This window comes from Camellia sinensis, chromosome 5 (assembly GCF_055761805.1).
Source record: "Camellia sinensis isolate YWXY chromosome 5, ASM5576180v1, whole genome shotgun sequence".
In the NCBI taxonomy this organism is placed as follows: Eukaryota; Viridiplantae; Streptophyta; class Magnoliopsida; order Ericales; family Theaceae; genus Camellia; species Camellia sinensis.
The window spans coordinates 207,070,077-207,142,165 of NC_138965.1; the positions used below are offsets into that span (position 1 = coordinate 207,070,077).

Consider the following 72,089-nt stretch of genomic DNA (forward strand, 5'->3'; position numbering starts at 1 on the left):
ACACCAATGTCTCAATCTTTGCTCGCTTCATTGTCTTGGTGCCCAAATCTCTGGGTTTTTTTTTTTAGGGTTTTATGATCAAGAAGGATCTTTATATGCATATAAGAGAGGGAAATCAAGGGTTTGTCTTTGTTTTCTTTTTCTTTTTTGTTTTTGTTCTACAGACTCAAAACTTTTTCAAAGAACTGAGAAAGAGAGTTAGGTTGTCTTGAAATTTATCAACAGACCCAAAAGATTTCAAAGAATTGAAAAGAAAAGGGGTAGGTTGATCAGTTCAAACATGCAGTGCGAGAGAGAGAGAGAGAGAGAGAGACACACACACAGAGACAAATTTTGTTTACAATGATTGTATGTTAGACATTTCATTAAAGAACTCAAGAAACAATAATAACAGTTAGAAACAAGAGAGACTGGTAGTCATGGATTAGCCACCACGAGTCCTCAGGTTTAGGACTTGTCCAAACTTAGGTTTTTTTTTTTTTTTTTTTTTTTTGTGACCTATAAAAAAAAAGATGTTCTAAAGTGTTATCACTACCGAAGTATCAGCCTCCGTTTGGGAAGTGGGTTGACTTTTTGGCTTTTTGACTTTTTTGGCTATTTTAGCCTGGGCTTAAAAGCTTGGTTTGGGAAGGGCTTTTTGGCTTTTTGACTTTTTTGAGTTTTTTTGTGAGAGAAGAATGTAATGATTATGGGTTGGATGTGATGTTTTGTTTGTTATGGCTAAAATAGCCTATTTTGTTTTTTGTGGCTAAAATAGCCAAAAAAGCCCAAGAACCAACTTGCCAAACAGAGGCTCAGTGGAGCTCATCAACCGCCCTACTCACGGACAAGTTTCGATCGGAGTAGAGCGCGAGGTCTCCAAAAAGAGCCTCCGGAAAATTCAAGATTTTTCACGCCCCCAAGAGTCGAACTTACTCATAATTGTGGAAAGACAATGCCTTCACCACTAGGGCACCACCCTCGGTGGTTTGTCCAAACTGGGTTGATCACAAGATTTGTTTACATTTTATGATAGGCAAATTACTAACACCCTTATATTTGATTAAAATGCGAATTTTTTAAAAATTTGAGAAATTATAAATTATCTCTTCAGATTTATACTTGTGTAACAAATGAAAGGATAATTTGTTAGGTAAATATAAACTTCAAGGGACAAGTTATTATGGGCTATTTTGGAAAGTTGGCTTTCACTTTTTTTGATTTGTAGCAAAAGTCAAAAGTTAGCTTTTTTGCATTTTTTTTTATTTGGGAAGTTAGTTTTTAGCTACTGGTAAAATTACAATTCTACCCCTCATAAGTCAAAATGTGCTACATGCGTAAAGTTATAAATATTTTAAATTAATTGGGGTAGTTTGATCATTTTATTGTGATTTGACATCACAAACAAATATTAATCAAAAAAATCAAAAGTAACTTTTTACCAACTTTTCAAATTATTTGTCTAAAAAATTCAAAAGCTTAAACGCCAAAAAGTCACTTTCTACCATCTTCTCAAAATAGGTCTATGTAAATATAAACTTTAAGAAGCGAGATATAATTTCTCAAATCTCAAGAGACAATTCATATTTTAGTCAAGTCTCGAAGAGATGTTGGTAATTTGTTCTTTTATGATTAATGGGTTCTTAATTGATTACATTTGTTTACATTTTGGGTTTTGTTTGAGTGCTATCAATTATTTTAGTTCCATTATTTTTTTAAGACTCCATTTATAAATTTTAAAAAAAATTTAAAAAAATTCTCCCTTCAAATAATACCAAAATTATTTTTGTCAAAACATTTCATTCATTCAATTACATGTACACCACCCACACCCCCACACCCAAAAAGCCCTTCTTCCAAAAATCCTAACAAAACCCACGAAGGTGATTACTTTTTCACCTACACATACTTTATTCATGACCTTACAATGAGAAAATAAATGTAGAATTTTGAATCTTCATTCCTTAAAATATATCAGCAAGAAATTGGGTTGGGATTTTTTTGCTTGAGAAAGAAGAAAAAGAGCCAAATGTGATTACTGTCAATTATCTTGTCAAGACTAGCTTGATTTGTGATCTTTATCGCCTTATCCATTTCTTTGGTTTGATCATTGTCAGAGTTGGTTATCTGTTCGTGAACAAATAAGAAATGTTTGGTTACTTGGTCCAAAACAAATAAACAAAGTTAGGGTTTGTATTCTTGAATTTTGGTCATATATTCGAAAATTCAGTCCCGAAAAAATGACGAACAATTTTTATTATTTTTGCTATTTTTTCAAGAAACTTACTTTTATAAGGCCAATCTCCTTTAAGTTATGAACACTATCAAAATTATGAACCTCCTCTGAGTTTTTATTGTTATACTCCCCACGTCTCATGAAATTGTGATTGCTGGAAAAACCTTCACTCATTATCATTGCCGAAGAAGTGTAGGTAATTAAATGGTTGCTACTGTTACCACTGGAACATTGCTACCGTTACCACTGGAATATTGCTACCAAAAGGTTTTCAAGGTTTTAAGGGTAAGTAAGTTTTGAAAGTGGGATTTGGAGAAGATGGATGGGTGGTAATGGAGATGGGTACTCGCATAAATCATAATCCATGATATAGTGAGTGTGTGGACTTAATTATGAGATAGAGTATCGCAAAATTATTGATGTCATTTTAATAATTTTATGTGAAATTATTATCGTAATAAAAAAAATTAAAAAATAAAATGTATAACATAATTGATAACACACAAATAGCAACACTTTTATTTTTTTTCATTTAGGTATCTATCACTTGGCTCATTAATTCCGGATACATGTAATGTAACTCCAGACATATAGTATTAAAAAGAGGATAAAAAATTTATTAGACACTTTAGAATATTATGCGACGCATGGTGTTATTGATTAATAAAAAATTATAATAAATAATTTTTTTATTTTATTTCTTAATTATATAGCAAAGTTATATTAACATGTTTTGACTAAGTGAATTTTTTTTATTATATAATTGGTTTTGAACCTCACATAAATTATGTGATATGATATTTTAAAATAATTATCTCTTACATATATATGATAATTCTTAGCTTTTATTTGGCATGTTAGGCTTTTTAATTTTTTGACTATTTTAGTCAAAAAAAGACAAATTAGGTTTCTTAGCGCAATAAGACAAAATATCACATCCAAACAATTATTATTTCATTTTTTCTTTCACAAAAGTTAAAAAAACCAAAAAGCCTATCCTATATGAGATTTTTTAGTTTGAAGCTAAAACAACCAAATAACTAATCTACATTCCAAACAAACCCTTAGCCTCGTTTAATACACACTATTTTAGTACATTTTTTTTTGAGAAAGGGTCTGTACTGTCTTCAGTCTAGATCTGGAACAGCTCAGTTTAGTTTGGCCCATTGGGCCAACTTTTCAACCCCTTTTTCGATAATCTCAACAGTTCATATTTTAGAATTTGTTGAGTACATTATCCCTGTAAAAACTCATTTCGATCGAATAACGGATACTATGTATTAGAATCACTTTTGTCGGGAAAAAAAAAATAGAAGGTCAAAAAATTAACAATTCATAAAAAAGTGATCTAAATATATAGTATCCATTATCCGATCAACGTGATTTTTACAGGGATAATGTACTCAACAAATCCTAAAATGTGAACGGTTCGGATTATCAAAAAAAGACACAAAAGTAGGCCTAATACACCGAATTGCACCCTCTAGTTCAGATGGTGAACTAAAGGCAAGCCACTGCCTTTGAAAAGTTTAGTCAAAACCCCTCCATTGGATCATTGTTTGGTAAAAAAGACAGTCCTATTTATTTATTTTTCATAAACCCCCTAAGGAGAAAACATATAATTGAATAAGAACAAAATAAAATATTTTTTTTCTTTCTTAGACAATATTGTTAGAATAACATATTACTGTGAGATAGAGTAACATATTACTGTTTATATCAATTTCAACGGTAATATTTTATTTTAAAAGAATTTCATAGTCAACATGGATGTTATTTGATAGATTTTGATGAGAGAATTCTAAAAATATTAATTTTATTAAAAACTAACATTTACATCAAAAGTTATATTATTTTAAAATTTAATATTTTGATAATAGTGATATTTGTTGGACTTTTTAAGAATTTTTTTTTATCCTTATCCTTAATGCATTAAAATTTTATTATGAGGTGATTTTTTGACCAAATCCCCCATCTTTTTTTTTTAATCTTATTTGAGTCACATCACCTCTTATTTAGGTTAAATTACCTTTCTATCACATTGCACATCTTTTCATAAAAATTTAAAGAGTATACTTATTTAGGACGTTTGGAAAAACTTTTTTAGCTGGACTTTTTAATTTTTTGGCTAATTTAGCCGGTCTAAATTAACTCCGTTTGAAATGATTATGATTTAAATGTGACATTTTATCTTATTGATTTATTTTAGTATGTTTTGTCTTTTTGTACTTTTTTAGTTCTAATCCAAACCCAACCCACTTGTCAAACGGTAACTTAAATCATTCCAAACAAACCCTTCAAAGAACAAACAAAGATTTTAATTAATTATTCTATTTTTTGGAGATTCGAACTTATTACTTAGCACATGGAAATCATAGAGGTCGAATAACTAAAAAGAACATAATTAAAATTTGTATACATTTCAAACAATAAAAAAAAATTGCTAGGTACTCTATGAAAGTTGTGTGGTGATATCACAAACTAATAATAAAATATTATTTTTGTGTTGTCTTTTTAAAAACTAGCAATAATCTCATCACATACACCAATCATACTTGTTTAAGGATATCAGCCGATCATGTCAATGAGACATGAAATAATGCACCAAATAATTGGATATGTAATATTTGTAAATGATTCGTTTGGATGATTGGAGTTAATTTGGAATTAGAGGACCATTGGCAGCATCAATTCAAGAGGGTGGGGTCTAAGATTGGAGCTGGTCATGGACCATGTTGACATGAAATAACTACACCAAATAACCGGATATGTAATATTTGTAAATCATTCGTTTGGATGATTGGAGTTAATTTAGAATTAGAGGACCGTTGGGAGCATCAATTCAAGAGGGTGGGTCTAAGATTGGAGCTGGTCATGGACCATGGTTAGTGATGGTTTGTTTGTTTTTTTATAGTGATTGTCTTAGATTTCATTTGGCAATTATATGTTTTACTTAAAAAATTAAAAAATCATTATAAGTTGTTATATTACACACTTTACTTTTTTGTATGTTTTTTCGTAAAAAATTATTAAAATAATTTATTCCTAAATGAACCCTTAATCTCTCTCACTATCTTTGTTGTGTTTCAAATTGTTGGAAGACATGTCCCACTCACCATTTGTCATGGCCACTACAACAAGGATAAGCACTTCAAATTGAACCAATATTTAATGGTGCTAGTTGGCATGAAATGGAATTCCATAAATGGTCCATGATAGGGACACCCTCTTCTCAAGTGTAAACCACTCAATTTTGATTTTTTTAATTAATATTTTTTTCCCTTTTATTCTTTATTAACTTATTTTATTTTATAAAAACATATAAACAATGAACTGAACTAATTTAGTTGACTGCAAATTTCATTAACCACTCTTGTATGCTTCTATTCCAGAGGTCAGGAGATCAATTGTTTTCCATTACAAGGTTATATGTATTGTAATTGTTTATTTCTTCTCAAAATCGAATCTAAAAATAAACACACACACACCTATGGGCATAAGAGTGGTGATTCATCCCACTAATTTTTGGATCACTAATAGCTCTAATGAGTTTAAAAAAAAAAAAACTCAAGTCAAAACATCACATCACTTTGGTGGAGGCTACTGTGCCACATCATTAGTGATCAATTGTTTTCCATTACAAGATTATATGTATTGTAGTTGTTTATTTCTTCTCAAAATCGAATCTAAAAATAAACACACACACACCTATGGGCATAAGAGTGGTGATTCATCCCACTAATTTTTGGACCACTAATAGCTCTAATGAGTTTAAAAAAAAAAAAAAAAAAAAAAAACGCAAGTCAAAACATCACATCACTTTGGTGAGAGTTACTGTGCCACATCATTAGTGATGTTCTAGAGCTCCCAATTTAATGCTCTAAAACATTATTCATGGGCATAACACTTCACAAAAGTCGAACCCACATAATGTACTCACCTTTAGTTATTGTGCGACCCGTGCAAATGTTATTTTATATTTTTTTATTATCGGGTGAAGATCGGAATTTTTGAATGCGCTCCCTACTTTTAAGAGTTATTATTCCGTCTTTACAAAAATTTAAAAACAATGTATTATTACAAATATTCCATCTTCTTTAAGCATTTATTTGCAGGAATTAAAAATATAGTCCTTCCTTGAGAGGGAAAATTTTAATTTGTTAGAGTGGGTATACATGTTTTTATTGTTTTAGCAATCTTATTTATTGAGAAAAATACATAAAAATGCGTTCATTGTATTCATTTTGAATGCGGCTTACATTATATCAAATTTAAATTTATATCAATATTCAAATTAAGAATACTTTTCTAAATTCATTTACCCTATAATGCATGTAGTTTTTAATTTCTTGTCAACTGAAATTTAAATAGCATTGAGAAAATAGGGTTTTCCAATAGGGAAGTATTCTTTATTTTACTTTTTTTTCCTTCATTTTCTTTTCCATCCTCTTATAGTTCAAACCAAATTCATGCACTATCACATTTTATGTAATGCTCTCTCCTCCAATCAATAACCTTAAATAAGGCATATGTAGCATTATCGCTACAAATTTGATATTAGATTTTTTTAGGTATTTTTTATGAATTTGTAGTATTATTGATTCCTTATCTCCCAATATATTCTTAATCGTACAATCATGTTTCATGATTTCTATATGTTAAGATTTTTATCATATCGTACAATTAAAGTTATTAATGGGGCAATTTTAAGATTATTTATGTTTTAAGATTTTTATCATCTCATGCAATTAAAAGTACGAAAAATATTATGAATTCCAAATTTTCTACTTAAATATATGATCAAATGTCACCCATGACGTGGGGTACCATTAAAAGTATATTAGAGAAACATATATTTAAGAATATGCTCAGCTTGTTATATACACCACGGAACCATCTTGTTGTGCCCTTGGGCATTGAATGCTCTCCAAGGATTTGCCATTGGAATAAAGTTCAAGATTTTAAGAGACAACCAAATTTTACAACATTAAAGACAAAGCAACATCAATGTACTTTCAATGCATTATTCTCCTTAAACACTTAAGGTAAATATATGTTCTTCAATGTAGGTTTTTGGTTGTTAAGAACAAATGCCACAGCATTAGTGAAAATTCAGAATTTTCAGTTGTTCCATTCAGAATTTTGTTTGGACTTATGTTTTGTGATTGTAATTTCCTAATTTAATAGACTTTACGACAATATAAAACAGGAAAAAAAAAATTTGAAGTCACTAATATTAAGATTTTATAAAATCATGTAATATTTTTATCGTAGTTAGGGTCCCTCAACATTTTTCCAAAGAAATTTCGATCCAAATTTCTTTAGTTTGCTCAATTTCTCTAATTTTCTCTGTGTTTTGAAATTTCTTTGATTTGCTTACAATTTTTATTGTGTTTTGAATAATTTTCACTGATTTATTCACATTTTTTCTGTATTTTGACCAAACTAAAAGAAAATTATGTTTTAACTCAATCAGGTATAAAATTGATCAAAAAGCCAACACAAAGCATAAGAATTCACCATGTAAACAGCGCAATGAAAGTGAGAAACAGAATGGGCGAAAAACAAACCTCTCTTTTGTTTAAAACAAAACAAACAAACAAACCAAAAATGAACAAACCCCTCTCTCTCCTTCCCAAATGGACCAACCATGGAGGACCAACAATGACTTAATTCTTTATGTTGTGTTAGCTTTAACTTGATTTTCAGTTCTGAATTACTTCTCTTCTGTTATGCTTCTAGGTTTGAGCCCTGACCCTCTGTGTCGCTCAGATCTTCCAACTCGTCCGCAAGCTCGCCACCACAGCCATGGCCACCACTGCTACTACCGCCGTCGCTGCTCATTCAGTGGCTGGTTGTGATGCATCAAACTTTGCCAAAGCTGGAGAGAGAGAGAGCGAGTAAAATCTTTGAGATAAAGAGAGAGTAAATGAGAGAATGGTAGGGCTGATTAAGAAATCTGTAAAATTCGTAATCTGATCTAGTTCAGTCTAATTTAGTAGGTTTAGATTGATTTTTTGAATCTGTGGTTCGATTCCAGATTGAAAAATTAAAAATCTGTAGTTCACGGATTGGTTCCGGATTGAACTCCATGATTTCAGATTGGAACTGATCCGAACTGTATACAAATAGTCTATATTTTTATTATACACCCTCCTGCACAGTATCTTCTCTCATTTCATATAATACTTAAATTCAAACCTAAACTTGCATAGTATCTTCTTTTATTACTTTTGTTGGCTAGTTTTTAGTGTTAATTTATAATGGTCTAAATACTTATGGTGAAACTAATTTTCTTATGGTTGTTTAAATTTTAGAACAGTTTGTCGCTATTACGAAAAGACATGTTGCTATTGTGAAACTAATATGGTGTTATATTTATATTTTTATGAAATTAAAGTGTTATATATATATATATATATATATATTTTTCGTTATTTAATTATGTAAATCCGTAATCCTAAACCGATCCAATCCGTGTTTAAATGAATTAGTTCGGATTAGTTCCACAATTTAAACGGATTGGATTGGTTCCAATTTTTTAAAATTCGTAAATAACGGATTGGTCCTGATTTTACTCCAATTCGGTCTAACTCAGACCATGCTCACCCCTAGAGAATGGGTGTGACATATGGAGGAACCTTAGGCTAAAAAAATATATTTATTGTGGATATTTTTCATTATTAAAAATTGAATAGGAATGTTAAACTAAATATCCTATAAAATATTGTAATTAAATAAAAAATGTGTTGAAGGGTCCAACCCATGTAAAATCAATTGTCCTGTTTGGTTTCGATTTCAGTTTTTTTTTCTTCCTTTAATTTTTTTTTTTTTTAAAAATTGAAAATTGATTTGGTAAATAAAAATAGTCATTAGTTACAAAATCCCTTTTCAATTTGTCTTGTGAAATTTTCTCCTTCTCATATTTTTCTTCAATTTTCCTTATTAAAAATGATTTTTTTCAACTACTATAGAAATTAATATATAAAAAAGGAAAAGTTAAGCCACTTTACTCTTAAAAAAATGTCTATTCATACCAAAAAAAAAATTGAGATAATTACATTTTACCTCCTGTGGTTTCGTGAGTTTACACATTACCTCTCTAACTTTTATAAATGTACTCATAAACCTCCTGTGATTTTGGGTAATATGCAAAAGTGACGGGACGTAATAGAATTAATGAAAAAATTATAATACCCTTAAATATTTATAGTGTTTACATGCTACAATCCCTTTAGTTGCTTGATTACGATTTTCAAAGAGAGAGAGAGTTATGAGAAACAATCCACGAGTGTTTCTCTCTGTTGTTCTCTTTCTCTATTTCTCTTTCTCTATTTCTCTTTCAACACCCATCTCTGTTTCGGAACTAGCACTATCACTGCAAACCAATCTCTGTCAGGAGACCAAACCATCGTCTCCGATGGTGGAATCTTCAAATTGTGAATTATCAGATCTATTTTTGAAACCTGTGTGTATAAAACTAGAGAGAGAGAGATTTGACAAAGATATACAAACAGATCTAAGAAACTTCAGATTGTATGATGTAAAAATTGTTCTCAAAGTTTGACAAAGATATATACACAGATCTGAACATATGATATAATCGAGACGGTGGCGGCGAGAGCTTGGTGATGACACCGATGACACCGTCGGCGAAGGAACACGAGAAAGAGAGAGAGAGAGAGAGAGAGATGATAATGGAGAAAGAACACACGATAGAGAGATATGAGTGGATATGGAATGACCATCATTGAAGACCAATGGAAGAGGGAAAAGGAGGATGTCACCATATAGGATGGAGGTACGACAGTGATGGTGGTGGCGGATGAGACAAAGTTGGAGGCAAAGATATATACCATCACTAAACCAATCAATCTCTCTCTCTCTCTCTCTTCATATATATATATAACTATTTGTATTGTATATATATAATGATTTTCTTGGAAAATCCTGGGATGAAAGTAACTATTACTAATTGGTAATCTCGAAAAAGCAATTTTTTAACTAAAAAAGTTCAAAGAAAAAAATTTGTTTAGTTTTGGTTAAAAAAATAAATTTTCAAATAAAAAAAAATCATAAAATTGTTAATATGTGATTTTACGTTTTATATTTTGATTCCCATTAATTTTTTTATTATGTTTATATTTGACCACACTGTTTAATTTTCTATTTCATACCATAGTTGGAACTTTGGGAGGATGAGATCTTCAAAACTTCAAATTTGGCGCCAAAACCCTTAATTCCGTGCAAGTATGCTTCTCTGGCATGTCTGCCCCATGCATTGTTAAGTCTATCAGATCTCGTCATTTTTGCACATTACTTAAAACCACAGGGATCTATGATTACATTTATAAAAATCAATGAGATAATGTGTAAATGCGCAAAATCATAGGGGTAAAATGTAATTATCCCCAAAAAAATTATACATAATTTATAGCAAAAAATATATGATAATAATATTTTGAAATTTTAAGCAAAAAATTGATATGTTTTTTCTTGAAAATTGTAAAACTAATATTTATAATATATAATTCTGTATTAATATTTTGTACAATTTTTTTTTATTATTTACAATAGTTTCTCTTGTCCCATCATGGAAGAGACCTCTTACTGATGAGGCCTCTACAGATACATGGGCGGCCCAAGCCCAACCCTTATCGGGCTTAAGGCTTACTCTCAAAGATAAAGAGGAATTTAATTTACTTTCAAAAAATATTTAAATGAATTTAATTTTTCAGTACATTCTATTAAATTATTTAAAATTATAACTTATTCTCAATATATCTTCTTCTTCTTCTTCTTCTTCTTCTCTATCTTACCCTTTTGAGATACCTCAAAATAAAACAAATTAAGAAATTCAAAATACTTATGATTTTTTTTTGCCCTTTTATTCACGTATATACTGAAAACACGACCTGAAAACTCGGCACCGGCGAAGGAGAATGATGAACGAGAATGAGAGAGTGAATTTTGCAATCGAACTTCCAAAACCAAACAAAGTGAATTTGTTTGGTTCTGAAATTTTGAACAATAATGATTAAAAACAGGTAGAATATTCGCTTTTATGTAAAAAAATACAAAAATCAATAATTGTACTTTAATATTTATGTGAATACTTATCTCCTTTTTAATGGGTTACTTCAAAAAATTATTTTGATTATTACTCTCATTCATTGTTTGATTTTACTCAAACTTTTTTTCATTTGCATATAACAATATAATAAAAAACAATGATGCTAATGATAATGATGAGTTTTGGTAGGATGGATTGGAGTTTTGGAGTGAAAAAGAAGAAAAAGAGAAAATAATTGAAACTTTGAAAAGAAGAAGAGAATTGAATATGAAGAATATGTATAAAAATAATAATTTTTTTTAAGGTTTAATATGTGTTGTTTTTATTAGTAAATTTACATTAGAATATAACAGGAATTAAAATTTTAAAATTTGAGTTGAGCATATTGAGATAATTTTTTAGTATAAATACAATGGCCCTAAAGATAATCCAAATAAAACAACTTTTCTTCGGTCCAAAAAAGTCTCACTTTCAAGATTTATTTTGGTCTTATTTGGGAAATTAGGTATTTTAGTTGTCTTTTTAACTATTTTAACTTGATTAAAATAATTATATTTGAGAAGTTAATTGGCTTTTTTTTTTTTTTATAGTTGATTTGACAGTTGTGAAAGAAAAAGAAATGATTATAGGTTGGATGTGATATTTTATTTTGTTGACTATTTTAGTTTATTTTGTCTTTTAGTGAGCTATTTTAGCCCAACTCTCTTTCCAAAAACAATAATTAATTAGATCCGATAATTATAAATATATTATATTTGCATGCAAAAAAATGAACAATAAGTGTGACTTTAAAAAAATTATTCATTTTTATATATATATATTTTTGAGAAAATGCATTTCAATGGAACAGTTAGTGGAGATATAAATTTATTTTCATATTAGTGCAAGTCTTATGTGTATGTATGTATTGTAAGTCTATGCCTGCGTTTAGTATTAGTCTTTCTTGTGTGTCAAAAAAAATTGTACTAAAATTTTTTTTATCTGTAGTTTAATTATTTTATGACTGTCTTACTTGTTTGCAATTTTTTTATAGATAAATATAATAAATCATGTGTTTATAATTATTGAATCAATTTGATTTTTTTTTTATGCATGACTTACCCACAAATACCTAAAAAATAAACAGTTTTGATTGTTGATTTTGTTTAATATAATATTCTTAAATTTTATAATTAAAAATATAATTTGTGCACAATTAAAATATTAAAATATATCAAAAGCGTATGAAAAAATGTGAGTATTAGATCCCGATCAAAAAAGAAAAAAATCAAGATGAATTCTAACTTTTCTGATATTATTAACCAACATCTAAGGAACAGTAGAACTCTAAAATAATTTAGACTTGGATTTTAATGTACCCTAATCTAGCAAGTGGACATGAATTTTATAAATCTTTATTTATTTTTTTTTAGATAGGATGAATTTTATAAATCTTAGATGCAAGAAAAATATATCTAACAGAAAAATATAAAATAATAAAACAATAAAATAAAATAGCAGACAACGGGATATCAATTAGGACTCTGGAAATACTTATGTGGTGAGACTTGAGAGGACTCGAGAGAAAATCATTTGATAACAGAACGATATGTATCAAAATAATTTGAAAATAAAAATAAAAATAAAAAAGAAGAAGAAGAAGAAAGAGGAAGGGATTGACCCATTATCCTCTTAAAGAGTAACTTATCAATAAGTTCTAATAGTTGTACTTAATTCTCATCAAGTCATATTGAAAATAAGTCTCAGTAAAATCATCGCTAAAATAATTTTTTGTGACGCTTTTTTGCATGTCGCTAAAAATTGACAATTAGTGAGTTTTTTTTTGTCACAATTTTTATAAATTATCGTTAAAATTTACAATTAGTGACGTTTTTCTGTGAAATTTTTTTCGTACTATTGTTGAAAGTTGAAAATTAGTGATTTTTTTTGTGATTTTTTTTAAATTGTCGCTAAAACATTTATTAAGTGACATTTTTTGTAACAATTTTCAAACTATCGCTGAAAATTAATAATTAGTAACGTTTTTTAATAGTTGTGGGAGCCAAATAAATGAAATTGCTAATCGACAAACAGGGCATATCCAAGCCCATCTGTAATGGAACATATTTAGCCAAGGCCCATTGGGCTCAAACAAGTCATTGCCAAGTAAATTTAAATGGGTTGCAGAATGCCAAGTTAAGGTTACCTAGGTCATACGTCTAGGGCAAGTATATTGGGTAAGTTGGCATGGCAACCCACTTTAAGTGGGTCCAATCTGTCCTTGTCTAGGGCAAATATATTGGATAAGTTGGCATGGCAACCCACTTTAAGTGGGTCTAGTCTGTCCTTTTCTAAGAAGTATAGCAGGGAAATGGACTCTAACATAGCAATGATGAAAGATTAAGTTACAGGAGAAAAAGTTTATGAAGAGTGACTATAAAATGAAAGTAAGGGTGAAGAAGAATGTACATCTTAAAAACCTGCACTAAAAGAAATTCAAACACTTCTTTCTCTTTCAAAGAAGATTAACTTGCTCGTCGGAATACTAATTCCGACACCCTTGACCGGAGTATTTTTCTATTTCAGATAACAGAATAAGGATCTTCCAATGACTTATTTGGAGTAAAAGGGTATCCCAAAATCACCCTCCACAATAGTGTTTGATTAAAAATGTCATTAATTCTTTAACCTATTAAATAATAAATCTACTTATAAGAATCTATACATAAATCTCCCCTTACCTAAACAAATATTGACCGTCCAAGTTAGTTGAAGCTGATGCATGCACAATTGCAGCTTTTTTTTTTTTTTGATCTGCAACAAACAAAGATTTATTAAGGCTCAAGGCCAAGAAAAAAGAGGATAAGGCACCCTCTTACAAGAGAAATGAAAAAAAACCAAAAAGAGAAAATAAAATACAAAAATACAAAAATACCAAACTCAAAAAACTACTACACTAAACAAACTGACACCTAATCGGTAGCAAGCAAAAAAAGAGAAATTCCTCGGAATACTGAGCTCGCCGAGGCCCAAAAAGACACCAAGTATCTCACCCTATCTCATAAGTAGTCTATATCCCGAGCAACTCCTTTGAAAACATGAGCATTTCTTTCCAACCAAACAACCCAGAAAATTGCAAAGACGACAACACTCCAAAGTACTTTAGCCCTCTTCGACCTTCCAAAAACTTGAAAATTAAATAATAACATTTGAACACATCCTTTTGGGGCCACCCACATCACACTACCCTATCCAAACACCCTATGCCATAACCACCTAGCCACCGAATAATGCAAAAAAAGATGATCCGGAGATTATCTACTTTTACAATACATGATGCACCATTAAGAATTAAGATACCGCGAACGTCTCTTCTTTTGCAATGAATCATTTGTCAGAGTGCCCCCATGAACCAAGATCCACATGTACACTTTCACCTTGAAAGAAGTACATGCCTTCCAAATCTTATTATGAAATAGAAACTGAGAAAAATGAGAAGTATCAATGATTTTATCAAGAAAGGACTTACAAGTAAAAGAATCCGACGAATGAATATTCCAAACCAACCTATCCTTTAACATTGGAGACAAAGAAACATTTTCGAGCCTTGACAAAAGAGAAATCAATTCCGAAACTTCCTTGTCAAGGAGATTCCGATGGAAATTAAAATTCCAAGGTAAAAGAACCACCAAAGAACCCGCCACAGACGCAACAGAACAATTATGACACTGCAAAACGACATACAGAAGTAGATAGTACTCAGCCAAAGACGTCAAGCCTACCCAAACATCCTCCCAAAATTTGACCATTTCCCTATTACCCACCCTCACAGAAATGAATCGGGACAAAACTGGATAAATCTGAAAAATGGACTTTCAAGGAGCATGCCCGCTACCCGTCGAGACCACCTGAGAGTGTCCCTGCTATTAACCTGAATCCCATATTTACTTTTAATAACCGCATGCCACAATGAACCACACTCATTGGGGAATCGCCATAACCACTTGCCCAGCAAAGCCATGTTTCTAGCCACTATTTTACCAATGGCCAAAACCCCCTTCTCCTTGGATAAGGACACCGTTTCCCAGTTCACCAAATGATCCTTCCTTTTCTCATCTTTCCCTTCCCATAGAAAATCCCTCATTGACTTTTCAATAGATTTTGCTACCTTGACTGGAATCTTAAACACAGACATGAAATAAATTGGAATTCCACTAAGCACTGTCTTAACCAGAGTGTACCTACCCTTACGAGATAGTAAAGCCCTATTCCACCCTTCTAACCTCTTTCTTATCTTTTCCACAATCGGATTCCAAAACACTTCACCCATTGGGTTTACCTCCCAACAGAAGCCCCAAACGCTTCATCAGAAATGTCCCTACACCACACCCAAGTAACTCAGCCACTCTTTGAATCAACATTAATACCCGCAACCCTACTGTTCTCTAAATTTACCTTGAGACCAAAGAGCACCCCAAAAAGCCTAACCACCGAACAGAGATTCACCATTTGGCTCTCGTCCCCTTTAAAGAAAAAAATAGTGTCATCCGCAAATTGCAAATGTGTCACACTAATCTTATCTCTACCGACCTGTAAGCCTTCAAACAGACCAACCTCTTTAGCCCTCTCCACCATCATGCCTAACACGTTCGCTACCATGATAAAGAGAAAATGAGATAAAGGATCGCCTTGTCTCAACCCTCGAGATGCCTTAAAAGTCTGCCCTGGTTTACTATTGACTATCACCGACATATTACAAGACGCCAAACATCCCTTAATCCCTCCATCTCTCATCATACCCTTTCCTATCCGTCACAAAATCCAAAAAATACCAATCTACATGATCATACGCTTTCTCAAAATCTGCCTTAAACACAAACTTCTCTTTTCAGACTTTCTACACTCCTCAACCACTTCATTCGCCACCAGAACCACATATAGAATCTATCTACCTTGCATAAAAGCACCTTGAGTCGAAGAGATTGTATCCCCTAAAGAAGCCCTCAACCTTTTTGACAAAACCTTCCCTAAAATCTTATAGAGTGATGTCACCAAACTAATTGGTCTAAAATCCCCAATTCGAATGGCTTCATCCCTCTTAGGAATCAAACAGATAAATGTGGCATTAGCACATAAATTAACCACCCCTGCCTCATAAAACTCCATGAAAACCTTCACCAAATCCCCACCTCCCAACAATCTTGAAAAATTACCATTGAAAACCCGTCGAGGCCTGGAGCCTTATCCCTTTCACACTCAAAAACTGCATCCTTAATCTCTAACTCCTCAAAAGACCTCTCTAACCAGATGGCACTTTCCTGATCAATAGGCCTCCACTCAATCCCTTCTATCCCAAGCCTGACTATCTCATCCTTCGAAAACAATTTTGAGTAAAAATCAAAAATCCCTTGGACTATTTGCTCCTCTGAGTCCACCACTACCCCTGGCCTTACTTCCAACCTCTTAATGAACTTTTTCTTTCTTTTTCCATCCGCAACCCTATGAAAGAATTTTGAACTAACATCCCCCTTCTTTAACCACCTTACATTTACTTTTTGTGCCCAAAAAATCTGCTCTCTAAGAGTCAACTCTTCCAACTTTACGTCTAGCTCCCTCCCCTCTCTCCTCAAATACTCGACCTCATTCCCCTGCATCTCCAAAGAATCTATCTTCTCCATTTTACCCATAACTTGAAGTTTAGATGATTCCAAATTTCCAAACACCTCCCTATTCCAAAGCTAATGACCTTCAACTTTCTCATGTATTTAAAACCCTCCCACTTGTGACATCTAGCATTAGTCCACCACCCCACAAAGTTCTCCTTAAATAATTGATGATCCAACCACATATTCTCAAACCTAAATGGGACCGGACCAAACCTAAAAGGACAACTCTCGATCATAATGGGACAATGATCGGACACCAATCTTGGAAACGCCTCTTGTCTCACATTGGGGAAAACCCCCTCCCAACCCAAAGAAAATAAAAATTTATCCAGTCTAGAACATACCCTACTTTCTCTAAGATTAAACCATATGAATCTTGCATTAAATAAAAGAGGATCCACCAACTCACATCCTTTAATGAACCCATTAAAATCTCTCATACTCCTATTGATTCTACCTCCATTAAGCTTCTCTGAAACCTTCCTAACCACATTGAAATCCCTTCCTAAACACCAATTGGGGTAGCATAATCCATATAACCCACCTAACTCCTCCCACAAAGCCTGTCTCTTAGCGGGACAATTTGGGTCATATACCACCAACAACCACCACTCACTATTATCTAAATTTCTGAACCTAACAGATTATGAAAACTCTCCAACTAATGAGTCACAATCAAAAACCACCCTCTCATCCCAAATACACAAAAAAACCTCAAGACCTTCCCACTGATGGTACAAAAGCCCACTTTTTATGCCTAACTCCCCAAACACTTTTAATGAAATTCCTATCACAAGCTTCCATTTTAGTTTCTTGAAAAATGACTATATCAGGTTGATGCTTCCTAAAAAAATCCCTAATGACCTCTCTCTTCTTCCAGGAGCCCAAACCCCTCACATTCTAACTAACAATATTCATTGAGAAACATTACCACCCTTAACCTCCTCATGTCTCTTATCATAATTAATTGTGCTCACCAAGTTTCTTAACTCCCTAGCCCCCCTTCTAACCGAGGCCCCTCCCCTTCTAACACACTCTCCCCTAGAGACACTAAATTCCTTTCCACTAATCCCCTCCCTTTACTAACGAAAGCCCCATAACTTGAAGCAAATGCTTGAAAAGAGGTATTTCATTTTCCTCAATAGGACAAGACGCATACTTGCTTAACTTCATCAACCAATGCTCTGTTTCAACCTCACTATCCCTCACTTCACTAAAAACACAGCTTCTCCTGGGCATATGATTAACAGAATCTCTCGCTTGAGCATCATTTACTTGGCCTACAAGAATGTTAGCATTATAGGACACAGGATTAATAGTAGAGCCAATCATCATGGCTCTGGAAATATCTAGCAAGACTCCTTGATCATCCATTCCCCTAATAGAACCATCAAGACCCTGACTCTGAGATCCCCTTACCCCATCCCCAAGAGAAGAAAAGATTTGACTAGCAATGTTACCCCTCTCAGATGATAGAACTGTGGAATCTTGGATAATAGTGTCACTGACATGATCCATTGTTTCAGAGACACCCTCGGCCTCCTAATTCTCAACAGTGCCTTGATCCTTAAAGAGATTACACAACTGAAAATCATACTCCTCTTGATCACCTCCATCGCCTTCTGAACCAGAGACAAACTCAGAGCTCGTCTCAGACCCATACATTTCCAAAGCTTACAGCACTTCGTTAGGCTCAAAACATCTATCATCAACTATGAGACTCACCAAATCAGCATTGTTCACATCCTCTATCCTTTCATCAACCCACTCTTCCATATTCCCCTCTGTTTTTTGCAGATCCTCGATAGATCCATTCACGAAATTGGCTAATCCTAGCTAAATCTCGTCCCTCGTTAGTCGAAACTGATTAGTCCTCGAAGAATTCATCTCGCGATCCATATCCACAGCCTCTCGTACCCCAGATGACTGCCGATGCTGAGCCTCCTCCTCCCTAATGGATCGTCTCTCCTCTAGAAGCAAATCGGGTCGATCAGCATCCCAGATCCTCTCTTCCGAACCATGATCCCCTTTCAGTTGATCCACTGGGCATAATTGCAGCTTCTTAGGTCATATGTTTTGGCACTTTAGGACAACTTACAACATATAAATGTTAATCATTTGCAACTATTGAGAGAAGTGATATCACCCTGGCTTCAAACTAACGTAACTTTGATTATTAGATAATATGTTGAGATTTTAAAAAAATCAACACTGTAGATTATCGATTTGAAATTCGCGGACGCTTGACAGACTGAACAGTACTATTCAGTCCACAAGAATCTGCTCCATTTTACTTTTTTAATTTATATATTTTTTCAGATATTAACAAGTTAATAATTAGATTACGACATCATATCTCTCCTTAAACTCAAACATGAGATCCCACACCCTCTCAACACCACTTGAACTCCTGCCTGGGTCTGGAATTGACCCTATTTACTACACAATTGAGGTGTTTGATAAAAATTATTTTAAATTAAAAATTGATAATCAAAAAACAGAAACTAAAAATATTCTCTTAGCTTCTGGAAAATTAATTTTTTTAACTTATTTAAGTTATTTCTATCTAATAAATTATAAGCAAAAATTGTACCAAATAATCTATCTCAAACTTTTAAATTAAAATAAATTATAAACTGCTTGTAAAACCACTGCCAAACACCCCTGTGACCCTACTTTACCACTACACAAAACCATTAATATGACTACACCTACCAATTTTTTTAATAGCCAAAGCAATTGAATTTTTTACCCTAGTTGTACACATCATAATTCAGATACATCAATGATTGTTTTCCCCCTACTTAACTAAAGAACAGAAAAAAGATGACATAAAAAGAAAAGGTCACTGATATCTTTGACCAACACTAATTATTTTCCATGATTCAAGCCTGTAACCTGCAATAGTAAGTATTGAGTGTGTTACCTGCAAACTATTAATTCTTTTTCTCGGTGAACAAATCATCAATGAGACCATTATCCCAAACTCCACAGAAAATGAAATCCCATCTCCTGCTATGGCTTCTTCTGATCCTTGCTCTTGGAATAGTTGGTGAAGCCTGCAACCCCAATGACCTCAAGGCTCTAACGGATTTCAAGGCCGGAATTCGCCTCGACACCTCCGGCCGCCTTGCGAAGTGGCTTGGCCGAAGCTGCTGCAACTGGGAAGGCATTTCCTGCGACAACACAACTGGGAGAGTGACAGAAATTAACCTCCCGGGGTTGATTACCCGCAATGACGCTCCTCTGCAGATTATCATGGAAGGCCGGCTTTCGCCTTCCATAACCCACCTCACCTCTCTTCAAGTCATTGATCTTAGTGGGCTCATCAGGCTAATCGGAAACATCCCAACATCGATCGGTTTTCACTTGCCAGAGCTCCGAAAGCTCTGGCTCTTCGGCAACAATCTCACTGGTCCATTGCCAGAAAGCATTGGAAAGCTGTCAAAACTTGAAGAACTGTTTCTGAATCAGAACAGATTTTCTGGGTATCTCCCTCTAAGTCTTGGAAGTCTTAAATGTCTTACAAGACTCCATCTACATTCCAATCGATTTTCAGGTTCAATACCGGATTCTATAACAAACCTCACAAATCTGGTGAGTTTGAATCTTCAAGAAAATTGTCTTTCTGGTCATATACCGGTGAGGATTGGTGATTTGCAGGCTTTGGAAGAGCTTGATTTTTCGAGCAATTTCTTGAACGGGAAAATCCCAGTTTCAGTAACCAACTTAACTGCCATTTCAATTATCTACTTGAACACCAACAATCTTGCGGGGGATATCCCATTTCCTGCAAGCTCTGATCAAATGCCATCCCTTGGATTTCTCAGTCTGCACGACAACCATCTCACCGGAACGATACCAGAAACCTTTGGGTACCTAACCTCCCTCCAAAGAGTCTCTCTCTCTAACAACAGGCTTGAAGGGACTCTGCCTTCGAGTTTGGGTAATTTGTCATCATTGTCGGAGATGTATTTGAGTGACAACCAGTTATCTGGTCAAATACCAAGATCAATAGGTCAGCTCTCACAGCTTCTGGTTTTGAGTATCTCTCATAACATGATTCAATCACCATTGTCTAGCGAGATATCTTCACTTCAAAATCTTCAAATACTTGATCTATCATTCAACCAGTTAAACCTTTCATCCATACCCGAGTGGCTTGTGGGATTGCAGTCCCTCGACGGGATTCACTTAGCTGGATGTGGGATCCAAGGGGAAATCCCAGAATTATTGGGATCGACTCATAGTTCGTTATTGGAACTGGACTTGTCGGCTAACCAACTTATGGGAACAATACCTGAATGGCTAGGGAGCCTTACACAGCTCTACTTGCTGAACCTCTCAAGGAATTCGCTGGTTTCGAATATCCCTATTACTATTACAGACATTCAAAGCTTGGGCGTGCTCGACCTACACTCAAATAAGCTAAGAGGACCAATAAATCAAGTCTTTGAAGGTTGGTCATTAACATATGTAGATCTTTCAGATAATACATTCTCGGATGGTATTGAACAGATTGGGAAAGGAACACAACATGAGATTCGGTATCTAAATTTATCACATAACAATCTCAAAGGTAGGTTACCAAGCTCTGTAGGGCAGTTGGAAGGGTTGCAGAGTTTGGATTTGAGTTGCAATGAGATAGGTTCCGACTTACCGGATTCTATGGCAACTCTAAGCTCCTTAGAGAGGCTTAAGTTGCAGAAAAATCGATTTACCGGTGAGATACCTAACGGGTTTTTGAAGTTGAAAAGGCTGACAGAATTGGATTTGTCGGATAATCTTCTGGTGGGAGAAATTCCATCTGGGAAGCCTCTAAGTGATTTTCCTAATAGCTCATACACCGGAAACAGAGGCCTATGTGGAAAACCTCTTATTCCCTGCAAGGCTTGAACTCCAAATATCTTAATCAATTATAAATTGTTAATTATTCAAGAAAAAACATATCTCTCCAGAGTATCTAAGGTGTGTTCTATATAGAAGCAGGCAAGCCAAGCCACATTCACACTAGTATATGTACTAAAGCACCTTAGTGAACATTATGGCATTCAAAAATGGTAGTATTCAAGAACATGCTTTCTCTTCCTGTCTAAGTGGGTGTTTGGAAAGTGAATGTTTTTGTAGATTTTTTTAGTTGTAGGATATTATGAATTTTTTTTGTGTTTGGAAAGATAGTTGAATTTTTTTGTGGTTGGATGTAATGTTTGTGAGAGAAAAAGTGAAATGATTATAGAATTTGATGTAATATTTTGTTTGGATTTGTTTTTTTTTTTTTTGTTTTATAACCAATTTGTCTTATAGTGAAAAAAAAAAACCAAAAAATAAACTTCCCAAACAGCGCCTAAGACTTGTACCATTTGTTAGATGTGTTTTATACAGATATAAACATATACCATCAGTAATTGGAGGCGAAGCAAAAGTTAAGAACGAGAAAATAAGATGTCACAAATGCATTTATAAAAATTAGCCTTTTATTAGATATTAACTTCAATCCTTACAGTGTTCGTTGACTTTATTCAAAGGGACACTAACTCAATCCCAGTTGCTGATAATTCACATAATCAATTCCATTTAACCGTACACAACATAGGATCTGCTCCGGCAACTCTTCAGCTTTGTTCCCCTGATTTACAGTGCAGACAAAATTTATTGTTAGTAATGCTTGCAAAACCCTACCTGATGTCGAAAAAGAAGAAGAAGAATGAGAGGTTAAACTTACCTGAATTGTGAGGCCAAAATCCAAGATGCAGAGCTTTAGTCTATCTAGGAACGCTTCGAACCCTTTCCTAGAGATGTAACTGAATCTATGCATATCCAAATCAATCTCTAAATAATTTTCTCCCTGTAGAAAATTCGTAGTGTCACTGAGAATGAAAGCATGCTGAAAAAGCAATGTTTTTATAGTTTTCTAGAATTCTTGATTTTCACAATACAACACAGCATCAGGTTGAGTGTCAACTACCAAATACACAATACCATGACTTCTGAGTGACACAAATTTTCAGTTAAAGTGCCCGGATATGCACAATGTTAGATGATGTACTTTGTTTATCTTACGATTTTGTTAAACTGAATACAATTTTTAGAATTTTTTTAAGATTTTCCAACTTTGAGGTCCCACTGTCAGCAGATTAAAGGCTAATTTTTGTAATCTAACAGACTAAACCCAAAAATCCATGCAAAATAAATGTATATTAAATATGCTGATGACGTGAAACCGTAACAAATAAGATGGGACCATATCTGGATGAAAGAGTGATGAACACAGAACTGTGAGCATATATCATAACAACATCGATGCAAATTTCACATTATCTCAAACAAACTTAAGTCTAGTTTATCATAAAACATCAAATACCATCATTTTGAACTGAAATGTACAAAAGTAAAAGGTTGTATAAAACTAACATGATGAATTGGATTTTTCATATTTAGGATTTTTTTCTGAACTTACCAAGAAGAATTCATGTTGAGGACGTGAAAGAACAGGTTTTTCATTATAAGCGTGCATAAGCTTCCTCTCCGCTGCACTTAAATGAAGGTCTTCCACATTTACTACACGACCCAATATTTTCAACCTTTCCCGGAAGGGTACAATTGCATCTACAGGAAAACCTTTGACTTTTTCTACTTCATCATCAATTATCCTCTGTTCCAGAAGGAAGAAAATGGACATTACCTCATTAGTTATGGCGGTTCAGGGCATATAAATAACAGAAAACCAAAAAAATGACCTTCCAGTCTAGACAACAGAAAAGACAAAGAATCATATATATGTCAGATTGAAAGATCATCATTACAGAAATGCAGTGTGCTAGTCGTTAGCATCACATTATAGAAATGAACCATTTACAACAACAATGTTCCAAAGAATCCACAAGATGTTCTTCATTGGCAACACCAGATTTTCCAATTATAATAATAATCTGTAACAATTGTACATCACAAAAACACTGAAACGAAAATATATAACATTTCATCTTACTCTGATGTGTTCTTGAAAATTGGATGAAAGTTCCTTAGAGTAACTTTCCGAAAGCTTAAAGTACAAAACGATACTAATCCCTTCCCCATCAGTTTCACTCTGGAAAAGAGAAGGAGAATAAAGTGGAATCTGTAGGACCAAAAGAAATATATCAGTATCAAGAGATGGGAGGAGAATAGCAACAATAGTAGGGGACAATTCTGCCCAGGGGGAAAAAAGAAAAAGACTCAAGTCTCAGAGAAATGAACTGTTTGAAATTCAAAGTTCCTATTCAAGCCACACAGTTAGAAACACGGACTAGAGACTAACACTTGTGACAATAGTAGAAATACAGTGAAGAAGGGATTCACTAAATTGGAAGGCAGCATCATTCATAGACAATGTAAGGAAAAGTCAACTGGAGATGGTTTGTCAACAAAAAGTCTTGGACAAGGAAGAAGCTGGAGACGTGCAACGGGTAAGAATGTGAACAGAAAAGTCTAGTCAAGTCAGTTCAGTAATGACTAAATATTTGTGCTTCTTGGAATAAACAGAGTTTTGCAATATTGATATCTCCAAGCACATGAAAACTGCTTTAAATCCTTAACCACAGCACAAAAATAAACATTGAGTGCACGTAATCAAAAATAAAAGGTGGACATGCCTGAGCATTTATAACAAGGATGGGTGGAAGTATTCCAGAAGAATTAATAACAGGAAGTTCCACAAACCGAGCGATATGATCAATTTTCTGGGGAGACAAGAATACATCAACTCCAAATGGATAATATGCGGCATAATTAGGAGCAAAATCCTTCTTTTTATCCCTGCCATAAAGCAAAAAAGAGTTTCCATATGAAATGCACTTAGATATCACAGACAAGTCACCAATGTGAATTATAAATTACAGAGCTCTGCATGCCTTTATTCATATATACATATGTATTTTGTGCATATATGTGTGTATTTGCTTTCATATGTATCTATATGAAAGAAGATGTTCTATGAATGTATAAGTATGAACCAACTTAGTACTGTTTTTGTACCTAAAATAGTTCTCGCCCCGAACTTTGAATGTATTTGGTTCAATATGTGACCAAGAATCAAACATCTTCTTGTCTACTGGGCAAAATGGTACTTGAGAACCAGCTATCGGTCTTTGCAGAAGCATCTTCGAAGAAACTGCAAAAAAAATTAATTAAGTAAAATTCATACACGCTGCTACCTTCTTAGGATCGAAATAGCATACAATTCATAACAAAATGCCATTACAATGGACAATTAACAAATATGTATATGTCCAATTCAAAATTTTAATTAGGAGATTTGGAACTGAGAGCACTAGCAATAATAATCTTGAGAATGATAGTAAAATAACTATTCGCATACTATATGTATTTATATGTTGTTCTCCAAGTTATCAAAACTACAAGAAGACAACAGTAATAGTACTCACGTAAAGCAGCACTAGGATGTCCTTCCCTCCATTTGAAGGAAAGTTTTAAGGTACCCTTTTTCTTTGCACTTGGTGGACTACAGGTCAATGACCTTCTCTTGTCAATTGATGGAACAGTAGAAGCAAGACAAGGAAGACAGTTGTTTGGAAGAATTCCACAATTATCCAACAGTCCCTCCCTGCCAGCACCTTCATCCGTTGAGGACACCTCATCCCGGAACACAGGTTGCCTTTCTTCATTTAGAGGTTCTACAGATTTTGGTTTGCCATTAACATCATCCGAATGTGTTGAATTTTTAGCAACTTCTTTGACAGAGTTGTGTGCAGAATTTCCTGTTGACGAGTCCCCTGGCCTCTGAAGCTGATCAGCAGAAGAGGCATTGACAGTAGAGTCTCCATGATTAGCTTCTCTAAGAGAATCAATACTTGATACTGATGCAGCTTCAAGACCACTCAGAGATAGAACATCTGCAGATAGAAAATGTACCCCATAATTAGCTAGAAACATTATTGATTAATCAAAAACAGAACAAGAAACAAAATTCAAATCTCATTGAAAAACAATAACTTCAGATATTATACCATCCTGCACACTCTGGAAATCCTCATCACAGTCAGACTCAAGTACCACAACAGAATCAAACCATGCCTCCTCATTACTCCCTGCAACTGCCATTACATTGCAATAAAAATGAGGTAAGAACAACTGCAAAAGATAACAAAAACTTCACATGGAATCAAGCAGCTATAGTAGCAGTTATACATAGTTTCGAGATGAGGCAATGTCTAAGCAATACAAACTTACCAAAATCAAAATATATAAACCAATTCAAAGCTTCCAAAGCTCCAACTATATGAAGATATTGTAATAAAAATGTAGTGCATATAAAAGAATGATATAACATTTGGCATAGAAAAATTCTACAATTTGACGAGGACTACCTTAACACTTTCTGTTATACATGATTTCCACATAAAAATAATTTCTTGAAACCGGTTAGGCTTGTTCAAGCTAAAAGACTTGTAAGGCATTCCCCCATGGATACAAGGAAGAAATCCAAGGAATCAACTAAAATATTGATCTGAGGCTCACCCCAACAAGACATGCACCTAAGCTGTGTGTATGATTAAGCCACTCACATTAGAACTTAATTCCTCAAACCACTGGCTTGCACACATAAATTCAACCACCCTGTAGAGCTCCCCACTTCTCAAGTCTTCTTTTTTTTTTTTTGTCATTCACATTAAGGATGCATTATGCAAAACCCAAATGACCAAGATGAGAAACATCCACCGTTGCTCATATTGAAACATACGAGACTCGTAATACTAACCCGAGTACAACTCTTTTCTTTGGCTCAAGGAGTAAGCTCAATGACCCTCCAAAACCCCTGAATCTCAAATACATTATACTTTTTAGTCCATAATGAACATTTAAAAAAAAAAAAAAAAGTTACCCACATCACTTTTAAGATCAGACCCCTAGACTCAACTTGTCTCCCAGAAAGCTAAGAATCTGGCTCAAAGAGGTCAACCCCAGCAACTAGACAGACACTGTAAGGCAATTCTTAAAATTTCTTCAAGGTCAATGCATGAGGTATTCATTTACAAGATCCACGTTTTGTAAATAAGTAACTAGGCCAGATTACAATGCTGATGATATATAAACCGCATCCATGTCTAAGCCATTGTTCTCTCTTCAGGCCTTCATAGAAAAACCCTCCCTCCCCCCCATCCATATCTAAAATTGCACAATTTCATCTCAACAGAGCTAACATAACAGCTTTGCAATAACAAACTTGTCACAAAAAAAATAAATAAATAAAATTATTTATAATAATAATGCAGCTAGCTACAAATCCAAATATAATCAATTTTCAAAGCAAATTCTATATCAAAACCCCTAATTATACATGTTAATTGAGAGAGAGAGACAGAGAGAGAGAACCATGAAAAGTGGGATTGTGGTAGGAGCGATCAAGAGGAGAGGGCTTATCGACCCGGCCAGGCGATCCATGAGAGAAGCGAGACGAAACTCTTGGCTGAATTGATTTTTTTCTCTTCCGACACCACTTCTTCTTCGACGAACTTAATCGAACCCTTACGCAACCTTCGGGCGACGACACGCAAGCTCCCATAGCTCTCTAGAGAGAGAGAATGTCACTCGTTCTCGCTCTAGAGAGAGAGAGATATAGAGAGAGGTAGATAAAAACAAAAAATTCACAAATCTACCACAACTATCTCAATCAGAAATCGCATTGATCATGAGAATCACAATATGCAGAGAGAAGAGAACATCAATCACCGGTGGAGGTTGTTTTGTGTCTCTATCTATAAATAATGTATGTAATTTTTCAGAGCTAAGAAAGAAGAAGAAGAAGAAGACGAAGAAGAAGAACGAGAAGAAATTGAAAATTTTAAATTGTGAACAGAGAGAGATTGGAAAGCGCTTACAGTGACGGCAGTTGGGTGCGTGTGTATGTATGGCAGATGGATCTAATCTAAGCTAAATAGTGGGAGGGACCTGATCCTTGGTGTTTGATCGACACGTGCCTGAATTATGGGTAACCCGAACGTGCGGGGGAGTGATTTTCACACGCCGATCGCTTTTCCTGTCCTTTTGAAACCGAGAGTTGGTTTGGGATGTGGATTCACTTTAATTATTTTAGTTTTAAGTTAAAAGTTTTTTTTTGAGATAAATTTTTTAAATTTTTGTGAACGAAAAAATATAATAATTATAAGTTAAATGGGATATTTTATCTTATTAAATTAAAAAAATTTATTTTATTTATTTATTTATTTTTGACTAAAATAATAATAATAATAAAAAAAAAACCGGACTTAATAAAGCCTTCCTCCTTTTTGTTAGATGGTTGGTACTAATTTAATTTATTAAAAAATAAAATTAAATATTATATTTAAATTATAATTATTTTCATTTTTTTACAAAATTATAAAAAAATAAAAAAAATTTCAAACGAAAATTTTTAACTAGGTTAAATAGTCAGAAATTTTAAAAATAGACTAATGAAATAAAAAAAAATTAAATTTCAACATCTTATAATAGTAAAAAAAATGATTTAAAAAGTTATAAAGTCAAAAAAATTATACAAAAAAGTCAAAAAATTCATTTCCTCTTTACTTTTTACACCTTTTTTCATAAACAATAAAAAAATTATCCCAAACATAAGTAATTTTTTTCATCTCATATTTTAACCAATAGACTAAAAAATTATTAAAATAGTCTATTCTAAAATCAATCATTTTATTTGGAATGAATTTTTCACTTTTTACCAACAAAAAAACAAATGCAAAGGGTAGAGAAAATAAATTTTTTTATATATATAAATTGTTAATTTTTTAATTTTTTTAGTAATTTTTTATCTTTTAAACTAAAGAGTGGAATTGTTAAACGAGACCTAAATTATTATGTAATGTGCAACTCGCTATAGCAATTATATATTGTCAATCTATAAGAGAGTTTTACAAATATAATAAAATTTTATATCATCAAATAAGACTATTAATTCACAATAGTTAAAAAGTTAACAAAGTCAAACAATATACGAAACTCATTAGCCTACAAATAATATCAAACTTCTTTCCATATAAGTTGTGGGTTTTACATCATCAGAGAAAGTACTAACCTCGTTTGGGAATAAGTTTTTTTAGTAATTTTTTTAACTTTTTGATTAAAATATAATGTAATGTTTGGGATGATTTTTTGATTTTTTACAAAAAGATGTACAAAAAGTAGAGAAAAAATTAAATTTTTGACTTTTTGGTATGAGTTGTTAGCTTTTTGATTTTTTTAGTAACTTTTTAACTTTTTTACTAACTCACAATAGTTAGAAGTAAGGCTTGTTTGGGAAGATGAGTTGGGGCTAAAATAGCCATATAAGATAAAATAGACTATTTTAGCCCAATAAGACAAAACATTAGATCTAACCTATAATCATTACATTCTTTTTCTCACAAAAAAATTTAAAAAATTAAAAAGCCTTTTTCAAACGAGACTTTTTAGCCACGGGCTAAAATAGCTAAAAAATCAACCCACTTCCCAAACGAACCCAAAATAAAACAATATACCAAAGTTACCAAGTCTAAGCCTATAAAGATATCAAACTTTTTTTCATATGAGTTTAGACCTCACACCAAAAAGAAAAATACAATTACCAAACCAAATGCCCTCATTATGTCAATTTTAATGAACAATTTTATTTCATGAGACATTTTGGTAGAAAATAATTTTAATAAAAAAAATCAAAAATGTCATTCCATCTTCAATGACCAACATTTTACCAATTTGGATCATAATTTGATATTAGCTAGTGGAAATTTTAGTAATAACTAAATAAAGGGTTAAAATGTCTAAATAAATTTATTTTTTAAAATTATAGTTACAAGAGGGTTCACTTGATAAAGGGTTAGACTGTCGTAAATTTAAATATTAATTTGGAAGAACTTGGAGGGATCATAAAGTTTATTATGGGTCTCATTTTAATGATTTAAATTTTTTTATTTTATAAGACTCATCGTCTATATCATTAATGAGAAAAATTAGATCAATAAATTGTAACATTTTTATTTTATTATGTTTGTCTAAAAAAAAATTTTTGATGGTTTAATTTTAAAAATATTTTTGTTGTTTATTTTTTCAGAGACAAAAAAAAAATGATAATCGGATTGATATCAAAATAAAAACCGTAATAAGGCCAAGTTTGACATACACAAAATAATCTATCTTTTTATCTTTTTTCTATCACATCACCTCTATATTTTTCTGTACATCTTTTTGTAAAAAGACAAAAAGTGCACTTATTTAGGTCATTCCAAACAACCCCTAAACTTCACGAATTCTGTAAATTCACAAATTCAAATGTTTGAATTTGAGAAAAATTCAAACAATTGATAAAATAAAAATGTTAAAGATTTCAAAATTTCTACTAAAGATTTTATCAACAGCGCTGCTTTAGACCCCCAGTGACGTGGCGCGTTGCCATTCATTGAAACAAAAAAAAAAATTATTTTTTTTTTGAGCCAATCACAGGCCTACACACACGACCCCCCCCCCCCAGTGACCCCCACTGGAGGTCTTAGGCATTTTTCTTTTATCAAACACTCACATGACTGTGAATTGCACGGGATCATTTGGTAAATTTTGAATAAAAAAAAAAATTAACATTGCTCTGATTGGCAAGTTGAGTGTAGACTAAAATAATTAATAAAAATGAAATAAGTTAAAATAATTAATCAGATAAAATATTATATTTAAATTTGGGGTATTTTTTTTAAGGTCCTTGATATTATGATTTTATATTATAAAGGACATCAACTATTTTCATGATGTCTAAGGTCCCTCAACATCAATCCAGAGAAATTTCAGTCCAGAGAAAATTCGATCAGAGAAAATTCGACCAGAGAAAATTCAATCCAGAGAAAATTCAATCTAGAGAAATTCTCTTCCTCTCTTCAGTGCAATATTTTCATCTTAGACACGATTAAACCTGTGAAAACTCAATGAAACCTGTGAACTCAACGTTCTGACCTTTTATGTTTTGTGTACTGCAACAAGAAAGGATAGTTATATTTATAGATTGGCGGTGTCAGTAGCATTTACAACTATTAATTCACGGATGAATGAAGAAGAAATTAAAAAACAAAACCAGCCAAGAAAATCAAGCCCAAACAATTGAAAAAAAAATCAATGAATTCAAAAAATACTGGGACACCAACTCAAAGAAGCTTCAACATCACCTGAAAAACCAAAAATTTCATGTTAGATATACCAAGCAACAGCATGAGAGAGAGAGTAATTAGAAAAATTGCCACTCTAGCCTAATTTTTATATGTATAATAGACAACAACCTTGCAGCTTCGGTTGAGTTGGATCAACAAGAGGCAATTTAGAGTTAGACCCCCTTGCTCGCCTCGAAAGAAACGGGTCAAAATGAACCCAGAGAAATTTGAATTTTCTCTGGGTTGAATCCAAAGAAAATTCAAATTTCTCTGGGTTGAATCCAGAGAAATTTGAGAAATTCTTGGGACATGAGCTCCAAGACAGACCACAACCTTGCAGCTTCGGTACAGTTGGATCCTAATTTGGATGTTGAAGCTTCGTTGCAGTCTGCCAAGTACTTTCTAGAAACGTTTTCAAGCCTCAGCTGACCTTCCCTAAACCTCCCACTGTAAATTTCTCTGCCTTCCTGGACTCAACACTCCAGAGAAATTTGAAAATTTCTCTGGCCTCCTTGGCCTTTCATGGACTCTCCAGAGAAATTTCAAATTTCTCTCCCTTCCATATGCTTCTACCGACACATTTTCTGCAAGAATATCATAGCTCAGAACATTCAATATGAAATTTCATGAAACACATTAATACATACCAGTGGAAAAACCATTTTGCCACCCTAAACATTTCCAAGCAGTGTAAGGCATGGAACTTTCCCAGAACCCCATCAAGCTTTGAAAGTTGAGCATAGACCACAACACTAGGACTCACCCTTGCCTATAGCAAATATACATGACATTAGTACATAGAAAACCAGGAAAAACAACAGCAAGCCACCAATTCAATAGACAAAAAGTATTTTAAATTATGTAATTTTTTAAAAGCTTCATACCACCAGAGCACTTTGGTAAGTGGCAAATATGACCAGAGAATTTTCTGTCCAGAGAAATTTTCTCTAGAACCTCCCAGAGAATTTCTCAGAGAAAATTTACACGGTGGCCAAAATCTCAGAGAATTTCTCTAGACAAAAAATCTCTACAAAGAAAATGGGTTGGCTCTCTCTCTCTCTCTCTCTCTCTCATGATTTAATGAGAGATTGTTCAGGCCAAGTTCTATGTAATAGATTGAGTAGATGTAGGAGTTGATTCAATACACTGCACTTTTATACACATTTGCCCTATTGTTCTTCTTCGGGGAAGAATCTTCAAAATGGGAAATATAGTAATTGAGCTTGATGAAGAACTATACAAGATATGGAATGAACCAGTTAATAGAGGAAGATGGAGATTGAGGATGAAGATATATACATATATATATGTAGAAAGAGAGAGAGAGAGATTGCAATCTTCCCCAAAGCCTGCGTAGCATCTGTGTGTAGCTGAACATTCAATTCCTTGTAAATTTTCCCAATCTCGGTTGTAGATGGATTGAGAACTTTGTCCGTCGGTGACTGTGATTGTGCCGTGGAGCTTCTCTCCGTCGATCAAGCTCCGCGAGAACCTCCCTAAACCTTTCCACAGACACATCTTCCGACGACATGGCTCTCTCTCTCTGTGCGTGTTTAATCGTGGTGACGAGTGAGAGTAGACAAAAGGAAGGGGGCTGAATTTCTCTGTGATAGATGGGAGGACCTTAGACATCAAAAAATAATTTTGTGGATCTCTTCCTTTACGAAAAGTGGGAGAGGGACCCTAGACCAATTTTCCCTTTAAATTATAATTTTTTTTTTCTCACAACTATTAAATTAACTAAAGGAAAAAAAGCTAATTACTATTCCAAACATAATTTTTTTTAATCAAATTAAAATAATTTTAAAAAATTAAAAAATCAACTAAAATTGACTCCAAACGGGAGCAAAATACGTTGCGTGGTGAAGCTGAGTTCACCTAAAATTGACCGAATAGGAAGCGTGTGACAAGTCTTTGGGCATGGAGTGAAGGAATTGGAGGACCCTTTTATGTCCAAAAATTCAACCACATGACAAGCCCGGTTTCAGGGGAAAATTATTTTGTGGTTAAGGTACATCACGTGCCTCATATTTTTTTATTAATCATAAATTAACATGTCTTATTTTATTTTCTTCACTAAACGTGATCATGCCCACAGAAATACCAAATAATTTTTCATTTTATGAAAAATTATTAATGAGGTCTTGTTTGTTATAATCTAAAAAAGTCAAAAGATCACTATCATATCTAAATTCATATCATTTTATTTAAGTCACATCGCTTCTCCACTATATTAGTTTAAACCCAACTTATACCCCACCTAGGGCTATAAACGAGCTGAGCCGAGCCGAGTTTTAGTATGTTTGGACTTAATTATTAAGATTTTAACGAATTCGAGCTCAAGCTCGAGCTGAATAAAAATTTAACGAACTGAGCTTGAGCCGAGTTAACTTAGGTTCGACTCGAGCTCGAGTCTGTTCACGAGCCTTAACGAGCCAAAAAATTTATAAATTTATACTTGCATGTGAGACTAAAGTTACAATTAAAACTTTAATTATACAATTATATATACAATATAAATAAACATACTAAATTTTTTTTCATATTTTACTAAAATAATAATATCTGCTACCACTATTATATAAAATGTACTATTTATAGTTAACTATTATTTACATTTATATTTTTAAATATATTAATAGCATATTTCTCTTATTTTTTATACATATTTTTATATTATTTAATATATAAATAATAAATATTAAACGAGCCGAGCTTTGAAATATTTAGACTTATTTATTAAAAATTTAACGAGTTCGAGTTCGAACGCAAAAAAAAAAAAATAACAAATCGAGTTCGAACGAATTTTTACCGAGCCGAGCTCGAACCTGTTCACAAACGGCTCAGTTCATTTTCAGTCCTAACCTCACCTATATTTCATAAAAAGTAAAAAAATACACTTATTTAGAACATCTCAAACCACCCATTAACCTTAAAATAAATGTTATGTAGTCCTATCTTTTATTAATTATAATTTATCATGTCTTTTTATATTTTTCAATCATTCAAGGATTATTTGAGAGGTTCTAAATAAGTACACTTTTTGACTTTTTTATAAAATATGAATTAAGTTTGAAGTGATGAGGTAGAGAGTTGATGTGATTTAAATAAAATAATATGACTTAAATAAAATAATAATTTTTAAATTTTTTTGATTTTTTTTAAAAATATCAAACTTAACCTCAATATAAATTTATAAATTTCACCAAATTAATTATTGCCTCTGTTTGGCAAGTGATGTTGGAGGCTTTTTTGGCTATTTTAGCCACAAAAAACAAAATAGGCTATTTTAGCCATAACAAACAAAACATCACATCCAACCCATAATCATTACATTCTTCTCTCACAAAAAAACTCAAAAAAGCCAAAAAGTCAAAAAGTCCTTCCCAAACCAAGCTTTTAAGCCCAGACTAAAATAACCAAAAAAGCCAAAAAGCCAAAAAGCCAACCCACTTCCCAAACCAAGCCAATACCATTAGAACAACTCTTGAGGTTGTCCAAACCAACCAATAACTTCTCCGATTTGAGGGGTTCAATTGATTTGACAACAAGAGTATCATAACATATTTCTCTCAACTGCCAAGCGTAAATCATAATGAAGTCATCAAAATCTCAACAACCCTCATCTCAATATGAAAAGACAGTCCATCAAACAAATATATATGCGAAAGAAAATTTTAATATACTTTTTTAAAAAAGTGAATCATATGCATTTTTATTTATATAATTTTTTTAATTATAATATTATTTTAAATATAATTCATGTTGTTATAATTGGCATTATTTGGAAGAAAAATGTCTCGTAACTCAAATTTTGTGGCTCAAAAGTGGTTCAAATGGCTAAAACGACGTCGTTTTGGCCATTTTTATGTTGTTCTGTACTCAAAACGACGTCGTTTTGGCTATTTGAACCACTTTTGAGCCACAAATTTGAGCTACGTATCATTGTCGTATTTGGAAAGGATTAAAGTGACTATTTTAGCTACAAAAGACAAAGTCTCTGTTTGGAAAATGGGTTAGCTTTTTGACTTTTTGGCTTTTTTAGTTATTTTAGTCTGGACTAAAAAGTTTGGTTTGAGAAGGACTTTTTAGTTTTTTAACTTTTTCGGCTTTTTTTGTGAGAGAAGAATGTAATGATTATGGGTTGGATGTGATATTTTATTTTTTGTGGCTAAAATAGCCTATTTTGTCTTTTGTGGCTAAAATAACCAAAAAAACCTCGTTTAGCTCTTGCCAAACGGAGCCAAAATAGACAATTTTAATCACAAAAAACAAAACATCACATCTAATCCATAATCATTACACTCTTCTTTCACAAAAAAAATCAAAAAAACCAAAAAGTTTTTCCCAAACTAAACTTTTTAGTCTAGGTTAAAATAGCCAAAAAAATTAAAAAGTTAAAAAGTCAACTCACTTCACAAATAGAGGCATATTGTATTTAATTATAATATTTTTTTTTATAATTATAACTCAAAAAATTAAAATTATACAATATTTTTTTAATTATAAAACGTATATGGTAATTTCAAATTTCGATTTCATTGGAAGGTCTCTTAAAAAAATTATCTAGTAATTTTAGGATAAGTTTATGTGACACCATAGTTTAATATATATATAAGTTTATGTGACACCATAGTTTAATATATATATATATATATATATTTTTTTTTCAACATTCTAATTAGATTTATTAATTTGTTAATAAAGTTAATATATCACTTAAAGGATGGTCTTTGCTCCATCAATTTGAATTCTTAATTTTGTTTCACTATACTCTAAAGTGTAATTATATGCCAACTTGTCACAAGGGCTTTGGCCATAACTTAATATGATTACTTAAAATAGAGTTTGTTTGGAATGTGGGTTGATTTTTTGACTATTGGGGTTAAAAAGCCTCTTTTAGAATAGATTTTTTAGCATTTTTGACTTTTATGAGAAAAAAATAAATAATTATGAGTTAAATGTAACATTTTATTTTATTTGATTAAAATAATTAATTTTATCTTATATGACTATTTTAGCCCAAATTTGCTTCCCAAATGGACCCTATGTGATATTCAATATTTTTTTATTGAGATTTTTAGAAGATGGCTTGACAAATTTCAAGTAATAAATGATGTGAATTATTATTTCAAGACCACTAAGGTTTCGTTTGGTAACTTTTAGTTTTTGTCAAAAAATTATTATAAATTATCACATAAGTATTTTTATTTTTTTATATACCTTTTTGATAAAAAAATTATTAAAATAATATATTCACAAACGAGACATAAATAACCTTTCGAGTCTTGCCATTTGTAGCATTGGTTATAAAGTCATAAAGCTGGAGGATTGCTTATAAAATCTGATTTGTGTGGATCCCACAACTATGTGAGAGGTTTGGTAGAATATTTAATAATTCATTTGGGATCTATAGCATTTTTTATTTTTTATATGTTAGAAATTAATAATTAGAAGTAGTTAAAAATTCATTTGTCTGTTTTTCAATAATTAATTATTATTATTTTATTTAAATTATTTTTGTCATATAAATTGTATCAACTATTCTCGCACCATTTTTTTAATGCAATCCAATAAATTACACCAAACAATCCTAGAGTGCAATAATTATTTTTTAATAAATTTTGTTTTGACTTTTTTTTTATATTTTAATAGTTTTTTTTAAATATTTTTACGTTTAACTAAACTAGATATAAACTTAAAAAATAAAAGGCTATAGAATTTTCTTTTGACTTTTTTTGGTTTTTATTTTTTACTTTTTAAATCCTTAAACTTGAAAAGTAAAAAACAATCTAAAATTGATCTGTAGAAATGGGTTATTTGGATAAATAATTCTAAAAAGACTTTTTTGCAAAATTTCAAATCTTTAAAATAAAAAGTTTTTAAAAAAAATGAAAGAAAGCAATATACAAATAGGTGAATTACACTTTCCCACCGGCCGCTCAAGGCCCGGCTTGAAGCCCGATCCACCCGAAACCCAGTGTCATTTTTGATAGAAAAAAATAAAACTTTGGTGAAAAAAATAGAAAACAATTAAAAAAATGGACAGGCCTACCCAGGCTGCCCCAAGCTTGAAGTTTGGCCCACCAGCTTGCCCGAGACTTGAGTATCCCCTAGACCTGGGCCTAATTTTTTTACTCTTGGGCCAATCCAAATTTTGGCTAGAGCCCGCGTGGCCCGATAGTGAGCTTTGTTAGCCAAACAAGTTTGGCCGATTTTTTCTCATCCCGATTTTTTGCTCTCACAAGTGCTTTTGGATTGATATTGTAGTAGGAGGGGTTTGATAAGGTTAAACCATGTTCAATTGCATCTTGGGGCTGGAGGAGTATTTTAGAGGGTAGGGATTAGCTTTTGCTTGGGGTGAAATGGGTAGTGGGAACAGGGGATTAGATTAATCCCTTTGAAGACCAATGGATCCCTTCAGTTGATAACCCACAGATAGGGAAAGGCTTGTCTAATCATTTATCTTCACTTACGGTTTCTCATTTTATTGATTAGCAGAAATATGCTTGGCGATGGAATCTTTTAGTTGAAGGATTTAAAGAGGAATTTGAAAATAGAAACGGAAAAAGTAGGTGAAATGTCAATAAAACATGCCTATATTTCACCTAGTTTCACACACCTTTTCTCTTTCCCTTTTCAAATCCCTCTCCAAATCCCCCAACCAAACACAGCATTAAGATTGTTTTATCCAAAATGTTGCATTAAGCATATCCAAGGTATTCATGTGCCTGCTGAAAATGTACTTGATAAGTTGGTATGGAGTTATACAAAATCGAGGGATTATTTTGTCAAGTCCGATTATTGGCAGGCAATTGAACGTTTGATAATGCATAAGCAATGGGTAATGTCTCGAGATAATTCTCTTCGGTTATGGCTTTGGAAGCTCAAAATACCCCTTAAATGGGCTATATTTTTATGAAAATGTCTTCATAACATTTTTTTCAGTTGGACATCTGTTGAAATGGTGAAAGGTGTTGAATGATGCGCTATGTCCATGGTGTTTTAAGAAGGAGGAGACGCTAGAACATTTGTTTTTTAAAATGTCCTAATTCACTTAGGATTTGGAGAGGCAGCCAGTTAGGTTTGGATTTTTTCTATTGGAAAGCCTGTTTTAATTTTTACTTGGTTGGATGGAGAAAACAAGCTCAATATGTGCATTGCATTGGCCAACTTGTTGCTGTGCTTTGGGTCATTTGGAAGCAAAGAAATAATGCTATTTTTAAGGAGAACATATTGTCTTGTGAGCAGGCCGTTGCTTTAGCTAATGACTTGTTTGGTTATTTGTCTACAAGGCATGATGAACCAAAATTAGTAACTTGCCCAAGAGAGAAAATTGACATTGTATCAACTACTAAATGTCTACTTGCATCTGATGCTTGTTCTGATGTTTGTTACAATAACATAAAGTGCTAGTGAATGGTTCCTACAGACAAGCAAATGGATGTGCTGGCGTAGCATGGCTCTGTTACAATGCCAATGGTGAGCCGATAGCATAGTGAGCTTTTCAGTTGCAGCTCAAGTCAGCCTTTGAGGCGGAAGTGTGGGCTTGTCATCGAGCAATTCAGTGGGCAAACGATCAATGAATAAGTAAATTGGAAGTATGGATGGACTCACAACTTTTTGGTGGATGTTTTATATCATAGAGTTAGTCCTTTTTGGTCTGCTTCCACTTTAATAGTAGATATTAGGACATTAGTAAGTTTATTGATTATCTGGTTGTATGTAATTTTAGGCGACAGGAGGTTAAACAAGCACATGACTTAGCTCGTTTTGTAAATCATTCCCCACTTAATATATCTATAGATGGTTTGTTTTGCTTTCAAAAAAAAAAAAAAATGCAAAATCATCATTAATCTCTTGAATAGTAAAAAATGGTAAGCTGTTTTTTGTCGGGGTAGAGTTTACCAACACCATTTTTTTATTTATTTATAAAATGGATATGCAGATAAGCTATTCTAATATATCGATCCAGAAGTATTATCCTTTAGTACTTACAGCATATCTACAGGGAATCTCACTGCATTTATGTTGGGGCCTAAGATCATCTCCAACAGTGAACCAAACTTTGCATCAGATTTGAAATTTGGTGAAAAAGTCACTTTTTGGAGCTCTAATGATTTCACCAAATTGGTATCAAAATGAGAATGGAACAAAAAATCCATCAAAGTGAGAACAGGCACTAGATTTCACCATTTCACTGTGCGTTACCGTTGGGGTAGGCCAACCGGTCAACCAACCGGTTGTCCGACTGATTGACCCACCGGTCGACCGGTTTCCTTTCAAATAGTGGGTTCAAACCGGTCAAAAAAGGTTCAAACAGGTAAAAAAATAAAAAATAAAAAAAATTTTGCTCTTACTGATCGACCGGCCAATCGACCCTTCTCTTTTGATGCACGGTTGGAGTAAGCCATATCAAATTGGAAAAAATAGCTTTTTTTTACTCAAACTTGATGAAAATTTTGGTTAACCATTGGAGATGCTCTAACCTAAGGCCCCCACATGTTTCAAGTGCTAAAACATATTTTTGATCTCAATAAAAAAATTATGAAGACTCAAACATAAATTTTAAGCAAGAAATTTGAAAAACTTACCACTAAGGTTTCGTTTGGGAAGTGGGTTGGCTTTTTGACTTTTTTGGCTATTTTAACCTGGGGCTAAAAAACCTAATTTGGAAAAGACTTTTGATTTTTTTAGTTTTTTTTAATTTTTTATGAGAGAAAGAATGTAATGATTATGGAATTCGATGTGATATTTTGTCTTATTAAAATAAAAAATTTATTTTATTTTTTATAATTATTTTAACCAAAAAAATTTCAAACCTCACTTCCCAAACGGAGCCTAAATGAACCGCTGTTGGTCCAACACCATTGTTGTCACATGGTTGGCTCCAAACACCAATTGGGTGCACATGTATGCATCTATATAACAATAAAAACTAGTAATAGCTATACATTCACAAGTGGGTTGTACATGAATAGGCAGTGGACCCATATTGATAATGATGAAAACTACTAGAAAAATAAATATATTTACATATATTTTTTAAATCTCCCCCAATGAATATCTTATGTATGTATGGTACTTGAGGAACATATGTTTGAAAGTTGTTTTTGTGAATAACAACAAATGATCAAAGGCAAAAGAACAATCATGAAGTTGACTGAGTTCCAGCGACAGCTAACAAAATCATCATCAACATATGGGACTCTTTGATGTCCCAATAGTGTAAGTCCTATTTTGACAATTAAGGGAAAAAAAAGTTAATTTTTTTAATTTTTTTTAAATATATAAAAAATAAAAAAATTTGTGTGATTCAAATAAATCAATAAGTCAATAAATTATTTTTTTTTTTAAATCTAATTGTCAAAATAGACCTAACTTCACAATGTCATTTACCTTAATTTTATTCTTAACAAAACAGATTTGAAGTGGTCATTAATTAATCAACTATGAATTTGTTTGACATGTTTTTTGAGACTAAAATAGTCATATAAGATAAAATATGTTATTTTAGTTAAATAATACAAAATATTACATCTAACTTATAATCATTTTATTTTTTCTCTTATAAAAATTAAAAAATTTTTAAAAACTATCCCAAAAAAAAAAATTTAGCCTTAAGATAAAATAACGAAAAAGTCAAAATATCAAAAAATTAATCCACACCCTAAACGAGCTCTATATTTGTTATCAACGATCTACGAGTATACATTGCAAAACTTGGCCAAGGTTCAGATTCCAGCCCCTCGTTTGGGATAATTTATAAAAGTTAAAAAATAAAAAAAATTACTAATCCTGGAGGGCAAAATTGTATGAGAGAAGTTTGTGGGGGAGAAATTTAGAGGATAAAATTATTAGGAAAAATTACATATAAAAATTGTATGAGAGAAGTTTGTGGGGAGAAATTTAGAGGATAAAATTATTAGGAAAAATTACATATACCCTTCTCGAGGTTTGGCTAAATTACAGATACTCTCTGAAGTTTGAGAAATTACAAATTTTCTCCTGAATGTTATATTTGCATAACAAATTAGGGGGTAATTTGTTATGAAATATAAACCTCAGGGGACAAATTATTATAAAAATACAAACCTCAGGGGGCGGGATGTAATTTTCGAAACCTCAGGGCGATATTTGTAATTTAGCTAAACCTCAAGGGAGGTATTTGTAATTTGTCCCAATTATTATTTGGTCCTTTAAATTCAATTATTCAAAAAATAAAAACTCAATAAGGATAGAGTGGTCATTTTGATTTTATTACAATATTTTATTACACGTCTTTTCATAAAAAATTTAAAAATTATCCAAAACATTTGATTTTTTTTTTCTACTTTTTTGGTCATAAAGTGTACTTATGGGGTGTTTTGGAAAGTTGGTAAAAAACTGACTTTTGACTTTTGACTAAGCTTTTTAGCCTTTTGGAAAGTGATTTGTAAAGTTGGTAAAAAGTTGACTTTTTGCTCTTTAGTTTAATATTTATTTATAGTGTCAAATCAAATTAAAATTATCAAAATATCCTTACCCAGCATAAGAATTTTTTTTTTAATTTTTTTTTCATAGGTCTTAATTTGTAATTTTACACCTGCGTTTTTAGCACTTGCCAAACCAATTTTCTGGCCTTTTTGGCACTTGCATTTTTGGACATTTTGTTCTTGGACATTTTGTCAAAAAACGTGGCTTTTGCTATGTTCCCAAAATGGCACTATGCAGCACATTCCAAACAACCTATAACATAATTTAGGATTTATTTAAGCTTCGTTTGGCATTGACTAATATAGTCAATTTTTTGTATTGAGACTTTTTTAGCCTGCCTTTTTTATTCTTGTTTGATTTAGATTTTTTAATTTTTTGACTTTTGTAAAGGAAAAAATATAATGATTATGGGTTGAATGTGATATTTTATCATATTAATTTATTTAGCCTATTTTTCATTTGGTACTTTTTTAAACCCTAAAATGATAGCTAAACCAGAGATTAAAAACTCAATGTTAAATTTTGAATTATTTTATCATAGAAAATAATAAGGTTAAAAAAGGGTATGGGTATGGGTATGGGTATGGATATGGGTATGGGTATGGGTTGGGTTTGTTTGGGATAAACTAAATACGTACACTTTTTGATTTTTTATGAAATATGAGTTGTGTTTGAAGTGATGTGGTAAAGAGATGATGTGACTTAAATAGGATAGTGACTTTTTAACTTTTTTTTGATTATGCTTAAACCAATATAAGTAGATATGTACGTTTTTGAATAATCATATGGAAAAAAAATATATTTCGAAAATAGAAGAAGGATTCACTTCAGGTTCAATTTTAGACTATAGGGCACTGTTTAGGTTTGAGAAGTCTACCACAGATCATATTTCGATAATCTGAAATATTTATTTTGTCAGGTACTTTGTGTATTTTGTTTGTAAAAAAATTAAATTAATTCGATAATTGTAACTTGTTCATTTTTTTACTAAAAAATAGGCAACAATTGTATTTTAAAAAATAAATCAAATATTTTTTAGTGACAAACACAATAAATTGAACAAGTTATAATTGTCGATTTTTTTTGTTTGATGAAATATACGAAATATTCAACAAAATAAATGATTCAAATCATTAAAATAAAACCCGTGATGAATTTCACAGGCCCAAACAATAGAATCCTCCTCCTTTAAAATATTTCTAACATTTTTATATTTTTCACACAAAATTTAAATTTAAGAGAAATCAAATCTATTAAATAATATTCAAAGCAATAATAAGATGGGAGGAAAAATAGTTTCACGCGAATGACATAGGTTTTGTTTGGGTTGGATTCACTTTTTATTTTTTTGACTATTTTAATTTAAGATTAAAAAACACTACAACAAAAAACACATTTGGCGACCCACAAATTTCGTCGCCAAAAGAATTGGCGACAAAGTATACAATTGGTTGCCAAAGTCCTGTCACTAAAAGTATTGGCGACGAAATCAGAAAAAGTCACCGTATGTAGACATTTAGCGACAAGCAAAATTGGTCGTCAAAAATCATATATTTTGTCGCTATAAAATTACAATTTGTTGCTAAAAGGTTAAAATTTGGATAGGCTATGTAGTTTTAGCGACAAATAAATGCGTCGCCAAAAGTATTATTTAACGACAAAATTAATTTGGTCGCTAAAAATCACGTTTTTAGCGACAAGTAAGTTTTGGTTGCTAAAATTCCTAGAATAACCACTAACTTTTAGCGACGAAAACACCACCTGTTACTAAAAATTCACTACACAAATTTTGATTTTAATAATTTTCCTGTTCAAAATAATCCAAAACACCTGCTTTCCTGTGCACAATATATACACAAATGTAATGTAAATAATAATACACCTGTGCAAGACATTCACACTAATTCAAAATTAAAAGCTATGAAAAATCCTAATAAACATAATTACAATTCTCTGACAATCTAAAACATGCATACCAAGGTACTTACAAACTACTAACATCAAACCCATAAATACATTACCAAATCCTATGTCAAAATATTTTCAAAAACACAAAACTAAATATTTTGATGCTAAATCATTTACCAAAATCCTATGTCAAAATATTTCCAAAAACACAAAATCAAATCTTCTGATGCAACCCGAACTGTTTTCCACCATTGCCAATCTGTCACATGAAAAAAGAAAAAACAATATTAGATTGACAAAAAAAAAAAAATTGATATGAATTTCATAATTTTGATTTTAATTTTATTACGGGAAGTCCAATCGAGTGCTGTTTGCTCATACAAGTCTATTTAGGCTTGAACAAGTTGCCCGTGCCAAGTTTCGGTGGTTTCAATGGTCATTTTTCAATTTCGGCCTCCGAACGAGCCTTTTAAGTCTTGTGTTTTACATTTTTTCTTGTAATTTTCTAACCGAAAATCTAATCGAGGTTCCATTTGTTTCTACAAGTCTATTTAAGTTTGAACAAGCTGTCCGTGCCAAGTTTTGATGGTTTCGGTGGTCATTTTACAATTTCAGCCCCCGAATGGGCCTTTTAAGTCTTGTGTTTTACAATTTTCCTTCTAATTTTCTAACAGGAGATCCAATAGAGGTCCCGTTTGTTCCTACAAGTCTATTTAGGCTTGAAAAGGTTTTCCGTGCCAAGTTTCAGTGGTTTCGGTGGTCATTTCGATATTTCGGCCCCCGAACGGATATTTTAAGCCTTGTGTTTTACATTTTTTCTAGTAATTTTCTAACCAGAAATCCAATCGAGGTTCCGTTTGTTCCTACAAGTCTATTTAGGCTTGAACAAGTTGTCCGTGTCAAGTTTCGGTGGTCATTTCACAATTTCAGCCTCCAAACGGGCCTTTTAAGTCTTGTGTTTTACAATTTTCCTTCTAATTTTCTAACCGGGGATCCAATCGAGGTCCCGTTTGCTCCTACAAGTCTATTTAGGCTTGAACAAGCTATCCGTGCCAAGTTTCGGTAGTCATTTCGCAATTTCGGCCCCCAAACGGGCATTTTAAGTCTTGTGTTTTACAATTTTCCTTCTAATTTTCTAACCGGGGATCCAATCGAGGTTCCGTTTATTTCTACGAGTCTATTTAAGTTTGAACAAGTTGTCTGTGCCAAGTTTTGGTGGTTTCGGCGGTTTCGATGGTCATTTCGCAATTTCAGTCCCCGAACGGCCCTTTTAAGTCTTGTGTTTTACAATTTTCCTTCTAATTTTCTAACAGGAGATCCAATAGAGGTCCCGTTTGTTCCTACAAGTCTATTTAGGCTTGAAAAGGTTGTTCGTGCCAAGTTTCGGTGGTTTCGGTGGTCATTTCGAAATTTCGGCCCCCGAACGGGTATTTTAAGTCTTGTGTTTTACATTTTTTTTACTAATTTTCTAATCGGAAATCCAATCGAGGTTCCGTTTGTTCCTACAAGTCTATTTAGGTTTGATCAAGCTGTCCATGCCAAGTTTCGGTGGTTTCGGTGGTCATTTCACAATTTCGGCCCCCGAACAGGAATTTTAAGTCTTGTGTTTTACAATTTTCCTTCTAATGTTCTAACCGGGGATCCAATCGAGGTCCCGTTTGTTCCTACAAGTCTATTTAGGCTTGAACAAGCTGTCCGTGCCAAGTTTCAGTGGTTTCGGTGATCATTTCGTAATTTCGACCCCCGAATGGGGTCCACAATCCCACATAAACTTGGGGGACACTATCCTCTCTTTTCCTTCCTTATTTCCTAATTTTCTTTGCCATTTCTTCTTTTATTTCCTCACTCATTTTTGAGTCATCACCACCCCCAATACACATACCCTTCCCTGAAGTCCTTTTCTTTTCTATTTTATTGTACACTTTGTTGCATCTCACAATATTACTCAGCTATCAGTTTTGCATGCAAATAACATTATGTTTATCCAACACCATTATATAATGCTATCTAGTGAGAGAGCAGTGATTATAACTATGTTAGATAAGAGGACTACATGATGATAAACAACCACAAAAATCCACCAAAGCAGTTACAATCTTCAAAGTGAGCAAAAGTACCTTGCATATTACTGCAATGTTAATGGCATCCGAAGGTCGAAGATCAAAGCTAACATTCTCCGTTTCATTACCCAACTGAGATTTAAAAAAAAAAAAAAAACTTTATCAGTTAAATATTACTATTAAAGCAAGTTTTATGGAAAATATTAGTTAAACAAAATACAAGCTTGTAACAGGAATATGCCTTTGTGAGGTATAACTGAGCAAAATATGCTTCATGTACCCTCTTGGTGACTCGAACAACCTTCACCTGCATAAGAAACAAAAAGTTATATCAAATGAAGGTCTTACAAAAGAGAAATCAAGGTATAAAAAGATAGAGGCATTGCTAATCATGAGAAGTAATAAAAGCAAATCCAAACTTACTGCATAGCCCATCTTGTCAACCATCTGCTTTACAACTTGATACATAGTGGGCCTAGCCTGAAAAGTCATTGACAATTGGTATGTTTTAAGTTAACACAATAATTTAGATGGGAAAAAAAAGTTTCCAAAATGAAATACGACAACTTGTTAGTCAGAGCTCGTATATCTCATTAAAATATCAAGATTTTAAAATATCTCATTAAAATACCGTCAAACACATTTAACTTCTTGTATAGAGGGTGTACTTGGGGAGAAGGGACACTGAGCAGAGATTACAAACCACTGCAATCAGTATGCTGCGGTGGACCTGCTTGTAGTTGATATTTTCTGCAATATCTCACTTTTAATTCACATTCCAGTAATGTAGCACATACCCTTCACTATACAAAATGCCTTTTCTTCTGGTTCTTGTGTTCAAACATGGGAATGGGTAGGATTTAGACAAATAGAAAGGTTTCAGTGACTGCAATGGTGCAACTAACGAATGTATTTTGGACTCTTTTTAACTCTAAAATTAGACATTAACCATATAGAGGGAAACATAAAACTTAAACCTTCATCTCTGCAATACAGAGTAAACTCATTCCCCATGTAGTGTACACAACCAAAGACCAACAAGAAAATAATAAAACAAAAATAACATGTGATTTTTGGCAACGCAAAATATACATATTAGCCAGAATGAGATACACAAAACTTTTGTGACTAATAAACACACACAAATTTCATCAACAAAATTGTTAGTTATATTCTAACACAAGCACAAATCACTAGTCCCACATAAATCAATTTATAAGAATATTCTTCTAACAAGAAAACTATTATTTATATATATGTGTACGTACCTTATCGGGATGAAGATAGACTTTGTCTCTGAAGAGAAGAACAACACTGGCCTCATCAAGAACACGGGTGAAAGCAGCGACTGAGTGTTCCTAGAAATCAAATAATTGTAGTATTTCAAATAATTCATGTACAATTACAGTCTCTCACTGAAAACACAATAACTGAAATACATGGAGTGACAAATACTAAAAAATGATTAATCAAAGATCCTAAAATTACTATATATACATACTTCCACAACTTCAATTTGTAGATAAACACAAAAAACAAACCCACCAAGAAAACTAAATTACATTCTCCTAAATTGTATTTGAGTCCAAAATTCTCCTAAATTATATTCTCAAAGATCCAAAAGTTAAAAAAAAAATGGATCTAATAAACAAAATCACAGTAGGCCATCATTGATGCATTTTATCGAACATTTGACAGACAAGAAAAATGGGATTTGAACTCTAATGAGAGAAAACAGACATCACAACAACACCTCTAAAAAAAATTCTAAAAAGGCACTTGGCAAGAAAAAAAATCAATTAGGGCATAGAAATTGCAATTTATAGGGCAAAGAGAGAGAAGCACAATTTGTCAACAGAAAAAATAAGAAGCTGAAGAAGGGGGGAGAAAACTAGGGTTTGGTCAAGTTCTCCCCCTCTGGCGGTTACTACCCAGTCCCCCCTTCCGTCGACCCTTAACCTACGGCCACGCCTAACAAACCCACGGCCACGCCCCTCCCTACCTCATCTACGCCAAACACCTCTACCGTTCTCGCCATTCGTTGCCTAGCTGATGCTTGACAATCGTTTGGGTATGCTATTTGGACTCTTGAAGTCTACTACTTAGATGTTGAATGAGAAGAGAAGAGAATAGATGAGTGGGTACTGTCACGCCCCAAACTCGCCCCTAGAAGTTTGGCAACGAGACTGGCCAGTAATCCTAGATTACCGCAGGCCTTGCTATACAAAACATAAATAAAGGGGCTCGCGGAAGCGAAAACGAATAACCATGGTCCAAAGAGCTGTGCGTAAATATGAACAAGTATTTACATGCCAAAAAGGTGTTAATTTACCCACTTACTGTACATCACATGCAATAAAAGATCATATACAACACATAGGCAAAAGCCACAGATACAACACGACAAAGCTCACAAAACGGCCTTCCAGGCCTAGCCCCGGCTCGGAGCACACAAAACACTTGTTAGGCTTCAAAACAGCGGCTCGGCTCGAGAACCCGCCTAGGCTTGACTTCCAGAATGCTCACCTATAATACATAATTACAAACAATGAGCTAGAGCTCAGCAAGTAACATAACAGTAAAGAGGTTAGTGAACGAAGTCCGACATTTTCATAAATCCACAATAAATCAATCATAAACATATATCAGTCATCAGTCATCATAAGAACATACGTAATGGCATACTCCACAGAACCTTTCATAACAGTCTATCAGTCAACAGTCTACGAGATCTCGTAACTAGTCATGGGCTTGTCCTTCCATGCCGTTCCCCATGACTCATGACGCATGGGCCTGCATGTTCCCGCCCCCATGACCCAACTATCTATGGATGCCATACTAGATTCGCAAATCAGGACATTCATTCACGGAAAACATTCTCATTTCAAAGCATAGCATAACGTAATACATTTAAAACATAGTTCATAATAACATATCTTTACAGAAATGTTACTCACAGAGGGTTTCCGAAACCGAATGCACGGTCTTCAAATCTTGACCTGCAAATATCAACATGTCATACATTTCTCAATACACATTATCATTAAATCCTGTAATTCATGCACTTCATTCTTTCTTTTACTTCATTTCATGTTCATTCTAATCTTTCTTTACTTTGATTCATACTCATTTCATGTTCATAAGATGATAAATGATGCAATTAACATGTTAAAATCAAGTCTGCAACTTCCCTAAAATTTTCTTGAAAAAGGCCTTCCCGCTCGAGCGCCACTTTGGCCGCTCGAGCGTACTGTAAAAAGTCCCAAAACTGCTGGGAGGCTGTTTTCACCGCTCGAGCGGGCTTCCCTCCGCTCGAGCGTACAGAGCAAAAATCCGAATTTCTGGTTCTTCTTCCAAGCTTCATTCTCCTCTTTACAAAATCACTTTCCACATTTATGAAATCCAAGACCCAAAACACTTAAAACCTATCTTAAATCAACATCAAAACTTCAAATCAAAACCCATATGGAACAATAGAAGTTCAAATCTTGGAGTAAAATAGAAAATCATAAACTTGAGCATAAAAGCTTCATTCTTAAATCCATGGAGGTTCTTCCTCAAAATATGACAAATATAACCATAAATCATCTATTCATGCCATGCATGCTCAAATTAAACATATTTCCCCTTTCAATCCTCTTATTTAACACGAGATCATTGATGTAACAACCTTATTCTAGGAAATTAGAGGGGAATCCTTACCTTAATCACTTAATTGTAGAAGATTTAGCTTGACTCTCTCTTTCCTCCTCTTCTTCCCCTTTCTCACGAATTCTCTCTCTCTCTCATTTCCAGATTTTTTTTCTTCTCTTTTGCTTTTGAGTCAAAGAGTCAATAAAGGCCCTTATACTTATCTATATATCATTTATAAACAATTATACCAAACTTTGAGCCAAACATGGCCTAACGAAGCAGACGAAATTCAGTTCTCAATTTATTTTCCCAAATGGCTCTAAAAATTCCCGGTATCACATAGGCGTGCTCAATTTCGTTTTCTGAACCCATTACGGTCATCAATTTCAGTCCCGAAGTCGTAATCTCAACAGGCATTTTCTAAGTTCAACAGATAATCTTCAATTAAATCATACTAACACATAATTAATCACTGGTAATCATCGTATACGGTTCTGGGTCGTTACAGGTACCGTTGATTGTCACCGCTGCCGAATCAGTTTTGCTATACCGTCGAAGTGTGCACAGAGAGAGAGATTGAAACCCTACCCTTCCCTTCTATTCCCTTTTGAATTCTCTATCTTCTCCCTCTCTTCTCGTTTTCCTCTGAATACAATGAGATGAGGCTTGGGTGTGTTTATTCAGTAAAAAGGTCGGTCCAGTCTTAAAAAAAAAAAAAAAATTGAAAAATGCAAAACAACGTAGTTTCGTTTGCTAATTTATTTGCGACAAAAATCATTCTGTCGTCATAGGTACCGTTCATCTTTTCCGCGACTATTTCATTTCTGTCGCCAAAACTTTACAATCGGCGACCAAAATTTCGTCGCTAAATGTTAATTTGGTTGCGAAAATATTTTTGGCACTCCTGCCCAAAAAATTAAGTTGGCGCCAAACCTTTTGGCGACTAAAAATATTAACTCGTCACCAATAGTGTAATTTTTGGTGACAAACAATTATATTGTCGCCAATTATGTAAAATTGGCGACTAATTTAAGTTTGGTTGCTAAAAAACGTCACCAAAAATGTTTTTTGTTGTAGTGAAATCTCGTTTGGATATTTTTTTTAATTTTTATGAGAAAAAAATAAAATAATTATAATTTAGATATGATGTTTTATTTTATTAAATTAAAAATTTTATTTCATCTTTTTTATAATTAAAATAATCAAAAAAATCTCACATACCAAACGAATGCATTTGTTTTTTGTTTGGCATTTGTTTTTCTTCACAAAATTACGACAAAGTTAGGTGGTACCATACCAACTAATATAGACGTCAGCATTTGTTTTTTTTCAACTAATATAGACGTCAGCATTTGTTTTTTTTTTCACAAAATTATAGTATAATCTTAAACAATAGTGATAGAGTGGGTGTTTGGGAAGTTGTTATTTTAATAGGTTATTTTAATTTTTAACTATTTTAATATGTTAAAGTTTTTGTGTTTGAAAAGATGATTAGATTTTTTTGTAGTTAGATATGATGTTTGTGAGAGAAAAAATGAAATAATTATGAATTTAATGTGACATTTTATCTTATTAATTATTTTAATCTATTTTATCTTTTAGTACCATTTTAATCCAAAAAAAAAAAAAAACTAAGCCTGCGTTTGGTTGTGTTTTGTAAATGTGATTTGAGAGTATAAGTTGTATTTTGAGTTTGTGAGTTGTGGAATTATGATTTGAGTGTAGAAAATTTGTTTGGTTATGGTTTTTGAATACAGTGTTGAATTGAGTTTTGAATTGAGTGTGGAATTGAGTTTTGAAAGTTTGATTTGACATGTGAAGTAAGAAAATTTCTTTGGTTACGAGTTTTGGAAAGAGTTTTCAAAACTTAATTCAAATTATTATAACTCATAACAAAACACACTACTTTCACACTATTGAAAATTCTGATCAATACTCATAACCAAACTCTTTTTAAAATTCAATTAAAAAAAATTATTATTAACAAAAAATAACATTAATCAATTTTTTAATTGAAAATACTACAAAGGAAATAATTTTTTTCAAAATAAATATTCAAAAAATTCAAATCATAAATATTTAAATAATCTAAAAAATTTAATAAGTAAAAAATTAAAATAAATATTCAAAAAATTTAAATCGTAAAAATTTAAATAATTTAAATATTCAAAAGTTTTAAATTTAAAAACAACTCTACACTCAAATCGTAACTAAACACATAAAACAAAACTCAATTAAGAAATTATTTTTAAAACTCATAACCAAACGCATAACTCGAAACTTCATACTACTTTCACAACTCTACACTCAAATCGTAACCAAATACATAACAAAAAAAATTAAAATATTTAAAAATATTTTTATAAAATAGAGTTTGAATTTATTTTTATAAAATATTTTAAAATTAAAAAAATTAAAATCGTAATATTTTGAAATTAAAATATTTAAAAATATTCAAAAAATTAAAAAATTAAAAAAATCGTAACATATTTAAATATTAAAATATTTAAAATCTTAACAAGATTAAAATATTGATTTGAATTGAGTTTCGAAAAGAGTTTTGAATTATGTGTTTGGTTATGAGTTTTGAAAAGTAATGATTATGTTCTGAATTAAGTTTTGAGAAATGAGTGTAAATTATGATTTGAAAGCGCTAAACAAACAACACACTCAAATCAATTGGTAGAATTATATTTTGAGAGGCTTACCAAACGGAGCCTGAGTTTGTGGGTTGTAGAACTATAATTTAAGTGTAGAAAATTTGTTTGGTAATGGTTTTTAATTTGAGTGTAGAAAATTGTGTTTTGAAGATGTATTTTGAATTAAGTTTTAAAAGTTTGAAATGACATGTGAAATGTGAAAATTTGTTTGGTGATGTGTTTTGAAAATAGTTTTCAAAACTTAATTCAACCAATAATTTGTCATCAAACACACAACTCATTTATCGATATCCATATTTTTTCTCAACAATAATAACCAAACTATTTTTAAAATACTGAAATTAAAAATTGATTTTTTTTTTCAAATTTTTTTTTTGTAATTTTTTTGAATAATTGTTTTTTCGAAATAATTTTTTCATTTTAAAATAAACCTATGTCAATTATTTTCTACCAATTAATTTTTCTATCAATTCATTTGTAAAATACGTTTTTAATTTTTTTCTAACATTTTGTTAAAGTCAACAACTTTTGAAAATACATATTAATAAATAAGGAATAAATACACTAGATTTAATATTTTAAAATACAAATCATAACGTAAATCTTACAAAACATTATCAAATTTTTTTCCATTTATTACATGTTATGAATTTCTTCCAGATGTGGTAACAGAAATGCAATGCATTATTATACCCGTTGAGCTCATATAATTGTGGGGATTAACATACGAAATGACTATTATGCCCCTCTTGACTTAAATGGAAAGTGGTTACATAGAACAAAATATAAAGGGTAAGATAGTAATTTCACTTACTTACTACCTATCCCCTATTGTTTCATAGCTGTGTGTTCAACACTGAGGTAAAGAAAAAGGAGAGGCCGCAGCTGTGTACTCAGTACACGGATGTGATATCATTAAAAAAGTAATAATATTAAAAACAAATAATATTTAACAAATAAGAAGTAAATAAAAAAAAATACAACATGAACCTTTTGAACCTCACCATTTCTATTAAATCTGAATCTCATTCCGTTTACCGCACCAACTTCACCATCTCAGAAACACCTTCTCCAGTTACGTCAGAAAACAAAAATTAGAGAAATAGAGCATATCCACCATCTCATCAGGTCCTCCTTCTCCACTTCCATAATTTACAGGTTAGTTTTGATGCCAGTTCATTTTCATATTAGCTTCAGACATTAGCTTCAGAGGGAGTGAGGGAGGGGAAGAGGAGGACAACCGGGCAGTCATCCCACCGGTCTACCGGGCGGTCATCCCACGGGACATCCGGCCGGTCATCCCGGCCCAGTCACCATTCCACCTCCGTATTTGTTGGCTTTGTTTTATATCTGTTCCATTTTCATCTATTATATTTTCTAATTTCTGTTCTAATTTTGTCACACTATCATTTATTTTTCTGATTATCAGTTTCTAAGCTATAATAAACTGTATGAAACCAACCCAATATAAATGAGAAATATCATTCCCTATGATTTTTTTTTTGTATAAAAATCTGTTTCTATGGCATCTGCCTAATTAAATTTTGTCACCAAATTTTTTTACATTTATTTTTTACATAAAAATAAGTTTGTATGCACAAAAATGTACTAATGGTTGATATATTTTTCATACATTTTTCTTACCTCTCATATGTTTTAATATACAATTTTCTTTCACTTTTGCAGTCATCATGCCAAGAACAATCATGCCAAGAATAAAACGAACCAGGCCCGAACTTGGTGAATCCTCAAACCCTGTACCACCACCACAGCAACAACATGATGGCTATCCAACTAATGATTTTGCAACATATCATCATGAACAAGCCTATGAACATTTCATTACTCGACCAATTGTTACGGGGAGAAACGTAAAACTACCTTCTCAATATGATTCACTCTTACTTGACAAATTAGATACAATGGGATGGTTACCATTAAATAATTTACCAAATAAGATATATCCCCGTCTTCTACGATTATTTTATGTTCACTTGACACCGGGTGACCAACAAAATGAACCGTTCCGTCTTACCTCTTATGTTAAGGCGGAAAGAATCACTCTCTCTCTCTCCATCGTTTTGCACAAATTATTGGAGTCGAAACATGAGATTTACAATGTTATTTTCAAAATGAGGCCGCATTAGAAAAAATTGTTGATGATGTCACTTAGATTTATACCACAATTTGTGACAACCGATTTAGCGGCACTAATTTACAAGTCAGCCATTTAAAACCTCACCTTCGTATTCTCCATCGATAGATAGTTGAAAATATCACTCCCAAAAAAGGACATTATAATAGTGTTTCATGTTTTCAAGTTTACTTGTTATATTGTTTTGAAATTGGACAAAAATTAGATTTATACTTTATATTACTAAAAGAAATGATGCTTGTAAAATTGGATAGTCTGAGTGCCCGGTCACTACCTTTTGGAGTTTTGTTAACCATAATTTTCAAAGCCCATGATGTGAACCTTGAAGGTGAAGGATGGATCAGAATCACTTCACCAATTTCTGAGTATACACTGACCCGAGCTGGTGGTGCTGACACCTTGATGGGCTCTATTAATCTTGAAAATGAACCAATACCTGATGAGAAAGAACCCAATGACAATGCCATGCCACCAAATGAACAACCCCATTACTGGACTGATTATTTAGCCTTGGAACAAGAACGGTACAATCAATGCCTACAATGGGAACAACAAATGGCTAATCAGCTCAATACATTGGGTACTCGGTTCAATGAATTTGGTACTCGGTTCGATGAAATTGCCACCGCTCAGAACTCACTAATTCATCAATTTGGTGAGTTTCGTGTAGACTAAGAGAGACATGTTGAACTGACAAGGAATCGCATTGATCTGATTGACCATCGAGTCACTCAGCTGTACCATCAGCAATTCCCTCCACCTCCAACACCACCTGATAAGGATGCTTAACTTGTTTAAAAATCAAGTAAAATGGTTCACAAATATGGTGGTTATATTTTTTTCCCTTTTTTTGTTTTGGTTATTTATTTGGTGAGTTTTGTTGTGATTGTTTTACTTTTGTTATTTTGTTATAAACTTTTCTATTCACGTAATGAATAACAACGAGGTTTTTTTTTTTGAATCATTTAATTACATGGTTGTCACAGCCGAAACTTGCCCCTATGAGTTTAGCACCGTAACCGGCCAGTAATCCGAAATTACCGAAGGCCTGCTTAACAGTCAAACAGAATTACAGAGTGCAGGGGCTAGCGGAAGCCAATACAATAATTAAAATATGTCCAATGAACTGTGGCAACCTATATGCAAAAAGAATTTTCATATATATACACATTAATAACAGAACAGTCTATACATAGATGTACAATATATGCAATCATTCAAGACAGAGACCTGATCCCTATTAGGACAGTACAGTACAGTAACATTCAGTCTATACAGATTATAAACAAAAAGGGGGAAATCTAAAACTCCCCAAGCAACCTCAGCTTGAACAGATCAGGAACCTCGAAGTGAGGCACAAAGGTTGGCTTGACAAAACTGGAGTTTACCCTGACGCTTCTAGCAAGGGTCCGGTGCCTGTACACCTACATATATATATGAGCAATGAGCTAAAGCCCAGTGAATAACATAATACATAAAGAGGTTAAGAATGAATATCCTTTTAATATTGAAAACAGTCAATTGATTTAGTGTATCAGTCATTCAGTCAGAACAGTCATATGTGGTACACCTATTAGCAGAACAGTACAGTAAACAGTAGGTCTTGAAAGATCGAACAGTCAATGCTAGCCATCACATTAATAAACAGTAGTGATTCCAACATGGGAACCGACAGAGATCTCTGTAACAGTAACAGTAATAGTAGTTGCTAAGGATGCCACAATACAGTTCAGAATAGAGGACAAACATTCATTCAGTTAACAGTAAACAGTTCAGAAAGCAGTTCAGTTAATCATTCAGAAAATATTCATTTTCGAACATATCTTTACAACATTGCTACTCACAAAGTTCTGGGCTACAGGTAAGCTAGAATGCGTCATCGGATATCAACCCTACACAGTTACAAAGTGAACACACACTAAGCTACACAGTTGGGAAAATAGTAACTTAATCCCTATCTTGACTCGGTGTGGTTCTATATCAATATCCTCATTAAGATGCTTTAAACTAGGCCTAAGAATGTCTAGAATGGAATGAGGATGCAAAGATGCACTTTAAAAACATTTTCAGAAAACAGAGTTCCCGCTCGAGCGTAACTTACCCCGCTCGAGCGAACATGCAAACAAAAGTCTCCGCTCGAGCGTAATATTTCCCGCTCGAGCGGACTGCAAAAGTACTGGATGTGTGAAAATCACGCTTGATTGGGCGCTCGATACCCGCTCGAGCTTGTGACACAAGTCCTCACGCGAGCGTCCAATACCCCGCTCGAGCGGACTGTAAAACAGATGAAAGTATTGGGAACACGATTTTCTCGCTCGAGCACCAGTAACCCTGCTCGAGCGGAAGTCCAAATTCTGGAAATTCCAAATTCGAACCTCAAGCTCAAAACCAAGTTTTAAAACATCAAATTCGATCCTCTTTGGCCAATTTTTTGGAAAACTCTTCAAAACCCATAATATAACATGTTTCAAAGGTTAATTTGAGAAATCAAAGCCCAAGGGTAGTTCAATTAAACACAATTTCAAACCAATTTTCATGAACATTACTCAAACATAACATGCATGAGTTTAAACCAATTCAAAGTTTCAATTACATGCTCTAATGAGCTAATTCTCCAGAAACAAGATGAATTCATGGTCCAATGCAAAAATATGGACATGCATGAAAAATTTTATGAACAATAACTTCAAAACTCAAGAATGGCAACATGCATGCATGATATGTGCTACAATTCAACATTATGAACCAATTCTTAGCTAGAATCTCTAATTGCTCAAGGATCATGCAAGACAACACACAAATACATCAAAGAGAGTTTGAATTCTCTACCTTAGGTCTCCAATCACAAGACTAGAAGCTCAATTATGCAATCAACCTTTAATTTCTTCAAGTCACCAAGCTAAATTTGTTGAAATCACTCTTTTCCTCTCACTATCTCTCTCTAGTCAACTATAGCTCACAAAAGGGCTGAAGAAATGATATGCAATGTATATGACCAAGTCTCACAAGTGTCTAGCAAGTGGCCCACTAAGATGGCAAATTGGTAATTAAGCCAACTATTGCAATTTATCCTTATTTAATCTAATTAAATCATACCAAATCACATTTCGGATAAATATACTATAAAATCACATAAATTTTAATTATCATGATTCATCAATCAATTTCAGATTCGACCGCCGATAAGGCCTTCAATTTGCAGTTTAAAGCATAAAACACGAACAGATAATTTAACAGTCAACAGATAGATATGCATTCAAACTAGCACAATCAATCAATCAGTTTAGTGATTTCAGTTAATTCCGTCAATTATCATAATCAGTCTCAATTTAACAGTAATCAGTGGTTTATCAGTAAACAGTGGTGAGGGTTGTCACAGTCTCCCCTCCTTATAAAGAGTTTGGTCCTCCAAACTCGAATTACCTTCATTTTGGAAGAAAACAGGATTCAGTGGGAACAAGTTAGGATATCTCTTGGCTATGTCATCTTCCCTTTCCCAAGTGGCATAGATGCCACCATGGTTGTCACGACCCGAACCCGCCCCCATGGGTTAAGAACGTAACCGGCCAGTAATCCTAAGATTACCTACGGCCTCAAACCAAAACAGACTTAACACATCAGAGTAAAGGGGGCCAAAAGGGAAGCAAATTTAAAACTTTGTCCATAGAGCTGTGCTTACATGGCACATCAAAACAAACCATACATATGTACGTTAATAACTCACAACAGAAACATAGCGACATAGGTTCTGTACAGACAGGATCATCCAAAACTAAGTCAACCCATAAAACTGTAAGCAGACATATACAAAACTTCGCTAACCTGACAAAATGTAAATATATAACAAAAGGGTGAAGACGGGTCTCGTGCGTGAGACACAAGGGCTGACTCTCTCAAAACCTTAGTTGCTCCCTACAGACTTCACTGAGGCTGGGTCTGGACTTCTCTTGGCTCACCTACAAACACATGAATGAGCGTGAGCGATAGCCCAGTGAATAATATCAAATATGACAGTTACATAACAATATGTAGAACAACATGCTCCAAACGGCCTTGGGCCCAATTCATACTTCTAATTAGCAAATATATACGACTATACGAAATGCAAATCAAGTAACTGTAGTTCCAACATTCTGGCCTTTGGCCCATTTGGGTTCCCATTCATGGCAAAACGGCCTTCGGCCCATTCACTTATGTCGAAACGGCCTTCGGCCCATTCATTTTTGTCAAAATGGCCTTCGGCCCATTCATTGATGTCAAAACGGCCTTTGGCCCACTCGTTCATGTCAAAACGGCCTTCGGCCCACTCATTCATGTCAAAACGGCCTTCGGTCCACTCACATGTGTCAAAACGACCTTTGGTCCATTCATTTACATCAGGACGACCTTTGGTCCATTCATTTATGTCAGGACGACCTTTGGTCCATTCATTCACATCAAAACGACCTCCGGTCCATTCATTCACATCAAAACGACCTTCGGTCCATTCATTTATATCAAAACGACCTTTGGTCCATTCATTTATATCAGGACGACCTTTGGTCCATTCATTCACATCAAAACGACCTTCGGTCCATTCATTCACATCAAAATGACCTTCGGTCCATTCATTTATATCAAAACGACCTTTGGTCCATTCATTCACATCAAAACGACCTTCGGTCCATTCATTCACATCAAAACGACCTTCGGTCCATTCATTTATATCAAAACGACCTTTGGTCCATTCATTCACATCAAAACGACCTTCGGTCCATTCATTCACATCAAAACGACCTTCGGTCCATTCATTTATATCAAAACGACCTTTGGTCCATTCATTCATTCCTGTCAGGTTTTGTCCACAATCCCAATTAACAACTCATAAAGTTTATAAGGGAACAACAATTGGACATTGACAAGCTTTCGAATATTGATATTACTCACAGTGATCGGCTTGTGGATTCGCCCTGGAGCTTGACCCTACACATTCCATGCACACAAAAGGGTCATTAACAATTCAATCCGTCCCTTAATTCACATATTCCTCTTTAGGCTTTATTCTTATCTCATTAACTCATTTATAATGTTTAACATACGCCTAAGAGTGATTACAAGTGAAAGAGAACGGAAAACGAAACACAGAACGCATGAACAAAATTCCAGAAATTAGGGTCCCCGCTCGAGCGTCAATTTACCCGCTCGAGCGGACCCTCAAGGCCTGCAAAAGTACTGGTTGCATGAAAAATATGCTCGAGCGTTAAATAGGGCGCTCGAGCGGAAGGCCTGTCAAAATAGCTCCCACGCTTGAGCGTCGAATTCCACGCTCGAGCGGGAACCATGTCTACAGAAAATGCTGGGAGCTCGATTTCTTCGCTTGAGCGTCACTTAACCCGCTCGAGCGGACATCAAAAATCTGGATTTTCCAGATTGAGTTCTTGAGCTTCATCTCGACATTCAAAGGCTCTAAATGCATGATTTTGGCCCAAACTTCACATAATCATATACTAACATGGTACAAACATAGAATTACAACATATTGAAGCTCAATTTCATAATTTATTTACATGCATGGCTCATTTTCCACCAACTCATTACCAATGTAACCATTTCATGCATTCAAAGCTCATATCTTCAATTATTCAGACATGCATGCCCATTTTGACTTCATTTTCATTTCAAATAATGCAATTAGTGTTCATTCCCATAAGACTCAACAAAGACATGCTTGCATGTGGGATTACACTACCAATCTTTCACAATTTCACAAATTACATGCTAGATTTTGTGATTCCATAGGAGTTCATTACATGCATGCACATATCAAGCCTCAATTTCAACAAAATGATCTCAAATCATGCTCTTGATCACAACAACCCTTGAACACACAAGATTACACATTAAACTCATGAATTCAAGAATCAATGCTTACCTAGAGGCCCAATCTTCACAATTATGGCCAAGTCTTGCACCTAGCCTTCCCAATTCACAATTTTGAATCAAAATGCCCAAAGGTGCCTCCCCTCTCTCTCAAAGTCGACTCTCTCTCTTTTCTAGAGAGTTAAACTTCAGCGAAAATGATATAAGGGTGAGGAATTGATCATAATAAGGCCCCTATTAGCCCCACTCAACACATTATTTCATTATAAAATATTTGGGCACTTAATTCATCAATTTAATCGATTTAATCTGACTCAAATCAGTTTTCAATTAAACTCCACCGTAGGCTCTAAAAATTACGCCAATCACAATGGCGCGATCAATTTCGGGTTTTGTGGCCGATAGGGCCCTCAATTTAATTCCAAAGCAGATTATTCAAACAGATATTCCTACGGTGGACAGATAGAATTCTAGAATCACATATATTCACATAATGGAACACAAAATCATATCAAGACACATAATCACATCATATTAAGGACCAATTAACATATTACGGAACAGGGGTATTACAATGGTTTTGCCAGTTAACTTTCACTAACGGAATCTCTTTATTCCTTAACTTCTTGATCCATCGGTTCACAATCTGAATGGGCCGTTCTTCATAAGTGTAGTCATCACTCAACACTACACGAGTAGGCTCAATCACATGGAAAGGATCCCATAGGTATTCCCTTAACATTGAAATATGGAACACGTTATGCATATGCTCCATTTTAGGAGGAAGCGCTACTTGATACGCCACCGGATTGATTTTTTCAATAATCTTATACGGTCCGACATATCTCGGCGCTAACTTGCCTTTAACTCCAAAACGAGTCAGGCCCTTCATCGGTGTCACTTTTACAAAAACGTGGATCACCTACTTCGTATTCTCTGTCTCGCCTTCTGACATTTGCATAACTTTTCTGTCGGCTCTGCGCGGTTTTCAGTCTCTGCTGGATCAGTTTTACTTTTTCTGTAGTTTCATACACAATCTTGGGCCCAAGCAAAGGCCCATCTCCAACTTCTGCCCAGCAAATCTAAGATCTATATTTTCTGGCATACAATGCCTCGAAAGGCGCCATACCAATACTTGAATGGAAGCTGTTGTTGTAGGCAAATTCAGCTAATGGTAGATGACTTTCCCAATTTCCCTGAAAATCAAGAACACACATCCGCAGTAAATCCTCTAGAGTCTGGATGGTTTTTTCTGACTGGCCATCTGTCTGAGGATGGTATGCACTACTCAATCTCAGTTCAGTACCCAATGCTGTCTGTAAGCTTTGCCAAAATCTCGATGTAAACTTCGAGTCCCTATCAGAAACAATGGACACAGGCACTACATGCAATCTAACAATTTCATCAATGTAGAGTATAGCCAATTTGTCCACATTATAAATTGTTTTGACAGGTAAGAAATGAGCAGATTTAGTCAGTCTATCAACAATAACCCAAATTGAGTCCATACCTTTACTGGAGCGAGGTAAACCAACAATAAAATCCATGGTAATATGTTCCCATTTCCACTCCGGTATCGTTAAGGGTTGTAGTAAGCCTGCGGGCCGTTGATGTTCGGCTTTGACTTGTTGGCAATGAAAACATTTTGATATAAAATCAGCAATTTCTTTCTTCATTCCCGGCTAGCAGAAATTCAATTTCAAGTCTTGGTACATTTTCATATTCCCTGGATGGATAGACAATTTTGAATTGTGGCCCTCTTGCAGAACTCTTCTTTTCAGTTTAGAATCATTCGGTACACACAGTTGTCCCTGGAATTTCAACACATTATTCTCAAATTTGAAATCCGGTCTCGGTTTGGATTCCCGTTCATCGATGATCTTCTTCAAGAAGTTATCCTGTTGTTGTTTCTCTTTAATTTCTTCAATCAGTGCCGGTTGAGCAGAAATAGCAGCTATTGTTCCACCTTGTTCTCGCAAAACAATCTCAATTTCAGATTTCTCAAGGCCACAAAGCAACTCTTTCTGTCCGGTGAGTAAACAGGCTAAGTTTCCAATCGATTTCCGACTCAGTGCATCGGCAACGGTGCTAGCTTTCCTCGGATGATACAAAATCTGTAGATCATATTCTTTTATCAGTTCTAACCACCTCCGTTGCCTCATATTTAGTTCTTTCTGTGTGAAGAAGTATTTCAAACTCTTGTGGTCTGTTTATACCTCACATGTCGCCCCATAAAGGTAGTAACGCTAGATTTTCAGTGCAAACGCTACTGTAGCAAGTTCTAGATCATGGGTCGAGTAGTTCTTTTCATGCGGTCTCAGTTGTCGGAAAACATAGGCAATAACTCTCCCATTCTGCATTAAAACACATCCCAAACCCTTATGAGAAGCATCACTAAAAATAGTAAAACCATCTGTACCTGAAGGTAAGGTAAGAACCGGTGCAGTCACAAGTCGAGTTTTCAATTCTTGGAATGCCGATTCTCTTTGGTCAGTCCAGTCAAATGATATCCCCTTCTGAGTCAACTGTGTCAGTGGTAAGGCAATTTTGGAGAAGTCTTTGACAAATCTTCTGTAATACCCGGCTAACTCCAAAAAGCTTTTGACTTCTGTAACATTCGTTGGTCTAGGCCAATTTACCACGGCTTCAACTTTCTGTGGGTCAACTGAAATGCCATCTCTACTAATAACATGTCCCAAAAACATAACATGATCAAGCCAGAATTCACATTTACTCAATTTCGCATACAGTTTCTGTTCTCTTAGGGTCTGTAAGGTAAGTCTCAGATGATGTTCATGTTCTTCTCTACTTTTAGAATAAATCAGAATGTCATCTATAAATACAACAATAAAGTCATCGAGAAATGGTTTAAAAATTCTATTCATAAGGTCCATAAATGCAGCAGGTGCATTGGTAACTCCGAAAGGCATGACTAGGAATTCGTAATGTCCATACCTCGTTCGAAAAGCAGTTTTGTCAATGTCCTCTGGTTTAACTTTCAGCTGATGATATCCGGATCTGAGATCAATCTTAGAGAACACTTGAGCACCCTGTAACTGATCAAATAAGTCATCAATACACGGCAATGGATATTTATTTTTCACAGTTACCTTATTCAGTTCGCGGTAGTCGATACAAAGTCTCAGCGAGCCGTCTTTCTTTTTCACAAACAAGACAAGTGCGCCCCATGGCGAAGTACTGGGCCTGATGAACTTCTTATCTAACAGTTCTTGCAGTTGCACTTTCAATTCTTTCAGTTCAGTCGGAGCCATTCGGTAAGGAGCTTTAGATACTGGCTGTGTACTCGGAATTACATCAACGTTGAACTCAATCTCCCTATTAATCAAATCCCCTGGCAGATCATCTGGAAAAACATCTAGGAATTCTCTGACTATAGGAACATTGTTCACATCAGTATTATCATCAGTAGGTACAGTCAATATAGAACAGAAATACCCTTTACACCCCTTTCTAATCAATTTAAAGGCTTTCATGGAGGAAATCAGATACGGGGGAGGTACTACTCCAACTCCATAAAACACAAATTCAGGCAAACCAGGTGGACGGAAAACTACTTGTTTTGTCACCCAGCCTATGGTAACATAATATTTTATTAGCCAGTCCATTCCCTATATCACATCAAGTGATCAATATTCAGAGGCAGTAAATCAATATACAGATGCATATCTCCAACAATAACTTCACATGCAGGGTACATATAAGCACAAGTCACAGATCCCCCAACAGGTAAAGATACAGCTAACAAGTAATTCATGGGTTCCAATGGTTTACTCAATTTTCGTGAAAAAACATGCGATACATATGAATGTGTAGACCCCGAATCAATTAGAACATATGCATTTTGAGTACAAATTGAGAGGATACCTGACACAACGGTCTCGGTATTTTGTATATCTCCCGGTACAAGTGCGAACACTCGGCCTTGCCTCATAGGCTCTTTTCCAGTCACTTTAGGGTTGGGTTTTGGTGCCACAGTTGATGCTGCGCCGCTGGCTGCAGCTTTACTATTGCCCTGAGGAGTGGAAGGGCAATCTTTGACCATGTGGCCCACCTTGCCACACTTGTAATAAGCACCTGAAAGTTTATAACAAACCCCTTTGTGTTTCTTACCATATTCAGAATAGGGCGGTATGGAACCATTTCCCTGACTGGAGCTGGTGGTTGATCCTGAGTTTTACTTTTTGTTCAGTGAGTTGTTTCTGCCTTTCTTGAATTTAAAGCCCCATTTCTTCCCGTGCCACTTAGTTGCGGGTGTTTCAGTCTGTTTCCAAGCTTCGATATTTGCTTCGGCCATAATGGCTCGGCCAAGAACATCCACATATTTCAGTAACTTTAGCACATTGATTCTGTCCAGTATTTCTACATTGAGGCCACCTTCAAACTTCCTGGCCTTCTTGTAGTCGGTGTCCACCATGTGTGGTGCATATCTAGCAAGTTTGGTGAACTTTGTTTCATATTCTGCGACAGATATGGTGCCTTATTTCAGTTGTTCAAACTCAATCACTTTTCTGTCCCTGACACACTGTGGGAAGTATTTCTCGAATAAGGCTCCCTTAAACTGAGCCCAATCCATTGCTGTATTGGTGTCACGGACCAATATCTACCACCTTCTAGCTTCTTCTTGTAAGGTGAAAGTAGTTAACAACACTTTATGTTCTTCAGAGCACAGAAACACTTCAAACAATTTTTCTATTTCAAGAACCCAAGCTTCAGTCTTTAAGGGTTCAAGGCCTCCCTGAAAGGATGGCGGTTTCATCTTCCTAAATTTCTGTGCCAGAGCTATGATATCATCATTAACAGGTGGCTTTGGTTATACTGGAGGAGGTGGGGGCTGTTGGTTCTGTTGTTGCTCTAATCTTTCAGTTAGTAATTCCACCATCCTCTCCAACCTCGCCATTCTTGCCTTAGAGGATTCAGTTTCATCAACATTTCTTGCGTTGTCCATCTCACTATAGGCAGTTATAACAATTTTAAACATAGGCAGTTGCGTACTTAGACAAATTATCATATTAATAGTTATATTCATGTCTTAGCCACACACACTTATCATGCTCATGTAATGCCCTAATCACTTTTCTAGGACATCCTATAGCTCATTTGGACACGTGTGTGCGGTATAACTTGTGGTTTAAGTATAGCTCTGATACCACTCTATTACAACCCAAACCTGCCCCTATGGGTTTAGCACCGTAACCGGCCAGTAATTCGAGATTACCGAAGGCCTACTTAACAATCAAACAGAATTACAGAGTATAGGGGCTGGCGAAAGCCAATACAATAATTAAAATATATCCAATGAGCTGTGACAGTCTGTATGTAAAAAGACTTTTCATATATATACACATTAATAACAGAACAGTCTATACATACATGTACAATATATGCAATCATTCAAGACAGAGACCTGATCCCTATTTGGACAGTACAGTATAGTAACATTCAGTCTATACAAATTATAAACAAAAAAAGGGGAAATCTAAAACTCCTCAAGCAGCCTCAGCTTGAACAGATCAAGAACCTCGAAGTGAGGCACAAAGGTTGGTTTCACAACACTGGAGTTTACCCTGACGCTTCTAGCAATGGTCCGGTGCCTGTACACCTACATATATACATGAGCAGTGAGCTAAAGCCCAGTGAATAACATAATGCGTAAAGAGGTTAAGAATGAATGTCCTTTCAATATTAAAAACAATCAATTGATTCAGTATATCAGTCATTCAGTCATAACAGTCATATGTGGTACATCCATTAGCAGAACAGTACAGTAAACAGTAGGTCTTGAAAGAGCGAACAGTCAATGATGGCCATCACATCAGTAAACAGTAGTGGTTCCAACATGGGAACCGACAGAGATCTCTGTAATAGTAACAGTAACAGTAACAGTAGTTGCTAAGGATGCCACAATACAGTTTAGAATAGAGGACAAACATTCATTCAGTTAACAGTAAACAGTTCAAAAAGCAGTTCAGTTAATCATTCAGAAAATATTCATTTTCGAACATATCTTTACAACATTGTTACTCACAAAGTTCTGGGCTACAGGTAAGCTAGAGCGCGTCTCCGGATACCAGCCCTACACAGTTACAGAGTGAACACACACTAAGCTACACAGTTGGGAAAATAGTAACTTAATCCCTATCTTAACTCAGTGTGTTCTACATCAATATCCTCATTAAGATTCCTTAAACTAGGCCTAAGAATGCCTAGAATGGAATGAGGATGCAAAGATGCACTTTAAAAATATTTTCAGATAACAGAGTTCCCGCTCGAGCGTAACTTACCTCGCTCGAGCGAACATGCAAACAAAAGTCTCCGCTCGAGCGGACTGCAAAAGTACTGGATGTGTGAAAATCACGCTCGATTGGGCGCTTGATACCCGCTCGAGCTTGTGACACAAGTCCTCGCTCGAGCGTCCAATGCCCCGCTCGAGCGGACTGTAAAACAGATGAAAGTACTGGGAACACGATTTTCCCGCTCGAGCGGAAGTCCAAATTCTGGAAATTCTAGATTCGAACCTCAAGCTCAAAACCAAGTTTTAAAACACCAAATTCGATCCTCTTGGGCCAATTTTCTGAAAAACTCTTCAAAACCCATAATATAACATGTTTCAAAGGTTAATTTGAGAAATCAAAGCCCAAGGGTAGTTTAATTAAACACAATTTGAAACCAATTTTCACGAACATTACTCAAACATAACATGCATGAGTTTAAACCAATTCAAAGCTTCAATTACATGCTCTAATGAGCTAATTCTCCAGAAACAAGATGAATTCATGGTCCAATGGAAAAATATGGACATGCATGAAAAATTTCATGAACAATAACTTCAAAACTCAAGACTGGCAACATGCATGCATGATATGTGCTACAATTCAACATTATGAACCAATTCTTAGCTAGAATCTCTAATTTCTCAAGGATCATGCAAGACAACACACAAGACTAGAAGCTCAATCACAAGACTAGGTCTCCAATCACAAGACTAGAAGCTCAATTATGCAATTAGCCTTCAATTTCTTCAAGTCACCAAGTTAAATTTGTTGAAATCACTCTTTTCCTCTCACTCGCTCTCTCTAGTCGGCTATAGCTCACAAAAGGGCAAAAGAACTGATATGCAATGTATATGACCAAGTCTCATAAGTGTCTAGCAAGTGGCCCACTAGGATGACAAATTGGTAATTAAGCCAACTATTGCAATTTATCCTTATTTAATCTAATTAAATCATACCAAATCACATTTCGGATAAATATACTATAAAATCACATAAATTTTAATTATCATGATTCATCAATCAATTTCAGATTCGACCGCCGATAAGGCCTTCAATTTGCAGTTTAAAGCATAAAACACGAACAGATAATTTAACAGTTAACAGATAGATATGCATTCAAACTAGCACAATCAATCAATCAGTTTAGTGATTTCAGTTAATTCAGTCAATTATCATAATCAGTCTCAGTTTAACAGTAATCACTGGTTTATCAGTAAACAGTGGTGAGGGTTGTCACAATAGTTATAATGTTATAACAATCTATGCAAAAAGATTATGCATTGAAAAAATTATTTGTACAAAAATTAATAAATAGTACTTCATAAATGTCTACGAAATCCTTCATTTGAATAAAATGAATAAAAATTACACAATTATTAAATAATTTGTCTGCATCAATTAATTTATAAAATTAAATTAATGTTCTGAAATTAAGTAAAACAAGTTACAATTTAATAATATTTAATAATAAACATTCTTTTTTTTAATGAAATGGAAAAAAAAAATTCAATATAAACTTCTGTACAGAAATTATAAAGAATACCCCAGCGTTTACACAAATTATACACCCTTACTTGAAGATGTATCCAGCGAATTTTTACACATTCTTCATATAAAATAATAGTTTGCTATAAAATCAGATGATATAAAACAATAAAATATAATTTACTTTTTTATTTTATTTATTTATTTATTTATTTATTTATTTATTATTATTATTTTTTTTTTTTTTTTATTTGTTACACTTTTAAATGGTGAACTTATCACCACCACCACCTACCACCACCAACCACCCACTTGCCAGCACCATCCATCTGCCAGCACCACCCATCACCACCCACCACCCATCTGCCACCACCAAATTTAATTTAATGACAACATATTTATTTATGAAAGTTACTAAGAAACACATTGCATATTAATAACAACATATGTAATTGTCTTTGCTACACTATACATAAAATTGCATATTACACATTGCATGAACAACATATTTAAGTACACATGTACTAAGAAAATCATTATCTTCATTGCCCATGCGATGATGTTTGTGTTTTATTTTGTTTCATTGCCATTTAGCCCAATCGTTGTCCTCAGTATTAGTTATCTGTAGCGACCCTCACCTTACTCTTGTCATACTTGCATACATTCATGCATGATCTTGTCTTGTTATGTTGTTTTGAAGGTTTTGCCTTGCTTTGTTTTGTTTAAGTATTGCTTGCTTGACTTTGTTCCTTGCTCGGTGTGTAGCCGAAGTAATCTTGAGCTTAGTTCACCTTTGAACCTTTGTACCTAGAACTGTTTTGGAACCATTTGGTTGATTCCACCTTCACCTCGAACTTGTTGCCGAGATGTTTTGCACTTAGTGATCCTTGTCCTTGGGCAGGTATGGCCTAGATCGAGGTGTGGTACACCCCGGCCAAGGTGTGGCACAACTTAGTCAAGTGTCGTCCTCCCTAGCCGATGCCTTTGTTATCCTGTTGCCGAAGCTTTGACTTTAGCCGATGTCATTACTTGCCGATGTGTCTTGCCCTAGCTTGCTGTGTACGCTTTGTCATAGACTTGTCTTATCAATCAATCACCTTTTGAGTTGAACCAACCCGATAGCGCCACGTGTCCGAGCTGATTGTTAAGACAGCCGGCAGACCTGGAAACAAATCATTTTTGTCTCAAATCTTTGCCTTTAGAGAGAGAAGCTCTAGAGAGAAGGAGGAGAAGTTCTTGAGTAAGAGTAGATCTTCCAAGCTTGATCTTCGAGGTTTGAACCGTTGGATTCGAGTTTTGAGGTTAGAATCTTAACCTACTCTTGTTGTTCTTATTGATCATCTAGCTGCATTGCATGATCGAATCTGTTTTGCATGTCATGCATCGATTTGAAGTTGGTTTCGGAAGAGAAAGATAGTATTCATGTGTTCTTAAAGAAAAGTCTCGTTTTGATCCAAAAGTTTGGAGCAAAAATCATATTTTTGTGTTTGTTCTTGCATGACCTTCTTGTATGGGTACCCAGGTCCATGTTTTGAACTCATAGCATGAAATCTTAGATTTTTGTAACGAGTTATGATCATGTTCATCATGTCCTTCATGTTCTTCGAAGGAAAACCCAAGTTTTTTCCCGACTTTGTTTTTGAATGAGGCCATCGGGACCACACCTCGACAAGGAGGTGTGGGACCTCGGCAGAGACCTGGTTGGTACCCAGTTTTTTTTCATGAGACGGGAGTAGTGTTTAAACTCCCAGCATGTTTCGCTTTGTCATTGATTTGGATCTGGTGAGAATGCCGGGATCATTTACATGCATATAAAGCTTGTTTTAAGAATATGATTGCCATGTGATTGTAGGTCCTTGATCTTTGCTTTGAGCCTACACCCGAGGAGATCTATGTGAGTGGTATTTTTAATAAAGCTATGTTATACTGTTTTGTTAAATCTTGCTTTGCTTTGTTTTGATAAAAGTATTTGTTAAGCATGAATGAATAGCCTGTTTGATGTATCAAATATAAGCTTTGTTTTGATGTCATTCTTGAAAAGTCCCTTGTACTGGAGGACTATAAACTTTCACAGTACCAAGGGTAAAAGTCCCTTGTGCTGGAGGACTCTAAACTTTCGCAGCACTAAGCATAAAAGGATACGGTCCTTTCTTGGAAAGACTCTTGTGTTAAAGCGGGCTACGGGCCTAAGTAACACAAGACCATCGTGTTAAAAAGGGCTACGGGCTTAAGTAACACAAGTCCCTCGTGCTGGAGGACTATAAACTTTCGCAGTACCTTTGACTAATCGATTACGGATCGTACAGCCTTTGTTTTTCCACTGACGGTTTACCGCGTGGATCTGTTGTTCGGAAAGCTTGATTTGTGTTTTGCCGATGTTAGTAAGCATCCCTTGAGACTTGTAAGACTTAATAGATGAATACGGTTCATCGAAAGCTTGATTTGTGTTTTGCCGATGTTAGTAAGCATCCCTTGAGACTTGTAAGACCTTGATAGATGAATACGGTTCATCCCTTGTTTTGATAAAGTTTTGAAGTGTTTTTGCTTTGAGAAGATCTCGGCTAAGATTCGTATGGTTTTGGCATGTTTTGTTTTGAAGGATCTCGGCTATATTCATGCAAAACCTTTATTACTAGTACCATTCACTGAGTATCCAAGCTCACCCTCTCTATATATATGTAGGTGATGAGCAGGACATCGGCGACGTCTAGATGTGTTTTTGAAAGCTTGTTTTGGATCTATGATTATGTCGGCTTTGTTTTGTATTCACGTCGACGATGTCATTTCTTTCATGTCGGCGAGTCTTGCAAATCATGCTTCTTGGCTTGTATTCACTGTCATTTTGTATACGTCGGCTTGAGAAGCCTTTTGATCAAGATGTAATACGTATTTTGCTTTGTTGTATTCAAATTGTAAAGATATATGCTATTTCATTAGACTTATGCACTGCTCTTATGGACCACTTGTATTATGATTTATTGCTTCCGCATTTGTGAGCCCCTTTATCATTCTCTGATTGTGTTAAACTTTTGAAAGTTGGCCTTCGGTAATTACGGATTACTGGCCATCACGGCACCAAACTACTAGGGGCGGTTTGGGGTTGTGACATTATCCCACAAGAAGATAAAAGAAGTCAGTAAATCACAGAAATGATGGTTGGGCGAAGTTATGTAGTAACAGTGTCATAATGACTGAAATTAGTAAAATAATTACGCATTTACAACCAATAGTCAGTACGACATTCACTTGCCTTGTTCACATCCCTTTTCTATGCATGGTGAACATGATTTTACCACATAGCAGTAGCAATTGCATCCCTAACGTTCGATTGGGCCTTAACCCATGTTGTGACATGTCAACGTAGTCAGCTTGGTCTCCAACAAGCCCGTCTGCTTCTGCTTCTACGGCCATTTCATTATCAGCTTCCATAAAGAATGGATCCATAACTGCACACAAACAGATCCAATTGTGCACTACACAACATGCAATCACGAGAGGCCCTTGTCGTGTAGACTTGTAATTTGGCATGGACCGTAATATTGGGAAGCGCTTCTTCAAAACACCAAATGTTTTTTCTATGACATTGCGTAATGACGAATGTCGATGGTTAAACAATTCCTTAGGTCCTACATAACGATGGCCACGAAACTCTTGCAAGTATACCGTTGAGACCGAAATAGGGCAAGAAATCCCGACATGTTCGTGAAATTAGCATCAACTAAATAGTACTTGCCTACATGTAAATAATGAATACACAGTTTTGTTAATTGATATGTACAAAAGCAGACAAGGAAAAAAGTGTACCGTATATTATTCAGGGACAGTCACCATTGGGTGGGTGTGGGAACTGTAGATCAGCTCGTGTAATAGAGTCAACCAAAATAGCGTTGTGAATAGAATATCGAAGTTGCAAGCTGTGAGTACATTTTGCGATACCATTGCTTTCCGACCGCGGAATGTATTTTGTCTTGAAGCAGCGACCCATGCATCCACCAATGTGACATCGATAGCACCGACACAATCCTAATTGACAGATATTTGTTTGATATTAAAAGCGAAACAAACTTCGATATTACTTTCATAATTAAAAAATATATATATATATTAACACTTATTGATATGAACAAACTTACAGGACAGTCATACTGTTCGTACCTTGAACCAGGAAAAAAACCTCTTGTCATTTAAAATTTTTCCCGGTATGTCCTGTAGGTTACGTGGTTTGATAACCGATGATGAAAGCTTGAACAATGCCCGAATAACAATTTTTATGTGTCGACAAATTGTTTCCGTGGAGTGTTGAAATCTATCTACCATTATTCGATGGCGATCATTTTGTGCAAAAGTATATCAAAAAATTCCAAGCGATTCCTCCACACTGATATGCATATGTTCAGTATCGATGAAGCCATTATGGAGTAAAGTGCCTTTCAATAAAATGAATGTTTGTGCATCCATTCGCATA

The 72,089-nt window shown here is 34.0% G+C and overlaps 4 protein-coding genes and 2 long non-coding RNA genes across 10 annotated transcripts in view; 2 read left to right on the forward strand and 4 right to left on the reverse strand.

Moving 5' to 3' along the window:
• The window catches only part of LOC114286702 (hydroxyproline O-galactosyltransferase GALT6), a 4,775-nt gene extending 4,340 nt beyond the window's left edge, over window positions 1–435 (reverse strand). For all 4 annotated transcript variants that reach the window (XR_014330937.1, XM_028229906.2, XM_028229905.2 and 1 more), the window contains exon 1: window positions 1–435. This exon is cut by the window's left edge and continues 789 nt beyond it. Coding sequence is in view for 3 of the 4 variants with exons in the window: in XM_028229906.2 (XP_028085707.2) it covers window positions 1–31 (31 nt within the window). In the remaining variant the exon portion in view is untranslated.
• A 6,687-nt stretch (window positions 436–7,122) lies between these two features.
• LOC145791166 (uncharacterized) lies at window positions 7,123–8,442 on the forward strand. The gene is made up of 2 exons (XR_014330938.1): window positions 7,123–7,260; window positions 7,958–8,442. It is a non-coding gene; the product is annotated as an uncharacterized LOC145791166 (long non-coding RNA).
• Window positions 8,443–14,611: 6,169 nt separating this feature from the next.
• Window positions 14,612–15,597, reverse strand: LOC114286748 (uncharacterized). Its single transcript, XM_028229973.2, has 2 exons — window positions 15,199–15,597; window positions 14,612–14,995 (listed from the first exon to the last, which is right to left on the reverse strand). The coding sequence occupies exons 1-2, from the start codon at window positions 15,595–15,597 to the stop codon at window positions 14,612–14,614; spliced, it is 783 nt and encodes a 260-aa protein (XP_028085774.2).
• A 3,129-nt stretch (window positions 15,598–18,726) lies between these two features.
• On the forward strand, window positions 18,727–22,181 carry LOC114286703 (uncharacterized). The gene has a single exon (XM_028229908.2). The coding sequence runs from the start codon at window positions 19,901–19,903 to the stop codon at window positions 21,827–21,829; it is 1,929 nt and encodes a 642-aa protein (XP_028085709.1). The 5' UTR covers window positions 18,727–19,900; the 3' UTR covers window positions 21,830–22,181.
• A 208-nt stretch (window positions 22,182–22,389) lies between these two features.
• On the reverse strand, window positions 22,390–27,859 carry LOC114286704 (uncharacterized). Of its 2 annotated transcripts, XM_028229909.2 has the most exons (9): window positions 27,305–27,859; window positions 25,939–26,025; window positions 25,357–25,824; window positions 24,947–25,082; window positions 24,565–24,727; window positions 23,922–24,050; window positions 23,391–23,585; window positions 22,656–22,778; window positions 22,390–22,559 (listed from the first exon to the last, which is right to left on the reverse strand). In XM_028229909.2, exons 1-9 carry the CDS (start codon window positions 27,492–27,494, stop codon window positions 22,464–22,466), a joined length of 1,587 nt encoding a protein of 528 aa, XP_028085710.2. In that variant the 5' UTR covers window positions 27,495–27,859; the 3' UTR covers window positions 22,390–22,463. The 2 variants fall into 2 exon arrangements, with proteins under 2 accessions (XP_028085710.2, XP_028085712.2); XM_028229911.2 differs by lacking the exon at window positions 23,922–24,050 and having other exon boundaries at window positions 27,305–27,839.
• A 15,546-nt stretch (window positions 27,860–43,405) lies between these two features.
• LOC114286652 (uncharacterized) lies at window positions 43,406–46,021 on the reverse strand. The gene is made up of 4 exons (XR_014329025.1): window positions 45,963–46,021; window positions 45,781–45,846; window positions 45,597–45,671; window positions 43,406–43,738 (listed from the first exon to the last, which is right to left on the reverse strand). It is a non-coding gene; the product is annotated as an uncharacterized LOC114286652 (long non-coding RNA).
• Window positions 46,022–72,089: the final 26,068 nt, after the last annotated feature.

Excerpts from the sequence above, each read along its gene's own strand:
- LOC114286704 (XM_028229909.2), bottom strand. The coding sequence starts at position 27,494 with ATGGGAGCTTGCGTGTCGTCGCCCGAAGGTTGCGTAAGGGTTCGATTA. Across the intron at positions 26,026-27,304 it reads CCACAATCCCACTTTTCATG|TTGCAGGGAGTAATGAGGAG; the intron begins GTTCTCTCTCTC and ends ATGTAATGGCAG. Across the intron at positions 22,779-23,390 it reads CTCAACATGAATTCTTCTTG|GGAGAAAATTATTTAGAGAT; the intron begins GTAAGTTCAGAA and ends AATTTTCTACAG.
- LOC114286703 (XM_028229908.2), top strand. The coding sequence starts at position 19,901 with ATGAGACCATTATCCCAAACTCCACAGAAAATGAAATCCCATCTCCTG.
- LOC114286748 (XM_028229973.2), bottom strand. The coding sequence starts at position 15,597 with ATGGGTGAAGTGTTTTGGAATCCGATTGTGGAAAAGATAAGAAAGAGG. Across the intron at positions 14,996-15,198 it reads AAAGTAAATATGGGATTCAG|TGTCATAATTGTTCTGTTGC; the intron begins GTTAATAGCAGG and ends GTCGTTTTGCAG.